The 72,089-nt window shown below is 41.0% G+C and overlaps 1 protein-coding gene and 1 pseudogene across 1 annotated transcript; one reads left to right on the top strand and one right to left on the bottom strand.

Moving 5' to 3' along the window:
- Positions 1-30,031: 30,031 nt before the first annotated feature.
- On the bottom strand, positions 30,032-44,282 carry RFC2 (replication factor C subunit 2). The gene is made up of 11 exons (XM_063457421.1): positions 44,166-44,282; positions 39,846-39,915; positions 38,956-38,997; positions 37,597-37,703; positions 36,511-36,612; positions 35,917-36,017; positions 35,684-35,841; positions 35,045-35,110; positions 31,145-31,225; positions 30,659-30,772; positions 30,032-30,214 (listed from the first exon to the last, which is right to left on the bottom strand). Exons 1-11 carry the CDS (start codon positions 44,264-44,266, stop codon positions 30,107-30,109), a joined length of 1,050 nt encoding a protein of 349 aa, XP_063313491.1. The 5' UTR covers positions 44,267-44,282; the 3' UTR covers positions 30,032-30,106.
- An 18,838-nt stretch (positions 44,283-63,120) lies between these two features.
- LOC134568082 (craniofacial development protein 2-like) lies at positions 63,121-68,168 on the top strand (annotated as a pseudogene).
- Positions 68,169-72,089: the final 3,921 nt, after the last annotated feature.

Raw genomic sequence — 72,089 nt, 5'->3', positions numbered from 1 at the left:
CTGTCGGAGGGAAGGAGCGAAGGCGCACCGCTCGATCGAACGCTCTTTAGTCAGACCGTTTGATTTGGTTAGTCAGGCGGGGTCCTGGTGTAAATAGCCCTAGCCGGACACCGGTGTCTTGTCTAGACTAGCGTTCTAGGGTGTATATTACGTTCGCTAGGTCGGAGGGACCGGGAGACTAAGCGGCGCCTGTGTAAATTCGGTTCGCTAGTTCTCATCCTATCTGGGCTAAGTGGGAAGGCGTGTAAATTTGGAACCCACTAGACTTTTGATAGTGCGACTAAGAGGCGCCTGTGTAAATTCGGTTCTCTAGCTCGCTATATATGTGGTGATTGGGCAGTGTGGCTAACCAAAACGGGTGTATATAGTTTTAGGTAGTCCATTCAAGGTACTGGCCAATAGTTTAGTTGGGAATTGTAAATGTGTTAACGATTGTTTAGTAAAGTGTATATCTTGTTAGATAGCGCGAGCTCAGCCGTCTAGCGAGAGTGTTAATAGTGTGTTGCTGTATTATAGTGCACGGTACCATAACCCTGTATATTTACTGACACTGTATATAAGTACTAATCATTGTTGTCCATTGCATGTTTAACACCATAACCACTAATAATTGTATTGTGACCTTAACTTGTGCTTTGACCTATGCTAACCGTACTGTAACCGCTAATTGTAAAAGACGATGTTACTGGGGTGTGTTATAGACGGGTAATTCGTATATAGAGAATTATAGCGTGGGTGACTGTATAGTTACGCCAAAGGGCATAATATTGATTATATAGTGACTGGTGTAACAGCTGTGTGTGTACGGGAATTCCCTGAGTGTTTATTGTTATTGTGTACGTTTCACTTGGTAACCGTACCACGTGGTGCTGTTGCCAGAGGAAACGGGTGTGACTGTTGAATAGTACGCGTGTATAGTATTCGTTGTCGACGACGTTCCATTGTTAAGTATGGGTGCGTCGCAGTCAACGATTCCGGATCCCTTAGGTTGTATGGTGAAGAATTTTAAAAAGGGATTCAAAACTTGTGATTTTGGGGTTAAGATGTCTCCTGTACGTTTGGTCACTTTGTGTACTAGGGAGTGGCCTACTTTGGTTGCGGCATGGCCGCCACGTGGCAGTTTGGATCTAACTCTGGTACAGCGCTTACACGTGGCTGTATCAGGTAGGCCTGAACTTTACGGCCAGTTTCCTTATATTGACTGTTGGAGACAGGCCGTAAATGACTCGCCAAAATGGCTCCAGACATGCCACGAGGAGCAGTGTCGCCTCATGGTAGCTAGGACTTGTTCGTCCACTAGGACTGGTGTTAGGCCCATTTTGGACACGCCCCCTGAGTCCGAGATCCCTTTGCCGCCCCCTTACTTTCCGTTAAGAGGAAGTGACGCAAACGCAGGAAGTCCTGCAGCCCTCCCCTCATTACCCCCATCCACTTCCGCTTCCTCCTCCAGTACAGGATCCACCCCCCCTCGTACTAAATCTCCCCTTCCAGAACCAGAACCCACCCCCATTAGAAACGAATATCCTGATTTGGCGCCACTTCAGACTTCCGGTCAAGCTTCATCTAGCTCGGCTCGAAGTGTTTTATTTACGACCTTTTCCCAAAACCAACCTCCCACATCCCCATACCCTATCTCTCCCCGACCGGAACCCATGACTGACGCCTCTCTACGTAGCCCCATCCAAACCCGACAGTTGACTGGTGCCCAACAATTAAAGCACTATCAGATGCCTCTTCGTCTGAATCCCGGGTCAGCTTATATCGATGCCGCAGGTCAAATGGCACACGCTGACCCAGTCTTCGTATATGTCCCATTTACCACAACCGATCTTTTAAACTGGAAGACCCATAATTCCTCGTATACTGAGAAACCACAAGCTATGACTGATCTGTTCACCTCAATAGTACAGACGCATAATCCGACATGGGCTGATTGCCAGCAGTTACTAATGACTTTATTTAACAATGAGGAAAGGACAAGAATAAATCAAGCAGCCATAAAAGCACTAGAGGATAGAGCCCGTGTTTTGAACCAAGCTAATCCAGCAGCATGGGCCGCAACACATTATCCCAACACTGATCCCGATTGGAACGTAAATGGTGCTGATATGGTTCAACTCAGAGCCTATAGAGACGCTATAATTGCTGGCATGAAAGCAGGAGGAAAGAAAGCCATTAACATGTCGAAGACAGTTGAGGTGATCCAGAAAAGCGATGAAGCGCCCAGTGTCTTTTATGACCGATTATTGGAGACATACCGCTTGTATACCCCCTTTAATCCGGAAGACGCAGACAATTCCCGAATGGTTAACTCCGCCTTTGTCAGCCAAGCATACGGAGATATTAAGCGCAAGCTACAAAAGTTAGAAGGGTTTGCAGGTATGTCCATCACCCAACTAATGGAGGTAGCAAATAAGGTCTATATGAACAGGGATACAGAAAGTAAGAAAGAGGAAGAGCGCAAGATGCGTAAAAAGGCTGATATGCTAGCGGTAGCGATCGCAGGCGTAGATAAACGGGGCCCAGATAGAGGCAATAATAGATGGAGTAGAGAGCCTTTGAGTAGGGATCAATGCGCGTATTGCAAGGAAGAAGGGCATTGGAGGAACGAATGTCCGCAAAGAGAGCAGTACGAGAGAGACCAACCCAGGGCAGGCTACGGAAACTTTAGAGGCAGAGCGAGAGGTAGAGGAGGCCCCGGAGGGAGTAATGGTTATAGAGGGAGTAATGGGAACAGAGGAAGTGTTAGGGAAGACAGGTATATTCCAGCAGCGCAAAGGTCCCGCGATAGAGAAGGTAGGGACTTTGTAGGATTGGCTGACACAGTCATGGAGGACTATTGATACCGACCGGGCTCCATCCCCCTTGGTCGAGCGGAGCCTATGGTCGATGTATCAATAGGGGGAAAAAGGAGTGCGTTCATGATCGACACTGGTGCTGAACATTCAGTGGTGACTAATCTAGTTGCTCCTCCATCTGGAAGGACTATTACTGTGATAGGAGCAACTGGAAGAAGTGCTGAAAAACCGGTTCTTAAAAGTCGACTCTGTACATTGGGAGGCCACGTAGTAAAACACCAATTCCTTTATATGCCTGAATGTCCAGTCCAATTGCTGGGACGTGATATGCTATCAAAATTACAAGCGCAGATTACGTTCCTACCAAATGGAACAACATCCTTAAAGTTTAATGGACCTTCAGGTATTATGACTTTATCCGTACCAAAGGAAGAAGAGTGGCGACTTTATACAGTGTTGACTAGCCAAAACCCTAGGAGTGATGAGACATTGTTTAACATACCAGGAGTTTGGGCAGAGAACAACCCACCAGGACTGGCCCGCAATATTCCACCTATAAAAATTGAACTGAAACTTGGGGTTTATCCAGTGAGCCTAAGACAATACCACATCCCACAGAAGGCTAAGAAGAACATCCAATCCTATCTGGATAAGTTCATACGGTATGGTATCCTAAAATTCTGTACTTCCCCCTGGAACACCCCATTGCTGCCTGTTCAAAAGCCCGGTACAGATGAGTATCGACCTGTGCAGGACTTGAGAGCAGTCAATGATGCGGTTGTTAGTATACATCCAGTTGTACCCAATCCATATAACCTGCTTGCTTTAATTCCGGGCGGGGCTACTTACTTCACAGTCTTAGATCTCAAAGATGCCTTCTTTTGCCTCCGAATTGCCGCAGAAAGTCAATGTATTTTCGCTTTCCAATGGGAGAACGCTGTAACGGGCTCAAAACGCCAAATGACTTGGACAAGACTGCCCCAAGGGTTTAAAAATTCACCTACCCTATTTGGTTCAGCTCTAAGTCAAGATCTACTGGATTTCGAGTCTATCCCAGGAGAATGTGTATTGTTACAATATGTAGATGACTTGTTGATAGCAGCAGTTACAAAAGAAAAATGTCAGCAAGCAACGCACGATCTACTACATATTCTCTGGAAGGCAGGATACAAGGTGTCCAGGAAGAAGGCTCAGTTGTGTTTGCCAACTGTCAAGTATCTGGGATTCCATATCTCTGAAGGTCAAAGGATTATGGGGCCAGAGAGAAAAGAAGCTGTCTGCCAAATACCAATACCCAAGAATAGAAGACAAGTGCGAGAATTCTTGGGGGCAGCAGGCTTCTGTAGGATATGGATTCCCAGCTATGCGATACTGGCAAAACCTCTGTACGCAGCCATCAAAGGTACAGAGCACGACCCCTTCTTATGGACCCAAGAACAGCAAACGGCATTTGAAGATGTGAAGAAGGCTTTGATGAGTGCCCCAGCATTAGGTCTACCTGATCACACACGACCATTCTACTTATATGTACACGAGCAAAGAAGAATGGCTGTGGGAGTATTGACACAGTACTTGGGATCATGGCAAAGACCCGTTGCCTACATGTCTAAGCAACTGGATGCAGTGGCCAGCGGACTTCCACCTTGTCTAAGAGCCGTAGCTGCAGCCGCCCTGCTAGTAGCTGAAGCCGATAAACTCACTCTGGGTCAAGAACTTTATGTACGAGTCCCACATGCAGTACAGACGTTGTTGGATTACAAAGGAAATCATTGGTTTAGTAACAGCCGTATGACCAAGTATCAAGCAATGTTGTGTGAAAACCCAAGAGTGCATTTAGAGACTGTAAACACCTTAAATCCAGCTACCCTTTTGCCGCAACCTACTGAAAGTCAACATGATTGTTTGGAAGTAATGGATGAAGTATTTTCAAGTAGACCAGATCTTCGTGATTTTCCCATCCAGAACCCCGATGTTCAATATTATACCGACGGCAGTAGTTATGTGAAAGAAGGGATCCGCTATGCAGGATATGCAGTAACAACAATAGACAAGGTGATAGAAGCTCGGCCACTGGCGAAAGGAACATCAGCACAAAAGGCAGAATTAATAGCACTAACACGAGCGTTACAATTGGCTGAAGGTTTAAGAGTGAATATCTATACGGACTCTAAGTATGCGTTCTTAACCACTCATGCCCACGGAGCTTTGTATAAAGAAAGAGGACTACTGAATTCAGAAGGCAAAGAAATCAAATACGCAGCCGAAATCCTACAACTATTGGAAGCAGTGTGGGAGCCGAAAGAAGTCGGTATCATACATTGTCGAGCGCATCTGAGAGGAGATGGTGATGTAACCAAGGGAAATCGGATGGCAGATAGTGCAGCTAAGCGTGCTGCTGAATCAGGAAGACAGGAGTATGTGGGGCATATAGCTGCTCTTATACCAACTCCACTGTCCCAATGGACTCCAGTTTATACAGCTCAAGAAGAGGAGTGGTTAAAGACTGAACCGGGAAAGTATTTGGAGAACAAGTGGTATCAGCTAGAAGATGGAAGAATAGTTATACCAGCATCACTAGCGGTAGAAATTGTCCAAAATTATCACAACGGGACACATTCTGGGAGAGACAGTACTGAAGAATCTCTCAGGAAACATTTCTACATACCAAGATTGTCCAACTTGACTCAGGCCATTGTACGCAGATGTGTAACGTGTGCTAAGAATAATGCAAGACAAGGACCAGTAAAGCCACCAGGAGTCCAGTTTATGGGGGGACTCCCCATGTTCGATCTACAAATAGACTTTACAGTAATGCCTAAATCGGGTGGACATCGTTACCTGTTGGTAATTGTGTGCACCTATTCAGGCTGGGTAGAAGCATGTCCTACTCGTACAGAGAAAGCAGGAGAAGTTGTAAGATTCCTGCTACGAGAAATAATACCCCGATATGGACTACCCTGTTCTATAGGATCGGTCAATGGTCCAGCTTTTGTTCACCAGTGCCTACAACAACTGACTCATATGCTTGGTATAAAGTGGAGGCTTCATACTGCATATAGACCCCAGAGTTCTGGTAAGGTAGAGAGAATGAATAGAACTATTAAGAACCAGTTGGCTAAAATGTGTCAGGAAACCCAACTTAAGTGGAACGTTCTCTTACCCATAGCTCTATTGCGAATCCGCAGTACCCCTACCAGAAGGATGGGCCTCTCTCCTTTTGAAATCATGTATGGGCGACCACCTCCCGTACTTGGTAACTTAAGGGGGGATTTGAGTCAGTTGGGAGAAGGAATTACCCGGCAGCAGGTTGTAGAGTTGGGTAAGACTATGGAGGAGGTACAGAAATGGGTACAAGATAGATTACCTGTGAATATTTATCCCCCTGTTCATAGTTATCATCCAGGAGACCAAGTGTGGATTAAAGAGTGGAATAATGTACCGTTAGGGCCCAAGTGGAGAGGTCCTTATGTTGTTCTTTTGTCTACCCCTACAGCGATAAAAGTAGCCGAAGTAACTCCGTGGATACATCACTCCAGGGTTAAACCAGCAGCAGTCGATTCTTGGCAAGTTACAGCAGATCCAGAGAATCCCTGCAAGATCCGGTTGAAACGCACTACTCAGTCGGAGTAACGAGGAATTATTGTGGATTACAAATTTTATTGTTACAGGTGTGAGTGAGAAGGCCATAATAAAGCCTGTCCGCTTACCAACACATAGTGTATAAGCCAGGAAAGTCTCGAAGGGACACATCCTGGAAGCTGAGGTTCCATCGCACGGACGAAGACTGAGGATGACGGCGAAAGATGTGCTTTTGATTGTGTTTATTTACATGTGTTTTTATATTCAGGAAGGTAGAGGTACCGACACTCCTAGCTGTGAGGTATGCATTAAGACTACGAGAACAGGTAACCATATTTCCCAAACCCTAATTTGGCATTCACAATACGAGTGTAAAGGAGAGGTATCAAGATGTAGATACCTAAATATAGACTATAGTGTGTGCCATTTAGGAGTAGGAGAACCTAAGTGCTTCAGTCCAGAGTATCAACCTCGTACAATTTGGTTGACTCTCAGGAATGGAGATCCTCAGGGGACCCTAATTAATAAGACGGTGTTAGAATCCGTATATTCTTCGGGTGTTCTGCTATTTGATGCATGTAAGGCGATATCAAGTGGTAGAAAACCGTGGAATGTATGTGGGGATCTTAGATGGGAGAGGACGTATGGGTCTAATGATAAATATATTTGTCCCAGTAGTAAAAATAAATATGTAAGTCCTAGATGCCCAAATAAAGACTATAACTTTTGCCCATATTGGTCTTGTGTGGGGTGGGCGACTTGGGGACAGACAGTAGATAAAGACATGATAGTGACTAAGTTGCCGACTAGCCCTTATTGTAAGTCTATGGAATGCAACCCAGTCCATATACTTATTAATAACCCCGACAAGTTCCTAGATAAGTATGGAAATTTATTTGGGTTTCAGATATACGGGACGGGTTTAGATCCTGGGACATTATTGTTTATAGGAATAGAGACTGATACGGTATCCTCCCAGACTCATCAAGTATACCATTCCTTTTATGAAGAGATGAGTATAGATAATAAGATCCCCCATAACGCTAAAAACCTGTTCATTGACCTAGCTGAAAGTATTGCCGGTAGTCTTAATGTTACCAACTGCTATGTGTGTGGAGGTACTAACATGGGAGACCAATGGCCTTGGGAAGCAAAGGAGGTAATGTCCGGTTCTGAGGCAGTTGACCAACTAATATCTACACAAGCCGATTATCATTTGAGTGTTAGAGGTAAATCTGAGTGGAGATTAAAGACCTCCATCATAGGTTATGTTTGCATAGCAAGGAAAGGAATAATGTATAATACTTCTGTAGGAGAATTAACTTGTCTAGGGCAAAAAGCTTATGATGATGATACAAAGAATACAACTTGGTGGTCGGCTTCAAATGTCTCAGAACCATCTAACCCGTTTGCCAGATATGCCAGTTTAAAGGATGTGTGGTTTGATTTATCCATCACATCTACCTGGAGAGCCCCAGCAAATTTGTACTGGATCTGTGGTAAGAAAGCCTATTCGGAGTTGCCACAGGACTGGGAAGGGGCATGTGTGTTGGGTATGCTCAAACCATCCTTCTTCTTGTTACCGATTGAAACAGGTGAGACTTTAGGTGTTAAAGTGTATGATGTGAATCATAGGAAGAAAAGGGGACCCTTAGAGATAGGCACCTGGGAAGATAATGAATGGCCTCCCCAGCGTATCATAGATTATTATGGGCCAGCCACGTGGGCAGAAGATGGTACCTTTGGTTATAGAACCCCTATTTATATGCTCAACCGCATTATAAGATTACAGGCGGTGGTTGAGATTATCACTAATGAAACATCACAAGCGCTCAATCTCCTAGTGAAACATAATACCAGGATGAGGACAGCAGTATACCAGAATAGATTAGCCTTGGATTACCTTTTGGCAGTAGAGGGAGGTGTATGTGGGAAGTTTAACCTAAGCAATTGCTGTCTTCAAATAGATGACGAAGGGCAAGCAATAGCTGAGCTTACTAGCCATATGGTTAAACTAGCGCATGTGCCTACTCAGGTATGGAAAGGGTACAATCCAAGTAGTTGGTTTGGTAGCTGGTATGAGTGGTTTGGAGGGCTTAAGGCAGTGGTAGGTGGAGTCCTACTGATTTTACTGTTGTGTCTACTCCTACCGTGTCTTATACCCTTAGTAGTTAGGTCTGTGCAAAGCCTGATAGGAAGTATAGCAGAGAGGAAGGCTGCTGCACAGATAATGGCGATATATAAGTATAAGGCTCTAGATCAAGGAGAACCAATGCAGGAAGATGAGTGTTAAAAGATTCACATCATAAGATAAGTCTGGTCTGGTTCAAGGTAACTTGCGGTGTAAGCAAAACTAAGGTTATGTGATGCCTCAAGTAATTGTAAAATATCAAGAGGCATCAAAGGGGGGAATGTGGTGGAATCTCGGTAAAAATAAATTTAGTAGGCCGAGATTACCACGTGGCATGTGTACGTGCATATGCTGACGTATCGATCAGTTGGTTGCACGAGGCAAGATACGATCAGTAGTGTACGGAGCATGTGCAAGAATACAGGATATAGTATTCCCCTCCTCCATTGTGCTGGACAAGCCATGCGGTCAAACAGGAAGTTAATTCTTATTTGTGTTGATTGGTTAAGAGAATGTGCGGGTGGAGCTTAATATGGGAGGAGTTATATGCCTATATAAGGAGCCTGCACTATTGTCCGGGGCTCAGAATTTGCTGTATTTTGGTGACGCTAGTCCCTCTGAGTCCTGATCGGTGATCCAATAAAGAATCTCTTCCTTCCTGAAGAAACCTGTGTCCATCTCTCTGTGCTTGGCTTCCGTCAGTTTCTCCGGTATCAATACTGCATACAGCCTCCTCATACATACAAACACAATTAATACAATTACTTATATAGCACCAACATATTCTGCAGCGCAGTACAATAGGTAAAACAAGTCAAACAATTAATTCGAATTCAACATGTTGACATACAGGAACACAAGCAGCATCCCACACATGCAACCACAAGTAGCCTCCAAACACATGCCGGAAAACATTTAGGAAAGTCTCTGGTGCCAGGAAACACGGGATGATGTATCTAGACAGGTCTGGATCACAAGCTGGGGACCAGTCTACCGTGATCTTGTTACAGAAATGCATTGCAATTTTAGCGTTTTCCTCATGCAATAACTATCACATTTATTTTGAACTTAATTAACAAGATTTGTTTTTTTTTTCCAGAAACCCAATTGCCACTAATTACTACAATTATGGTAAGTACATGGAGTTGCATAATCTGGAGTGCAAACTCTGCATTACCCAGTGTCTACCATCAAAAGGGGAAAAGCCAGACTTAGGGTGATTGTCCGAAAGTCAGTGTATATGCACATAAAACTAGTGTATATGCAGTTAATGCTGAGTACTGAGTTCTAAAGAGAGAACAGAGGAATATAGATCATTCACATTGCTCCTGGAGGTATAGTGCAAGATAACATACATGTGTTCCTTTGCTGGCATAGATCTCTTTTGCACTGCTTCTCAGTATACAGCAAGCAGGGAGCTGTGACATTGGATGTAAAATAATTTCTCTCCTTCAAGATGCTAAAGCAGAATTTTCAGAATTCTCCCCTGACCTCAAAGACATTCTTTTTGGGTAGATTGAGGTCTCTCCATTTGTTTACTTGCTGGCAAAGAGATCTAATTGTTGGTGTTTTGTGATGCATTAATAAAAAAGAGAGGAAGAAACCTAGAATGGGATGCTATTTCCAGTAATGACACAGATATAAACCTAGAGAATTGTGTGAGAGGTAAATCTAACTGTGCTCAGTATGTATTTTGCACATATCTTTATAGATTTTGGCAGAACATCTACGTATGGAAATGTCTTCAGACCTTATCATCTACATGCTAAACCAGGTACAGTAATGATACACTTTCATATTGTCAGGTCCCCTGCCCCCGCGCCGCTCGCTGCGACCTTGCTTACTCCGTCACCGTGAGTGACGTCATCTGGTCCCCGCTACAGCGCGTCAGACTGTTAGTGCATCTGACGCTGCACGTTCCAGAGCAGCATCCTTATATGTGTGCCGAACCCGGTCATGTGACCCGGCACACAGTGATGACCTCAGAGACCACAAGGGAAGGAAGAAACTTCTCCCATGTGTTGTGATTAACACTAATTGGAGGTTAGCCAATGAAGTTAGAGACACCCTGCGTGTATATAAGCTAACCTCTCCCTTGCCTCAGTGCCCTGTTGTGGTCTCTGGTTTACCATTGAGCGTTGCTCTGTATTTGGATTTTCTGGTTACTGATCTCTGGCTAGTCTTACGATTATTCTGTCCTCTCTATCCCTGACCTCGCAATTCTCTCTGTTGTGTCCTGTCTGCGTGTTTGGGTTCCCTAGTGAACGTCACATATATGATCAATGAACTTCTCATTCATTTTTGACAATGCTTTTATTAGAAATGTTTTTTTCGTTTTTTTGCTACACAGGCAAAGATTAATTTTGCCACCCCCCAAAAAATGCTTATTTGTCTGTTTGTCTCTTAACCCCCCATTTGAATTTCTCTATCCTATCCTATGCTGTGTCTTACATCCCACTTTAGTGTATTTTATCACCCAGTTTTCCTTAAGTTTCTCTTAAGGAAAGTTTCCCCCAGCCCCTTTGTATTTATCTTACATTCCTCCTGCCCCTTTGAGTGTCTCTTACTCCCCCAGCCACATTGTGGGTCTCTTTGCCTCAACCCCTTTTTGTCTCTTTCTCCCTCAGTCTTCTTTGTGTGTCTCTTCCCCCTCCATCCCCTTTGTGTGTTTCTTTTCCCCCCCCTTCCCTAGCCACTTCAATGTGTCTCATTCACCTCAGCCCTTTTTGTGTGTCTATTTTCCTCAGATCCTTTTGTGCATCTCTTTCTCCATTTCCTTAGCTCCTCTGTGTGTCCCTTCCCACAACCCCTTTTGTGTGTCTCTTCACTCCTTTCCCATCTGTGTGACTCTTCCCCTCAACACCATGTCTCTTTCTCCCCTGTGTGTTTCTTTTTCCCTTCCCCAGTCCCTTTGTGTGTTTCTTTATTTTCCCCCTGACCTCCCTTCCCCAGTCCCTCTGTGTTTCTATTTCCTCCTCTCCCCTTCTGCAATTGTATTATTAGTTAATAATGTTAATGTCTTATTGTGTCTAATTTATAAATTAAACTTTATAATAATTTATAAATTAAACTTTATCATATTTACAGCATGTACAGTATATAGTGTTCACTACAATTTGCATCCACTGGGGGAGCATGAAAACTATACCGAGCGGATACTGTATTATGCTCTTGTACCAGTATCCTTACCTGAGTCTGTCTATAGCTAACATCTACATGTTTAAGCACTGTCATTGCAAATCTACTCCAACTGCTCTAATAATCAGGTTGATTCAGATGCCCCAGACTGATTCCTTTTTATTATTTTTCAACCTCCTCAATACAACTCAGCAACTCATGACTTCAAGTCCTGACAAAAGTATATAACAATAAATGAAATTGAATATATATGTTGTTTTATAGTGAAAAACGAATTAGTTCTCAGATGTCGATTCACGCCCCGATGATATAACCTGCCATTAATGTATTTAAATCTGAAGTTGCTTTGTCTGCCTGTTAACTCTGCTTTCATCTCACTAGACACAGAATCATCAATTTATGAGAATGTCTGCAATGAACAAAGTGATAAAGAGAGAAGTAGTTCAGGTTTGTAGCCATCCCATATACAAATATTTATAGGTCTCTTTCGCTATTGCTATGATAGCTAAGCTGAAGTGGTCTGGGTGCCTATAGTGGTCCTTTAATTTAGTCATTGATGTTTTGTATCCACCTCTCTTTGACCTAATACATGCTGACTAAGCAGGCTTTTGTGTTCAATATGGCACTGTGGTAACAATGGACCGCTCCTGGACCTGTAGATCTGTGCTTGCATGTTAGTCGTAGTCTAAATATCAATGTTCTCTACGAAGAACTGTTTTACTATTATGACAGTATTGGTTGTCTTCATTAGCCCACAGACTTTTTTAATATATCAATTAGACTTGTGCATTCTGTTTCAAACAAATTGCAATTCGTCCAAAATAGAGAAAATTTATGACAAACTTACTGTAATTTTCTTTTCCTCGCTATTTCTCATGGCAGCATCACTTATGGGTAGCTCCTCCCTTAGCAGTCACAGGACATGAATTAATTAGACTATTTAATTAGACTGATAGGTATAAAGAGTCCCTCCTCCCCCTACACCTCAGTGCAATTATAAAGCTGAAAAAAATAAAAGAATGGGCGGGAACCCTGATGCTGCCATGAGAAATAGCCAGGAAAAGAAAATTACGGTAAGTTTGTCATAAATTTTCTCTATTCCTGGCTAATCATGGCAGCATCACTTATGGGTAATACCCAAGCTCACATAATTATAGGGTGGGAATACTAAAATCGAGAAAAGACACTAAACAGACTCTATGCTGCAAAGAAATGTAATATCAACGGGATAAGGAAACCGTAGATAGGACACTCTTCCCAAAAGAAGTGGAAGGAGTATCCACATCCAACTTGTAGTGTTTCAAGAACGTCATCGGGGAAGACCAGGTGGCTGCCCTGCAAATATCATCGTATGGAACCTCTGCCCAATTAGCCCATGAAGTCGACAATGCTCTGGTAGAATTAGTTTTTATCTTCACTGGAGGAGATCAATCTTTAGAGAGAAAATGCTTTAATCTCCAAAATTCTTCTTGCGAAAGTAATTCTACCAAATGCCACCAAGACCAAGTTTTATACGTCAGGAGGGTAGCATCCAAACTCTCAAGAGGAACGAACAGATCCTCAGTTAGGTAATTGAGCACCAGAGGGGTAGTAGATCTGGAAGGAGGTCTCAACCTGAAAGCTGCCTTGAAGAACCTGGAGATAAAAGGATCTGAAGTCCATGAGATGTTGCACAAAGCTGAAAGTGCCGAAGACTGAACCTTAAGAGTGCTGAGGCTAAGTCCCTTATCCAGACCCTCTTGCAGGAACTCCAAGATTTCAGTATTGTGAGGATGCAAGAAGTCAATATTTTTGGCCGAAGGCCATTCCCGGAACACATCCCAGATCCTATGGTAGCATGAGGAAGTAGAAGATTTCCTTGATTGCAAAAGGGTATTGACCACTGCTTCTGAGAGACCTAGTAGTTGAAGTCTTTCTTTTTCAAGACCCATACCCCCAATTTGAAGCGTTCCGGATGAGGATGGAATATTGGGCCCTGCGTTAACAGATCCTCCATAACAGGAAGAGGCCAAGGCTGTTCTTGACTCATCATAGCCAATAGGGGAAACCACAGCCTCCGAGGCCAAATCGGAATTATGGCAATAACCTTCTTTCCTTCCGACCAAACCTTCCGCAGGAACCTGGATATCATGGGTAGTGGAGGGAACGCATACCCCAGATCGAATGACCAAGGAAGAGAGAGAGCATCCTGGCCCATTGCCTGACTGTCCGGGTGGAGGGAGAAGTAATTCTCCACCTGATGATTCTGGGAGGACGCCATCAGGTCGATCTGGGGCATGCCCCACCGATGGGCAATCCAAGCAAAGACTGCCGGGTGAAGTTTCCATTCTCCCGGAAGAACCTCCTTCCTGCTGAGGAAATCTGCAGTCACGTTCTCCGAACCTGGAAGATAGATCGCCTTCAGACCCTGGAGATTTGTCATGGTGATTGTCATCAAGGGAGCTAGTTCCTTCAAGAGCAATCTGCTTCTTGTGCCACCTTGGTTGTTTACATATGAAGCAACCGCTTGTTTGTCTGTTTTGATCAGTACCCAAGAATTTAAGATCTGTGGTAGGAACACCAAGATGGCCTTGGTAACAGCTCTCAGTTCTCTTAGATTTGAGTGTAGTTGACTCTCTTCTTGGGTCCACTTCCCTTGAGTCCATGTGGAATTGAAGTGGGCACCCCATCCAAAAGAACTGGCATCTGTTGTAATAACCTTCCAAGGAGGTTCTTCCAACGGGAAGCCTGTTGCCAAATTTTTCTTGTTCTTCCACCAGTTCAACCCTTTCCTCACGGGCATGGGTAGAGCGATCCTTTGCTCCCAATCTGTTCCCACTCTGTCGAACTGGAGAAGGAAGCAATTCTGGACTGGACGAAACTTCCACTGGGCCAATTTTACCAACCCTATAGTTGATGTCAAAGAACCCAGGAGACTCATGACTTCTCTTGCAGAGGCAGTCTCGAGACCTTGTAGCTTCCCTACTTTGTCTCTGATTTTTGTGACCCTTTCTGGAGACAGGAACACATGGGCAGATACAGTGTTTATCACTGCTCCGAGGAATATGATCGTCTGAGAAGGAACTAGGGAGCTTTTCTCCATGTTCAGAAGCCAACCGTGGTCTTGAAGAATATTCATTGCCACCAACGTGTGATGAGCTACCATCCTTTGAGATGGACCTATGATAAGGATGTCGTCCAAGTAATGGAAGATCTCGATTCCTTTCTCCCTTATGAAGGCTATCAAAGTGACAAGAACTTTCGAGATTGTTCTTGGCGCCAAGCTGAGGCCAAACGGTAGTCCCCGGAACTGAAAGTGCCTTCCTAGCGCCCAGAACCTGAGAAACTGCATATGATCATGGTTTATAGGGATTTGGTAGTAGGCGTCCCTCAAGTCTATGGAGGTCATCCAGTCTCCTCTTTTGACGCTCTTCAAGATGGTCTGTAAAGATTCTATTTTGAATGTCCTTACATCTAGCATGGAGTTTACACCCTTCAAGTTGAGACGCCACTTTCCCTGGGGTTTTGGGGCCAAGAACACTGTGGAGTAAACCCCAAGGAACCTTTCCTGTCTTGGAACTTCTTCCACCACTTTTTGTTCCAGAAGAGTAGAAATGCAGGTCCTCATGGCCCTTCGTTTGATGCCTGCCAACACCCTGGATTTTTTGAAGAAAGCGAATTTTGGGAGAGAGGAAAATTCTATCCTTTAACCCTCCTTTATGATGGATGTGACCCACACGTCCGTAATATTTTTGGCCCACACGGGGTAGAAGAACTTCAGTCTTCCTCCCACAGTCCCCGAACGGGCCTGAAGACCTTCAGAAGTTCTTCCCAGAGGTTCTAGCTCCTCTTCCTCTGGAAGCCTTATTGGAAGAAGAGTGTGAGAAGATTTTCCATGAAGAATTTGTGGAATACTCCCTTCCGGGTTTATAGCTTCTGCTGTCCCGAAAGGACCGATCCTTGAAGCGCTTATTCTTCTAGGAGGAGGGAAAGCTCTTTCTGCTTACTTAAGGCAAAAATGCTTTTTTCCCATCCGCAGCTTTTTAAATAGCATCCTCCAGAATTTTGCCAAATAGGAGATCCCACTGGAACGGAAGGCCACACAAGGACGCCTTAGAGGCATAGTCCGCTCCCCACGAATGAAGCCATAAGGCCCTTCTAGAAGCCACAGACAGGGCCATACTCTTGGCAATCATGCGAGTAATGTCTAGGGAGGTTTCTGAACAGAATTCCGTGACAAGGCTAAAGTCCTTGAGGCTTTCCAAAAGATGTTCCTTACGGACACCCCGATCAATGTCCTCCTCCAAATTAGTGAGCCACACTCTTAAGGCCCTGGAGAGAGTGGTCAGTGCCACTGCCGGATGAAGGGCGGAGCCCAGGGCCAAGTAGCCTTTAATCAAATCTCCATCCATACGCTTTTCCATAGGCTCTCTGAGATATGCCATCGAGTCAATAGGAAGCGTAGTTTTCTTTGCCATATGAATCACAGCAGCGTCAATCTTAGGAACTGAATTCCATAGGCAGCAGTCCACGGCAGAGAAAGGATAAATCCTCGTGAAGTAATTTTTCAAGGTGGATTTCCTTTCTGGCTTATTCCATTCTTGAAGGATTATGTCCCTGATCGAGGAATGCACCGGGAAGATAGGTCTATTCGGTTTTAGGTCCTCAAAGAACCTGTCAGCCTCTCTCAATACAGACTTTTCTTCCGTGAGACTAAGAGTGTCTCTGAGAAGGGTAATAAGTCTATCAATAGACTTCGAGTCGAGAGACCTGGAGGTATATTCAACTTCCTCCTCACCATCATCTGAGAGCTCCCACACATCAGGGTCTTCTCCAGAGCTGGAAGACTGAGGTTCCGCTCTGCGTCTCTTACTCGGACCACTAGACACCGTGGTAGACTTAAAGCCCTCAGCAATAGCTTGGGAAATCTAGAGCTTAAGGTCGTCCTGTGGGGAACCCCCACTGGGGGCATCTGCCACTTCCAATAAGCATTCCCTGCAAAGGTTCTTTCCATGCGGAGCAGGCGATGAACAAGTAATGCATTTGTTGGACTTTTCCCTTGATTTCCTTGCTGGAGAATCCAGATGCTTGCTGGGGCTGAAATAAAGCCATATATAAACATACAGGCTTAGTTTGGCACTCTTTTAACAACCCCCCCATAAAATTTAAAGGCTCACCTATGTTTTCTAGAGTGGGATCTTGCAGAGGCAGAGGGAGAATCCATACTACAAAGGAGAATCAAAGGAAATTCAAAACACAATTCCCAATAAAAAAGCCAGAGGCATAGTACTCATTGGAACTGAGCGCCTCCTTGATTTATCCCAATGCTAAGGTTTACTGGGGAGCTCAACGAGAGACATCAGGGATAAAGCTAGCCCGTTGGGACTGTACTAATTTAACCCAGATACTGTCTCGTGAGGCCTTATGATCTTAAGCTGTCTTACGGGGCACTGAGGGGCGACACGAGTGAAATCCCCTCCCTTCCCTCCTCCTTCCCCCCCACCTATGACCCCGCCTTTTTTTCTCTACTCTCCCTACCGTTCCCTCCTTTGCCTACGATCCCTTCTCTCATGTTTATCTCTCTTGTCTATTCTTTTTCTTTTTTGGCCACTAATACTCTGAATGGCTCCATACTCATATCCGTTATTACACTAGCTACACCTGAGTCCCGAGTGGTAAGGGGCGCTTATACCTGGAGGCCTCAACCAAATATATGCACGTACACTACTGGGTGCCCCCACCATTGGGCTAGGACTAGGCTCTTATTACACCCGAAAGCGATGCGAATACGTACTCCTAGTTCCGGATACATTGTATTTCAAGCAATATAGCCGTTCTTTTCTGATTGGCCTCGATTTTCTACTTTAAAAAAAAAAAATGGTTGGACACTATGCATTATTATGGACACCCCATGGACAACACACTTTCGCCATCTGCAAAGGGGCCAATACATTCTGGCTCCTCATATGAACGGCTCACTTCTATTGTATTGGCTCATGACTCTATCCACGTTGTTGTACATGTGTCACTATGTTTTATGTTATTGGTGTTTAACCTTATTATAAATAAAGAATTTAAAAAAAAAAAAAAAGCCAGAGGCAAACTGACAAGTAAAAAAAAAAAACAAAAAAAAACTTAAAACAAGAAACACAGAATAACTGGTAATCACACCTTATAATGACAGTAAAAACCTCCAGGCAGCCAAGAAATAACAGCAAAGGATGAACTGCAGAGAAACCAGGACTGAAATCACCCTAACAGCTGATGCAGTGCACAGGCAGAGTGTCTGTATCATCAAGTTTAAATAGAGCCGGGAAAACGTCTGGTCCGCGCATGCGCAGACCACTGGAACGCACGCTATGCGTTCCAAACGCTCGCGGCCTAACATTGCACCACTTCCGGTTTCACCGGCCCGGCCGCTGCGTCACTTCCGCCTGCTGGAACGCACACCGCGTTCCAGCCAACCACGCTGGCCACACCAGGAACCCACAGGCAACAACAGAGGGTACCCCTGCTGCTAGGGGCAAGACAAACAACAAGGAGAATTTTTAAGGAGGACCAACCCCATAGTCTCAGATTACCTGTAGCCGTGTTTCCCTCAGAACACCAAATCCCACGCAGCAGTTCAGTACTTACACTGAACCTGACCCAGTTAGTCCTGCTCATGCAGGCTGTTTACTGGGTCCTTCAAATGAAGAGAGGCTGAACTTCATTTGGAATGAACCCACGACAAACGCAGGAAGGTGGCCATAAAAAAAAAAAAATTGTAAAAAGTCCTGTAGAACTTGCTAAGGACAGGAAAAAAGACTGAGGTGTAGGGGCAGGAGGGAGTCTTTATACCTATCAGTCTAATTAATTCCTGTCCTGTGACTGCTAAGGGAGGAGCTACCCATAAGTGATGCTGCCATGATTAGCCAGGAATCCTTATTCACGGATCAAGTGACAAATAACCAATATAGTTAAAAAAAAAAAGGTGGAACAGTAAAAACATTTATATTTGTATATTGCTAATATATTATAAATATAGATTTTTTTTACTGTTCCTTTTTATTTTACCCTCTATTGGTTAGTTCTTCTGACTTGATCTGTGAACCAAATGGGACCAAAATGTGCCTATAAGTGTACTTTAAAACATACACATGATATTTATCATTTTCAGTACACAGTGAATGGCCCTTTTTTATGCCGTTTTGGTTCTTCTGAATCGTATTTCCTTAAAAAATGGCATGGACAAAATTCATCCAAATTGACACGCCATGTAGATGAATCCTGTATCGCTAAAAAAACAAATGTTTTAGGGGGCGGGGCCGGGCCGCCGAGCTGGTCGGTCGCAGGCAAGCAGAGCTCCTGCAACACCGCACATATTAACGACTAAAACTATGCCTTTACACCGAAAAACTGACCGACGGCTACAAAGCTTAAAGCAGAGGGACTGCTGGATCCAGGGAGAGGCTGGCTCACCGAGCTACAGTCCCCTGGAGGAGAACTCCTCGTGGATTTGCCTGAGGCCTACTCCGGTGGTGAGTGGGGCGGACGGCCGCTGCCCCACTGGCCTGCCACACAGCACCCAATCTGGAGCACGATGCTGGGCGGACTCGGCCCCGTTCCCCCCCCCTATGGACCGGGGGGGTGATCCCGGTCCTCACCCTAAGGCCTTGATCGGGATGCCGCGGCCGAAGCTGGGAGGTCTGACCGCTGGGCCCAAGATGGCGGGCGCCATGTGCGCAAGCGGCGAAGTAAGCACTAACACCTAACACTGGAGCCCAAGGAAGATAAGGCGGCTCCAGCTTTCAGACACGGCTAAGCCGAGGAGTGAGACCACTTACCCCTGCAACCACTTCAACCTACGACAGCAACGGCGGCACAGGGGAGTAGGAGGTAACCCGCACACTGACTACCGCCGCCTGAACAGACTGACCGTGTCAACGACAAGAAGACAAGCCGACCTCACACCCCACACGCCTGAGGCAGACTCACCCGGGAACCGAAAACCTCATGCCGGGCTCCCCTCCATGGCTGACGCCGACGGGCTGTATGTCGGGAGAGATGAGCACACTACAGCACTGCTGCAGTCCTATGGGAACCAGCGAACACTCCACAATGCAGCATGGGGGGACTGGGTCCTGATGCCGGCCCCGATGGACATTCACCTTTCAGCAAACACATAAGGCAGAGCAGATTCCTAAAGCTAGTGGGACTCTCGCTGAGTGTGGGGTCTCTGGACCGCCAGGAAGACGGCCACCCGCAGAGGCAGCAATGGTGATCCCGGTCGGCTGGGGTGATATAAGCATTGAAGCGACTTACCTGTTCATGATTACTATTTACTCAAAAGCTATAGTTGTCTTGCACGATGTATATACTGTACCAGCATGTGTTTTATTAAGTGCATTTTAAGCTAAGTCACTGTTCCTATATAACAATTACGCTACCATAACTAAACTGTCAAGCACCAATCATTTTATCTCACCTGTTGTTACTTTGACACTTACGACATGTAACTTGTGCCCTAGTCTATGTTCCCTGATGGCAACCTAAATAATTGTTACAATGGAAGAGGTTTGATTAATTCTTATTAAGCATGACTGAACCTAATTGAGCAATTAGAACCTGACGGAATGGCCCTTTAACGCGACTGCTTAACATTGTTTTATTCAACCTCTTCTTAGTGAAATAGCACTCTAGCCTAGCTACTTACACTCGACACTGCAAACAGAGTCTGGAGATGTTTCCACAGCATGCAATTTAGACAACAGGGCCACCAGCTTATTCATATTATAGAGCCCACGCTTTGTATAATGCAACTTAAGCCTGGAATGGGCGACTATCATTCATGTATTTTACATCTTAAGCGGTGCCGACGCTGTCTCCTCACTGTTTTATATCGTTATATGGCATAGCTAGCTGTTCCTAGTCTGACCAGTTTGATCAACGTGTTCACTATATATACACTCGTGTCTTCTATATTCACCTAACTAACATGCTCCAAACTTGATCCTCTTGTCTTTAAAAAATTTAAAATTGTGCAATGTTCCTTTATACCCCATTGTTATCTATGTTTTTGAACTATGCAAGTGGAATGCCTTTGGGGTACCACATGCCTGTCTGTTATCCTCATATGCACTGCAAAAATAAAGAATTAAAAAAAAAAAAAAAAAAAAACAAATGTTTTCACCATGCATGCACAAGAGTGATTAATATCCACAGTGCCTAGTTATTTATTGGGATGAGTATGCACTAAACTGGAAATTGCAGAATTAATAAGGGAATTCCTTACACTGCACTGGGTAGCGCCAAGTCAAGCACCTTTGAACCTGCGTTAGATGAAATTTACTTCTTTTCTTGCTATATATAGTTGGCTTGCTTTATGTTTTAATTTAATGGTCCTGAGGAATGTCCAGAGTGGGGATTGAAAGATGATCTACAGTTGTGCTCAAAAGTTTGCATACCCTTGGAGAATTGGTAATATGTGGGCATTTAAAAAAAAAAAAAATCCATGAGTGAGCAGGCAAAACACATTTCTTTTATTTCTTATGGGATTCATATTCAGCTGTAGGTTATAACAGAATGGCACAATCATAAAACAAAACACGGCAACAAAGAAAGAAATGAAACGACCCCTGTTCAAAAGTCTGCATACCCTTAGTTCTTAATACCGTGTATTGCCCCCCTTAGCATCAATGTTTTGTAATAGTTGTCTATAAGGCCCATAATTCTTGCATGTAGTATAGCTGCCCGATCCTTTTGGCAAAATGCCTCCAGGTCATGCAAAGTTTTTGGTTGTCTTGCATGAACCGCAAGTTTGAGATCTCCCCAGAGTGGCTCGATGATATTAAGGTCAGGACACAATGATGGCCACTCCAGAACCTTCACCTTTTTCTGCTGTATTCACTAGAGGGTCAACTTGGCCTTGTGCTTAGGGTCATTGTCATGCTGGAAAGTCCAAGAGCGTCCCATGAGCAGCCTTCATACATAGTGACTATCTAATTATACACTTGCTACACTCTGACTCTGGAGATCTCTTTTTGAGTAGATTGGGATATGATGTATATTTGTGATTGTACCGGGAGAAGATATTTATTCTAATGAGTTTATTTTGTAGAATCTTTAGAACAGTTTAACCCTCTCAATACTGGCCCTCTTTTTACTCTCACAGGGAGATTATTCCTCTAACTCGTTTATGCTCTAATAGGCCAGCACAATAAAGTCCATGTATATATTATTTTAGCCTAGCTACTGGATGACCCCCGAGTACTATTTAAAATTGGTAGAGGAGTAGCCGTACAAGTTCTTTCACTTTGTGATATCCTGTTATGTGATTCCTTATCCCAGTACTGTATACACTTTAGAGTATTGTGACTTACCATCTGATACTATACATACCTTTCCAGGTCACACTGGTTCACATCTTGTCGACTGAGTGGGTTCTTTGTATATTTAGATATAAAATATTAACAACATGTATTCCCTCCAAATTATTACTTGAGCATATCTGTTTATAAATTATCTAAAGTCATTAAACCTCATGTGCCAGTGTTTGCAGATGACACAAAACTAACTTAGATAATACAGTCTGAACATTATATAACTTCTTTACAGTTGGATAAATTATTGGACTGGGCAGGCAAATGGCAGATGAGATTCAACACAGATAAATGTAAAGTCATGCATTTTTTTTTAATAAGGAGCCCACAAGCCACTTATACATTAAACTGGGTTGAATTAAGGATAACATTAAATGAAAAAGAAAAGGAAGAAATCCACATGCAACACAGTGTAAGTCGCAAATTAAAAAAATTATTGTGGTTAAAAAAAAAGGCCTTAAAGGTGAGGGTCGGGGGAGGAGACTCTAGGTCAAACCCCATAATCCGCCCCCACTTACTGGCATTGGCTGCCCAGTCACTAGTTTTAATGTTTAGTAGACATGCCCTCATCTGACAAATGCAGTCCTTCAAATTATCATTCACTTGCAAATAGCAAGTGAGTGATAATTTGCGAACGGAAAACCTACTGGATGCATTTGGTTTATTACTGGCCGCAATGCGGTCGTTTATAAATCTGTGATTCTGGTACTGTAAATTGGCACGGAAGGTATTTAGTGTTCTATGAAAGTAGGGACCAGATTATCAGGTATTTTTACATATACTTCTTTTTTTTAAATGCCATATCTTTTTAACACATGCTGCAAGGATTCTTAGAAATAGAAAAAATAAATTTCTGACAGTTGTCCTTTAAATCGAGACCATAGTTACTTGGTGTTCTGCTTGCATTGATTTCTATAATAGGGAAAAAGTGTAGGAACATGCACAAACCCTTTCCTTATGGTGTGTTTTATTTGAAGTTGAAGTTTATTAGGTTAGTTTTGAAAGCCTATATTTGAGATTCAGGATTTTTTTTTACATTCTTTTTTTATTAAGGACATTACAAGCAAATAGGAGTTATATCAAGAATACACATACATAATAAAACTCAGCATTAATACAAAGAGGAATGCAACAGCGCCTCGATGGGTAATTTACTCTCCATCCCACATTAGGTCTCCGTCTGTGACGCTGCACCACTCGGGTTTGGGCATGATAGGTGTTATCTGCAGCTTGGGAAGCTTCACCCAGCGGAGTTCCTTCACCGAAAGGTAGTGAAGAATCTGGTCTAGTTGGTACTTGCAAGATCTTGCTATGCCTTTCATGAGGGTTGTAGGAGCATGCGACATACACTATCTTGCGTGCCTATGTTAGTTATGCCTTGCACCTGTTCCAACAAAACTGGAGCCTCAAAGGGGTAGACCGGTCCAGAGGGGGAAAAGGGGCACCAAATAGCAGCACAACTCAGAAATGGAGGTCGGTCGCCTCTCGACTCCTTCAGACATGCGAGGCCTCCAGGCCAACACTCAGCCCTCCACCAGCGTGCTCACTTACCAACAGTACATATACATTCAGAAGTGACCCCCGTCGGTTCTGGAAAGTCGGTAAGGTAAGTAACTACATCAATGGGCTATAATTAGCAAAGTTGCATCCGTCCGACATGACTGTCAGGCCCTGCCCCTGAGATTTATGATTTTTAAAGTATATGAACTATTTACATATACTTTGCGGCTAACAGACATGCTGGGCTGCTGGGCGGTGCTAGTGGGCGGCTGGCGAGGGAGCACTTCCTCTGAGCTGTCTGCTCAGCTCCCTCGCACGCCGCAGAGTGAGGCTGGGAGCCGGAATATGACGTCATATTCCGGCTCCCAGCCTCACTCTGAGGCGCGCGAGGGAGCTGAGCAGACAGCTCAGAGGAAGTGCTCCCTCGCCAGCCGCCCGTCAACCAGTGCCGCTCGCCCAGCAGCCACTGGACCACCAGGGAGGAAGAGACCCCCCCAGCATTCCCAAAGGTAAGGAGGCTGGGGGGGAGGTTAAATAAATTTTAAAAAACGTGTTAATGTGGGTGAGTGTGTGTGTGTGTGTGTGTGTGTCTGTTAGTGTGTTTTGTTAGTGTTTGCCTGTGAGTGTGTGTCTGTTAGTGAGTGTCTGTTAGTGTGTGTGTCTAGTTTGTGTCTGCTAGTGAGTGAGTGTCTGTTAGTGAGTGTGTTTGTCTGTTACTGAGTGTGAGTGTGTCTGTTAGTGTGTGTGTGTGTGTTTCTGTTAGCTAGTGTATGCGTATCTGTCAGTGAATGTGTGTGTGTGTGTGTGTGTGTGTGTATTTAGAATGTGGGGCGGGGGGGCCTGAGTTTTGTCCTGCTTAGGACAGCACAAAACCAGGATACACCACTGACTGTAATGATACCTATACTTTCAAACAGTGTAACAGCAGATAAGTGTATTGCCATAACATGTACCATAATAATTTATTTTACTAATTACTAATCATTTCCTTTATCTAGAAGATGACTATGTGCATTCTGACCTTGACTGATTTGAAATAATTGTTCTACTTATGGTAAGAGACCACAACTATTATTATTTGTTCTTGAAAACCTTTAGTATTTTACTTCCTGCATCCGTTTTCTGTATTGATTAAAGGAACATTCTAAGCACCATAACTACTATAGTGCACTGTTGAGGTTATAGCGCCAGGATTGGCCTGGTGAACCCCGGGTACAAGGAGTCAAACTGTTTAGTAATGATTTGACTTCTAACTTGCGGTCTGCTGCGTGCATATTCACACCTACTCTCTTCCGAAAGAAGACTAGGAAGCTCCTACGCAGGAGATACTGTTAACTCTCCTAAACTAACCCCGTAGTAAAAGGATAGCTCATTGGCTGAGAGCATCAGCTGGTCACTCTCACTCCAGGGCTTAGCTCAGTGAAGAAAGTAGGTGTGGAGTAGTGCCCGGCAGGCACAGGTAATAATTTAAACTATGTATAACTCCTTACCTGGGAGGGTGCCAGGACACTCCTGACAACATAACCACTACAGTGTACTGTAGTGGTTATGGTGACTGGTATTTTTCTTTAAGTGAAACTGCAGACTTGTATACATGTTACATAATATTATTTAATTTTAAACTGTGTTTTAACTTTATTTTAACTTTACAGGCAGCAGGGGGACTACCTGTCATTCCAGGCACTCTCCCTTCTGGCACTGCTATTCCGTCCATGTGATCGTGAGGTCCTCACGATCACATGGCCCATGAGGTCCGCATCGGCTGCCGGGGGACTCCCTGGGATGTCAGGTAAGTCCCCCCCATCATGATCGCCGGCGAGCAGATAAGTGAATAGGACGGTGTGGACGTGCTATAACGCCTGCCGACGTTTAGAGTTGGGTCTTCACGCCCGCCGTCCTTAAGGGATTAATAGAGCACTATAAGGTCAGGAACACAAACGGTTTCCTGACCCTATAGTGTTAAAACCGCTATCTAGCGCCCCCCCCCCCCCCCCGGCCCCTATTGCCTCCCTAAATATTGTAAAATCTTACTTTTATTCAAATCTGGAGCTCCTGGCTCTGCCACTGTCTGCCCGTGAACTGCCTGTCTGCATACATCATCAGAAGTGGTAGTCTGAGCCAATCACAATGCTTCCCCATAGGTTTGGCTGAGACTGTCAAGGAGGCAGATCAAGGGCAGAGCCAGCACAAGTCAAACACAGCCCTGGACAATCAGCATCTCCTCATTGAAATGAATTGAATCAATGCTTCTCTATGAGGAAAGTTAAGTGTCTGCACGCAGAGGGAGAAGACACTGAATGGCAGTCCTTCTTACTCTGCAGTACTGCCCAAGGGAGGAACGTTAGAAGCCATCTAATAAGTGGCCAGTGAAGTTATTACTAGGTTGTAATGTAAATACTGCATTTTCTCTGAAAAGACAGTGTTTACAGCAAAAAGCCTAAAGGCAATGATTCTACTCACCAGAACAAATTCAATAAGCTGTAGTTGGTTCTGGTGACTTTAGTGTCCCTTTAAACCACCAAGTTGTACATATTTTTGTTATGCACTTCAAAGAATCTTACTCCGTATAACTATTTTTAGCAGGCTTAGACAATCCAATAATGATTTCAAACGTATGTATCTGTTTCCATATGCATTCTTAAATCAAATTTATTATCACGAAACTCCAGCATAGAAAAATCACAAAACACAAGCTTAACATCACTGTTGACCTATTGTGGTAATTTTGAGTCTGGCAATACACTGTTTATTTTCTGGGATATAAAGTCTATTGAAACTGATCATTGAATGGAATGCTTAAATTCTAAATACAATAAATTGTATTACAAATGATATATATTTCTTTCATATTCACAAAGAAAAGTACTCATTACAATTTGAAGAAGGCTAAACACTGTCTTACTCCTATACAGGAATACGAATTGGAATGGGGTACTCGTTTACACAGAGAGCTGGAATTTTTCCAAAGACTGTGTGCTGATGTAGACAGAGCAACCTATATACTGGGCAGATAACTAATGGAACTATAAGAAAGCTATTCCTGCACAAAACTGACAACATAATGTATAAAACTGCAACTTGTAACCACGTATAAATACTTGGCATTTGACAAAGAACAATCTGGACCTAAATCAAGTTTACTCACTATATTGCTATGGACTACCAACATTTTCATATACATCATGTAAGGAGATTTTACAATAAATGTGGCACATTTCAAAAATTCATTACATCCAAAATTAGAGTGTTTCCAGCATTTAACATGCACAGACATTTACAAGAATGAAATGATTCTAGAAAATTAAGTGATGAAAACAGACAGGTCAGTTTAATCATTATTAGAGTATTCGACTGCAGTCTGGACAGGTGTACAAAGGAAAATCTAGAATTTAAAAGCTAGGTCTCCCCAATTATCCTACATAATAAGTTTACTCTGCATCCCTGTAAGGAATTTGGACAATTAAAACACACAGAAAGGTGTATTTAAAAGTAACATATTTAGATTGTATTGTTAAATTAGGCTTCTGTTACAGTTTGTCATTAGTATAAAAATAGAAACATTGTATTAATGCATAGGCCTTGAACAAGATATACAAAAGAATGAGATTTTATTATTTATAATTCTGTATATATGGCTTGGTTTCTTATGTCCTCCAAGCTGGATACACAGCTACCTCCACTCACATGGACAGATTAAAAAGACTCCTTAGCAGCAGTTCCTCCCCAGGGCTGTCCTCCTTTGAACTCCCTCCTCCCTTCCCCACCCCCCCTGAACTGTTCTGTTTTCATAAAAGTTTTGTCCTTTGATCTTTTCCCACAGCTATACTAGAATATTCTGTAAGAAATGACTAGTTAGGATGGGGTTTTTAGGTAGGTTGAGTATACCTTTGTAACAGAGAAGAAAGCTAGAAACCCCTTAGGGGAGCTAGCTTAAACGTGTGTCAGGGACAACCTTATAGGGGATAACCCTCACATATGTGTACACAAGAAAAAGAAAAGGAAGGACCCAAAGAAGAAAAAATACCTCAAGGGTCCAAAACCTGTAGGCGGTCCCTAATTAGTACCTGTACAAGTTAAAACTTAACTTTTAATATTAGTAGATAAAAAGTATACTAATGCCTATAACATAAACCCAAAAACAAAAAAATAATAAATAAAAAGGTTGAGTATACCTCATCTTTAAAGACAGGATGGCTTGCAAAAACAAATACTTGCATGTTTACACCTAGATGTTACTCGCATTCTGCTGATCTGATAACATCAACTGTGTAACCTCTATATACCTCTCCTTTTTATATATTTTATATCAGGCCCAAAGGTCAATTGTACATATGTACACTCCAATATTTCGAACACCTCCACCCACCCACCCACACATCTGTGTCAGAATAGCATAAAGCCTAATATGTAGAACTTGACACTGACTTTCCAATCCCCTTAACCTATGTCTAGATCTGCTTAGATCTTTCATTAAAACATTGTCATCTCCTTTGTTATGACCTGCTGATACGGTAATGAAAACAGAAAAAAGTACACCACACCGCTTTTAAATCATTACACTAGGAAGAAAATGTATATTGTTCTAACCATGTTACAAAGTTGTCTAGGTTGCAAAAAAAGACTAAAGTCCATCAAGTTCAACCTTTAAACCCATTCTTTTATGCACCAATAATGATGTGATTACTACAGAGCATGTGTAACATCACTTCATAATTACGACAGAAGGTGAACGCAACCAGAGTATGTATTCCATCAGACTATGTATGTGCACATACATGTACTCCATGCTGAAAATGATTTCCACCCAGATCAGCATTGTGTTTGTCAGCACAAGTTTGACATGCACTCTACCACAGAGGATAATCAGACACCACTTGTTATTTAAGAACTGGAATACCTTGAATTTGGGATAAACATAATGCCTGGGGAGGAAAATATAGGAGTCCTTGAACAGTTGACCCCGCTACTCCACCTATCACCATGGCTAGTTCCCTATCTTTCATGAGAAAACTGGATAGGGTAGAAGGGTGTGCAGAAGGAAGTTATTCTGTATGTTAATAAAGGAGAGAAGGAACCTAGTTTTAAGATTCTAAGTTTTAGTTTGATATAAAACAATATCTTGCATTTTAAGCAAAATGAAAATTATAAATGCAAGTTAAAGTTAACTTTTGATGCCACCAGTACTCAATAGTCACACCACTATTAACAATGATTCTTGTTGGGAAAGTCAATTTAGTCTGCACATCTTGTTCCTAAAATCATTTTCTAATTCTTGGTATAACAAAAGTGGGCAGGACATGTTCTTTATAACAGGATTTGACAGTGCTTAACAGAGTTTCTTATCAATTTGGTGTGGGTGAATCTGTATCTAAAAAGAGAACAGCATGTAGGTTGTGCCAAGTAAAGAATGTTAGGGAACACCAAATGTAACAATATCAAATTCATGTACAGTTCATGCCTTATTTAAGCTAACACAAACAAAGAGTGAACTCATTTAAATAACCAATCAATTAAGATGCCATGTGGAGAGAAAAAAACAAAAACAAAAAGAGGGCCAGGTGCAAAAACAGGTACATGTGAAGAAAAATAGGCACATTATTATGACATCACACAGTGAAATACATAAATCACATGTAACATAGCCAAGTTACAAAATGCGGAAAGAAATATATAAAGAACTAGTTCTACCAGTGTGTTAATTCTATTTTTTTTTTCTTTTAAACTGTGGCACCCTAATTGATTGACTATTGAGTTCACTCTGCACTTGTGTAAGTTAACACTTTGTATTTGTGTTAGCTTGACATGTGGGATCTGAAACTTGTGGTTTTCCAATAAGATGTGCCATGAAACTATCTATATGTACCAGGTTCAAACTTTTTTACTATTATTAAAACGTTCAGAATGGTCCACCCTGGTCTGGAGGCACTACGGATGGAATTTTTTAGTGAATGCCCATACACTTTATGCATATTGAGTAGACTGTGTGTGAGTCACAGCCAGAGGAGGAGTGGCTAGGGCTGCATGGATATAAAGTGGTTTAACTCCTAAAGGCAACATGATTGAGCAGTGAGATCGCAGGGGCATGATGTATACCAGGGGTGGGAATGGTTTGGTATGGCAGCTGTTGTGGACTACACTCCACTGATGCTTTGCAAGCATTATAGCTAGTAGGAACATTATGGGGGATGTAGTCCATAACATTTGGAGTGCCAAATATCGCCTACCCCTGATCTTTACACTATAATTGCTTCAGTAAGCTAAAGTTCTTTTGATGTCTATAAGCAAAATCAGGAGAGAATGCATCCAGTAGGATGTATGTTTGCAAAGCATTGTTCACTTGATTTTGTAAGTAAGCGATCACAGGTATGGGATCTTCCTTTCAAATTTCAAAATCACAATGATTGAATTACCCTGATGTACACGTTTCACCTGACTGGACAACTGTTCACAAAATTAAGTGAATGACATTTTTTTTTTATTTTACGTTCTTAGCAAACATTACAAAGGAAAGATTTCACAATAAAAAATATATAAAAAAAAAATGAAAGTAATGCAATGTGGAAGAACAAAAAACCCAGCAAAAGACAAAAATGTAGAGAAATACTGCTCCACTATGCATTTCATCTTGACGTTGTTGCAGTCTTCTGACAAAGTCGAGCTAGAAGTCCAGCCATTTGTAAGAGAGAGTTGACGCCTTCAGCTACTTTCATGTGTGTGTAACCAATTTCCTGCATATTAAAAAAAGAAATATTTTACAATTATATCTTATAATAAAGCTTCTATTTGCATGTGGAGACAAAACACATTTGCTACACTCGCAAAATCTGTGTTAAAAGGAAATACTAAGTGAATCAAAATGTTAGCATTCCACAATCATGTACTGCCTTGACATGAGATGCAACCTGCTTGTATACAAAAAGCAGACATAAGTAAGAAGGGTTAACGTTGCATTAGATGTATAGAGGTAGGTTTATATTAACTATTACAACACTGGTTTCCAACACAGTCCAATCAAGGCACACCAACAGTTTAGTATTTATTCAAGGAAAATTCTGTTCCACGGATACCGACAAACCCTGGACGAAAGGTTTATTTTTCATGTTTGTGACAGCGAATTGAACAGTTCCATAAAATTTAAATCACAACCACATACTGGCCATGTGCAGTCTTACCTTTATAAATTCCAGCTTGAGGTATTCAGGCATTTGAAAAGTCTTGCACACTCTGAAAATATTGCCTATGATATCTTCAGGAGAATACCCAAGTTTCCACAGATGAGCCACTATCTAAAAAATAAAACATAGTAACCTCACAGAAATGGATACAGATTCATGTAATAAAATATTTTAGAAGTTTAAAGCTCGAATTTGTGCATTGCACCCAAATGCTATTGCCTTGAAAATTACAGTAAATCCGTAATACATTTTTTTGCTCACACAGTACATGTAACTGTGACACTCTTCTGTTATATTATATATATATATATATATATATATATATATATATATATATATATATATATATATAAAAACCTACTAGAAAATCACTGCTGTAAAAATATACATAGTGATTTTTTAAAAATATATTTGCAATATATATATATATATATATATATATATATATATAAAAAACAATCACTACTGCATGAAAATGCATACCTTATATGCTTCATCTATATTTGCATTCACACAGTGCTGTAACATTTCTTTCACCAGTAATGGATGAGGTTCATCACATACCTAGAAAGACAAGAGATAAACGGTTAGACATGTAGCAACAGAACATAGAATATTCAACGTTCTTCACCAGAAAGCACACAGTGAGGTTTCTATCATTTCAAGTATTTGCAGGAAATATACAACAGTTTAACGCTGAATTTTATGGTCATCATTTTCCTAAAGCTAGAAAAGCAATGGAACATTTGAACAGATACAACAGCATGTTCACTAACCAAGTGACCTAACACTTTGGCTCTGTATACATAAGCTTATTTATATTTTGATACTACAACTTTAACTTTTTAAAGAGGGGGTTTATTTATAAAAAATAAGGCTAGGGAATTTTTTTTTTTTCTTCAAATAAAGCCTTTAAGCATATATTCTCAAATTACTTAATGCACTTAGCACTGTCGGATTAACGTGAAAGGTCACATGTTATACATAGCTAAAAAAAACAAATATGCTAAAACTGAAACGTCTTGACAGCAATTAGTTAATTGATAAACAATGACAATGTTTTTTCATTATTTCAAATAAAAGATAAATCATATAGTAATGTGTACTTATACATATATACAGAGGGACCTCGGTTTACAAACGCCTCGGTTAACAATTTTCGGTTTACAAATGAAAATCCAAATTGAAAATAATGCCTCAATTAACAAATTTTTCGCAATACAAAACAAGTTTCCTCAGGATGCATTGCACCAGGGAGGTTTATAGCACCGCCCCCTGCATGCTGCAGCCTGTGGGTAGCACGTGGCGTCGAGTATGAAGGTGTTAGAGCGGCTTTTGTATCGAGTTTTGGAGCCATTCTGGAAATTGTTTGCAGTTGTGTTAGGACTTTTTGGTGCATTTCTCAAGCTGTGGAAAGGTAGGGAGCGGAGTTTCGTCGTTTGCATGTCTTTTATTGTGTTTTCTGCATTGTGGGTTGGTTTCCATGCCAGCTCATCTTTACTTTTTTCTGAGCTCCAGAACGGATTAATTGGTTTTCAATGCATTCCTATGGGAAACCGCGTTTCGGTTTACACATTTTTCGCAAATAAGAAATGTCCCGGAGAATGCATTAAATTTGTAAACCGAGGTCCCACTGTATCTTTTTTCAGTGAATATATCCACTTACCCTTGCTATATGCAATCAGCCATCTTTAGGTTCTGTTTTGTTGACAGCACCACTAATCCCACCAAAGACCATACAAGTAATGGAGAGCATGTGCGTATTTAGTAATCCCATCATCTTGCACAAGCACGGCACATCACAAAATGTGCTGCTTTAAGACACTTCCAATAAATTACCTATGGTCTTCAGTCAGATAAGCAGAGCATCAAATCAAAAAGGATTTAAAGTAGGTTGCCCTATGGTGCAAGGGTTATCCAGATACACTGAACCGATGCAGAGTCACTTCCCAAATTTTTTTATGTTATGTTTACTTATGCCCTATATTTAATAGCCGGTATGTATTTGCAATTTGACAAAAAAAAAAAAAAAAAAAAATGAAATGTAGAAAACCACACGACTTTACCCGGCAGCTAGGCACCTCCCATCAGAGTTTTCTATCAGTGATTGTTATCAGCTCAAGATTTTGGCCCTCCTAATACTATGGTTGGAGTAGCCCTTTTTGGTGTGTACATTACCCTCTTCCATTTGTGAATAGAATTGTTGTAAGCTCTATCTATTGCACTTGACCGTTTGTAGAGAGAAAGCATAGAAAAGAGGAGAAATTAAACAATGTTTCTCTTTAATTTCCTTCATTAGCAGTATGCTCACTGGCTGTGCATGGACTGAAGTGATTTGTGAGGTAATTTGCTAAATATACTATATCTACTACACAATTAAAGAAAGTGAAAAGTCACATTACGGTTAAGTAATACAGGACATTCTATGTTTTATTCCTTGGTGCAATTTTCCAGAGTGATGGTTCACCTTTAAATGTGCATTAGAACGATTGATTTATCAAAGAGAAATCAGTGAGAAACAATAGAGTCATAGCAGAGTTTAACTCACACAAATATCATTAACATTTTCCTATCCAGTCGGTCCTCTCACACCTCGCCCCTCTGCCAGTCCTTACATTGGCTCCCTGTATCCTATAGGAGTCAATTCAAAGTGCTAACCCATACATTTAAAGCACTGAACAATTCCAGCCCCTCTTATATCTCTTCACTGATCCAGAGGTATGCCCCTCCTCGTACCCTCCGCTCTGCCCGCGACCACCTCCTGACCGCTGCTCGCACCCGTACGGCCAACTCACGCTTGCAGGACTTCTCACGGGCGGCTCCTCTCCTATGGAATAACTTGCCTACTGCCATCAGACTCTCCCCTAGTCTTCAATCATTTAAGAAGGGCCTTAAATCCCATCTCTTCAGGAAAGCGTATGGCCTCCCAGAGTAATCTCTCCCTTACATACCTGTCCCTATGGGATAGTGCTTTGCTCTCTCCTCCAGCTCTGCTTCACTCCTACTTGATATTTCCTATCCTAATGTTTCTAATACCCCACTTCCTATAGACTGTAAGCTCATTTGAGCAGGGTCCTCTTCAACCTATTATTCCTGTAAGTTTTCTTGTAATTGTCTTATTTATTGTTACATCCCCCCCCTCTCAAAATATTGTAAAGCGCTACGGAATCTGGTGGCGCTATATAAATGGCAATAATAATAATAATAATAATAACATGGTGTCACCATACTGCGACTACTGAGGTTTAAAACATTATTTGAATATACATTAGTATTACAAGCATTCTTGATAAATTAATGGTGAATACGATCATAATTGTCACCTAGAACCATGTTTCCCCATTAGTTGAGAATTTACTGATATCCCCGGTTGGTTCCTACAAGGATACTAACAAAACCTAGACCACTTGTGTCTTAAGCATCAGAGTCAGTACAGATGTTTAAGCAGCAACTGGATAAATACTTGCAAAAAAATATTATTCAGGGATACACTTTTTTAATATGTCAGGTAACAGCTTCTTGATCCAAGGAGAGATTTGACTGCAATTCTGGGGTTGCGAAGGGATTGTTTACCCCTAGTTTGTGGCAAAATTGCAAAGCACTACAAACTGGGTTTGTTTGCTTTTCTTTTTTTGGATCAACAGCAAAAATAGATGTAAGAAAGACTGAGGTCCACACCCCAACCAACCAACCACCCCGGACCTCTGGGAAACACGGAAAGCAACAGAACGAAAGTACCCTCCACAACGGGAACGGGTACGACAAACTCACTAACTGTTCTTCAATCTGAATATAAACGATAAGAATTTGTTTGCTGCAACTATGCAGCCTTATGAAGGCTTTTGCACAAGCCATGTTATTACTTACCTTTACGCTTTCTGTCATTACAAAATAAAGAATAAAAAAAAAAGACTGAGGTCTCTTTTTAGCCTATAACTGTAACTATGTAAGGATATTTAATTGGCAATTTGCCCTGTGGGTAAGGAATGGATTGGTTGAGATCCTCATTCTTGATAATCTCAGCCAAGGAGCAGTGTGGAGAATGACACTTCAAGGGCTGAAAGAATCTTTTTTCACTGCTTACATTGCAGGCTGGTAACCTAAACAGTTAACAGGACACTATAGCATTAAAAATGCATGTTTGTATTCCAAACACCATAGTGATCCTTTAAAAACAGTCAGGACTACAGTTTCCCCTTTATTTTTTATAAACATCTTTCCCAGGTTATCTTAGGTGGTAATTTGATATAGATAATACTTAATAAGCAATAATTTATTTACATGCATATTGTGTCTTTACTCCATTTTCTATGTACATGAATAATGCATGCAACCAATAACAAGCTGATCAACACAACAGTATTTGAATGTTAAATCACTTGCCTTAAACACATTAGTACTGTTAACAGAGCCAAACCCGGCATGTGTAGATTGCACGTTATTCAATGCCTGAAAGAAAATAAAAAGGTAAAGAAAGTATTATATACAAAGCCAGAATGCTCTAAGTGAGATACAAATGTTTTATTGACTGAATTTTAGATGGCATCTTATGTTCCATGGATATTCTTTAGCAGGTTTTTGTATGGTCTTTGATGTATTAACTTTCAAAAGTTGCACTTTATCCCTTTCATGGCTTACCATTTTCAAATAAGACAGTTTCAGCTACCCAATATTAAGTGTTTTCACTTTACCATTTTATCACAAATTTTGCACACAAAATATGGTGTTTGTGTTACTGTAAATTCGAGGGTTTACTTATGTTTCCTTATGTACTATTTCATAAAGTTGGCCAGTACAGCTTATGTAATTTCCCCTTTATCATCATATACTACTTTCTTAGACTTTGAGCTGTAAGACTGTTTGTACTCTCGGCTCTCATACCAGCTATTACACATCAACACTTTAAAACTGAATTTTTGCAACAGAAAGTTAAAATCCATAGTACAAAACACAAATAATAAATTTCAGCTTACAGTATGCAGATTCCAAATAAGAATGTAAAAAGAAACCCCCATTAACTACCTGTCTCATATCACCTTGTGCAGTGAACACAATGGCTTCTAAGCCATCATCAGTACACTGAACATTTTCCTTCTCCACAACAGTCATCAACCTTGCGAGAACCTGTGCATCTGTCAGTTTTGTGTAGCGAAGTACAGCACAACGAGATTGGATGGGTTCTAGAAGTAAAAAGAAAGTGGTCAGAGTGCTAATTCAGTAATTACTGCCTGAATGAAATAAAAAGTGGAAAATACCTATAATTTTGTCTGAAGCATTGCATGCAAGAGCAAAGCGTGTTGTCTTGGAATAAATTTCCATTGTTCTTCTTAATGCTTGCTGAGCTCCATCTGTCATACTTCAAGGGCAAAACAAAAAGAAACAGTAATTATCACTACTTGGATAAGAAATACATCTATCAAAATTTCCACTAGCCCCTTGCAAAGTTAGTGGAAAATGAGCCATGGGATGCCTTACTGAGTGTAGCAAAAAGCTGTGAAACCTTTGGGAGCTGTGCTGTGGAAAGTTATAAATATACATCCCTGTGGCTGCCTCTGAAGTGATACATGACATCACTAAGGTGCAAGCAGCAATACAGGGGTGTGTTTAAAACTCACTACAACCCAGTAAGAAGAAAAAGCATGGGGAGAAAGGTTAATGATTAGAGGAAGGGACATTGGGAGAAATGACATAGATAAAAGTAAATGGGATAGCAACTGGGTGGCAATGGGGAGGGGAAGAAACAAAATTAAATGGTTAGAGAGTGAAAACTGACTTGGTTTAAAAATGGCATTGAATGTGCAGCACATCACACACTTCAGAAATAGCAGCAACAGAGAAAAACAAGGTACCTGTCTGCTTCATCCAAGATGATTATTTTATGTCGGCCTTTTGGAAGAGTTACTTTCTGCTGTGCAAACATTTTTATTTTGTTTCTCACTACATCAATGCCTCTAGGGAATATAAGAGCGTTATAAATTAATATAGTCTTCACAAATGAAAAAGAAAAAATTTTAAAATTACAAAAGGCCAAATATTTTAGAGTGTGAATAATAAACTTGTGCAATGGTTATACTGCTTGAGTACTAGAATTCCCTTAAAAGAACACCATAACCACCATAACCACTTCATATGTTGACAAGGTTATTTGGCCTACAGTGATCCTCTAAACCAGAGCCAGCTGTATAACTTCATTTGGGATATGGATAAAAACCTTAAAGGAACACACCAAACACCTAAAGCACTTTAGTTTGCTGAAGTGCTGTATCTGTGTGTCTTTCTCATTTTACAAAAAGTGCAGATATGAATTGAAATTGGTATTTGTTACACCCCTCAGGCTGTCATGGACAACTGGTCCTGTTACTTCCTTGTTTGGTTAGCTCAGTAGGGCTAAACATAAGAGGCATGCAATTGCTCAGAACAACTGCCTTTGCAAAGTCTTCTCATCAGGCTGCATTGGAAAATCTTTGATTGGACAGTCACAGAAAGTCCGGTCTGGGGATGAAGGGGCTTGAAAAGGCAGCAGACAAAATATATGCAGCTTTTGCAGTCCCGATGATATCTACTAAATAATGATTTGTTATTTTGTAATTGGGCAGTAGAGTGTCCCTTTGATACCCAATTAAAAAGTACACACACACACACACACACACAGTTTCAAAAGGTTAAAGCCTGAAAATAAAATCAAGTAATTTTGAAAGGCAACATGTAGAAGTCAAACTTACAAAACTTGACAATAGGCGGAGCTTGAAGTGAAAAAGGTTCTTATAGTTGTCCATTAAATTTACACAGAATACATCAGTAAAATCAATCCTACAAGGCCACTTTTAGCCCTGAACTTGGGCAATTCCTACTCAAGCTACAAGTGAACAATGAATGCATTTCTACTGTAAGTACACTTCAAAAAAAGGGTACCAAAGATAAATGTTACCCCATACCGATCATTTGAAGCATTGAGCTCTAGCACTGCATCTTTTAGTGCTGATCCCAGGAGTGCACGGGCCAGACACAATATGCTTGTGGTCTTGCCGGTTCCAGGAGGACCCTGTAAATGTTAAAACAGTTTCCGGTCATTGCATTTTATACTATCCTGATCTCAGCAGCTGGTATGCAATACCTAGAAGTGTTATTCATCAAAGTGAGAATTCAAAGTGAAAAAGTGAATTTCAAATCTGAGGTCAAAACAGCAGAACTGGAAACATTTTCTCAACTATGGTTTCAATTCAACTATAGTGTCCCTCATTTAGAAATTATCTTTAAATTCTCATTTTAGTAATTGACCATGCAAACTAGTGTTTCCTAAATCTTCACTCTGCAAATTTAAACACACATGTTTTTATGTACATATAACGTTGTTCGATATATTTGTCAAAAAAAAAGTTGCTTGCACACTATCCCAAATCCCTATGCATATTTAAATAACTGGAGGTTATATTTTGTAGTGCGCAAGTAACTTTTTTCTTTGGCTTTCATTGTAAGTATTAAGGCTGATGTGGACTATATAAAAAAGAAAGACTGAATGGAATTACAAAATGGTCCTCCCAAATATCAGTCCCTATACCCTTAAAGAAGGCTGTTCTGCTAATATAGGGCAACAAATTGCCAATCATAGAACATGGAGAAAACTTATGGAAAATAATTTTTTATTGACCCCTCTTGAGGAGAAATATAGACAAATAATAGTGATAAAAGTGTATATACAGTGAAATAAAAAAAAAAATATATATATATATATATATAGGAACCGTCTACTGTTCCATTAAGTATGCAATATATACATCACACCAGCTAGCTCCTTCATTAGCAACTGAGTTATTAGTATAAACGGTTGCTAGTAATTCGTTTGCAACAGTGTCCCAATAGCCAATATAACTTTGGTGTGAATCTAAGGAAGTCAAAGTTAACCACTGAAGTGAAGTGACCTCAATGAAATGCCTCACACTTAGCAGTATACGATTGTGTGCTGCTCAGTATAGGTATTGGTGTCCTTGCAGGGTATAACACATTTGCTTCCAGGATATTGGTGGGGGCTAGAATTGCCAGGATCTTACAGGGGGTAAAAAAGGAGTATTTGGGGGAGATAAACGGCAGTGTTGCCTGACCTAATAATATAGCGGGATACTAGCCGATAAAACAGTTCTGCAACCCCAATTATAATACTCGAAAAAATACCCCCACGTTACAGGTAGATAAGAATAATATTAAACAAGAAGAAATAGATATTAAATAAGTCAGGCTGGACCTAAGTGAGAATCACTATAAATTTTCTATACCGAGTTCCAGGGGCAAAGACTTACTGCAATTATGATGTTTGGAACATTTCCTTCCCTGGCAAATACCTAATAGAAAAATATATACAAAGTTATTAAAGGGATATGCATAACACAATTATGTTTTTAAACCAGCAAGCAAACACTTTTAAACAAATATGCAAACGAAAATAGGAAAAATTAGAAAAGTATGTAATAAATGTTTATAAATTTACTATAAACTTGGTCAGATTTCATTATGAATTGCTTACAATTCTCACTTTAATAAATAACTATTAGGTGTGAGTTGCCTTATGTCAGTTTTGTCCATATTGTGCATGTACCTACAATGAGAAAATATATCTTTTTTTCACCCAGGGGAACTAGGCAGTGTGTACAGTGAAATAATTTGAAGTATGGCTGCTATCAGTTATTATATAGATCCTATTATCATTTGAGGATTGGGACCGGGGGATAAACTACTGATACCTTAAACTCCTGCTGGACAATGGTTTAAGGCAGTGGTTGGCATCCACCGGACCCCAACTTTACAAATAGGCATTCATCAGATGGCAAAGGATACCAAATTAGAGAGCCATCTATAGTAATTATATTTTTAATTCTTTAGCTATATAGTTGAAAGGGGCCCTCCATCCATTTACAGACAAGGCACCCGGTTCTCACATGGAAAAATGTTTGTGGGGACACAGTTTAAGGGATAAGATCATACCCTAAGTGCCAGAATAAGAAGCCCCTTAGCGAACTATATCAGCCTGATGTGGGAGGTATATGCTACAGACTGTACCACTAAGCAGAGCACAAAGTGTCATTTTCAATATAATTATTTTTTTTTATGCATTAACTAAGCAAAACATTAACATTATGGTGTCACCTAGACATTCCTCTTATGCCTTCAAAGTACAATATAAATCAATCACCTCTAACCGACTGACAGTTTCTTCATTTCCAACTATTTCATTTAACTTCAAAGGTCTGTATTTCTCCACCCTGTACAAAAACAAATTAATGTCAAGTTCTAAACATCTCAACAAAATAAATTATGAACTGCTTCCATATATTTACAGTAATATGCCTTATAGCCCTTAACGCTGGCCCAGTTTAGGTTCTGTGCTAAACAAGTCATCAAATCTGCATTAGGAGACCACTGATATGTCATGCATGTAAATGGTCAGTACATCTATAGAAAGTGAGCAAGTGTTGACAATCATTTAGTTTGAATCTGCCCAGAAATCAATTATAATTTTTAATGCCACATGATCCTGAAAAGTCATAATCCTCAAGTATCTTTGCTCTCGGGAACTGACATACTACCTCCCTCATTTCCCTGGTGCAATTGAGTCCTTAGACACCTCCTTTTCATACATCATATAAACTGCAATTGGCTGCATGGTGTTGATGAAACTGCTACTATTAAAGAAACATTATAGTGCTAGGAATAGCGCATGTATTCATAATGCTATAGAGTAAACCTAACAATTTGGATTATTGGGCCTACAAACAAAAAAAATAAGTTTCCACACGGTTACTCCATTGGCGCACCAGTTTTCTTTGCGCCAACCCTGCCCATGATCATGACTTTGGCGGCATTATATTGCAGATAATTCAGTGTTTACACTGATGAGGACACATTAAGGACTCAGCCAAATGTACACGTTTTGATCAAAATAAACAAAATTTGGAATTTGTCTGTTCAACCGTAATTCACCTCTTTCATATTAAGTGCACCCACACTTATTATAAATCATTTTATTCAGGAGAAATAGGGATTTCATTTAACATCAAATATTTAGCTTTGAAACATAATTTAATATGAAGAAAATATAAAAAATTTTTAGAAATTGTTATTTTTTTTAGTTCTACATGACATTTTAACTGTGAATGTCATAATACTGTTTGCTTTTATTGCAATAAAATACACATTTGTATTCAGCGATGTCTCACGTGTAAAACAGTACTCCCTATATACAGGTTTTATGGTGTTTTGGGAAGTTACAGGGTCAGATATAGCATGCTACATTTTTCATTTTTTTTCACATTGAAATTCCCCAGATTGGTTACGTTGCCCTTGAGAGTTTTTTTTGCACTTTTCACACACAAACGGCACACTGACGATATTGTTGTGATTTGTTTTACTAATATTTGTGTTTTGGCGAAGTCTCCTGAGTATAACTGTACCCCTCATGTACAGGTGTTATGGTGTTTTCAATAGTTAGCGTCAAATATAAGGCTTGTGTTTCATTTTTTTCACATTGAAATTTGCCAGATTGGTTACGTTGCCTTTGAGACTGTATTGTAGCCCAGGAATGAGAATTACACCCATGATGGCATACCATTTGCAAAGGTAGACAGCCCAAGTTATTGCAAATGGGGTATGTCAAGTATTTTTTAATAGTCACTTAGTCACAAACACTGGCCAAAATTGTTGTTCAAATTAGTTTTTTGCAACACACACACACTCACTCACTCACACACTCTCACACTCACACTCTCTCACGTTTTCAGCAATATCGGTATCGGCCGATAATGCAGACCAGGGCCGCCATCAGGGTCCTGGAGGGCCCAGCACACTCTTACTTACCTTCCCAGCAGCTCCCCTGTCTAACTCCCGTGAGTCCCGTGGCCGCCAGTGTTGCCACGGGTTACCATGGCAACGCTCCGCATGGCACACAGGCCGCGAGAGTTAGACAGGAGCACTGCTGAGAAGGTAAGTAAGAGTGTGCCGGGCCCCCTCTGCACAGTCCAAGCCACCGGACCACCAGATGATGCCATATTCCCCATCCCTGGCCAGTTAAGAATCAGGGAGGGGGGACTAAAACATCATTTACATTTTTTTTATATTTTTAAAAAGTACAAAAAATTAAAAATAATGCCCCCCCCTCCTTTACACATTTAACATACCTGCACAAACACACACACACACAAACACTGCATTCACTATACACAAACACACTCTGCATTCACTATATACACATTACACAAACACACACTACACAAACATGCACTGCATTCACAACACACACACACACACTGCATTCACTAATCAAATACTCTAACTGCATCCACTACACACACATTCTTGAAAACATAAACAATTCTGACTGGCATGTATATTTTGTGCATTTACCTTAATAAAAAAAAAAAAGATTTGCAGAATAAATAAAATAAACATGTTCTGTTAACAGTAGATTTGTGTAGAAATTGTTTATTTTTTTAAAATGGCAAATGTACAGAATATCGGTACGTTATCGGCCTTCGGCCTTAAAGGACCACTCTAGTGCCAGGAAAACATACTCGTTTTCCTGGCACTAGAGTGCCCTGAGGGTGCCCCCACCCTCAGGGACCCACTCCCGCCCGGCTCTGGAAAGGGGAAAGGGGTAAAAACTTACCTTTTTCCAGCGCTGGGCGGAGAGATCTCCTCCTGCTCTCCTCCTCCGATCCGCCTCTTCTCCTCCCCGTCGGCTGAATGCGCACGCGCGGCAAGAGCCGCGCGCGCATTCAGCCGGTCACATAGGAAAGCATTCATAATGCTTTCCTATGGACGCTGGCGTGCTCTCACTGTGAAAATCACAGTGAGAAGCACGCAAGCGCCTCTAGCGGCTGTCAATGAGACAGCCACTAGAGGACATAGGGGGAAGGCTTAACCCATTCACAAACATAGCAGTTTCTCTGAAACTGCTATGTTTATGAAAAAATGGGTTAACCCTAGCTGGACCTGGCACCCAGACCACCTCATTAAGCTGAAGTGGTCTGGGTGCCTAGAGTGGTCCTTTAAAGTTCACAGATTATTATCGGTATCCTTTCACTTATATCATCGTTGTAATACATTTTACTGTTTTGAAACACTAATATTTGTGTTGAACAAAGTCTCCCAAGTAAAACAGTAACCCCCCATGTACAGATGTTATGGTGTCTTGGAAAGCTACAGGGTTAAATATAGTGCTAGAAGATTAAATTCTCTGGACTATCAGGCAGCTCCCACAATTTTTAATCCATAAAACGACTTATGTAAAAATATTACATATACATACACGTATGTGTGTGTATGTATATATATATATATATATATATATACACACACAGATATATTTATGTATATAGATATTTCGTTCTAAGTGTATTTTGATATCAATATATTAATATCAAAATACAGTTAGAAGAAAATTACATATATTTTTTATTTTTAACGTATTTATATATTTCTTTATTTTATATATATATATATATATATATATATATATATAATTAATTTAATTAGACATGTATTTTGCTATTAATATATAATTATATATTAATTTACAATACACTTAGGCAGTGTATGTATGTGTAAGTGTGTGTATATATATATATATATATATAAACTTGATGATCTCAGCCAATTTAATGCTTTCCAATAGGAAAGTACTGTGGGTAATCAACATCTTCTTACAGAGATGCATTGAATCAATGTTCAGCACCTCAACGCAGAGCGCAGCACTGACCCAGGAAGAACCTCTAGTGGCAGCCGTAGTAACTCACTAGAGGTGCTACTATGCAGCAATAAAAAGCATGCAGGGTCAGGCTATAGACACCAAAACCACTTCATTAAGCTGTAGTGGTTCTAGTGACTATGGTATGTATACCCACACACACAAACATTCAGGCTTTGAACACATGCAGTGACCCACATTGGGTTACATTTTTAGAATTACATGCCGACATTTACATATGCTGCATACTCACACCTCATGGGGTATCTTAATACACTTTTTTACTTTTGAATTGTTTTGTTTTAGTGCTACAACCCCTGAACAAGGGAAATAATTCAAATTCTGCTAGACTTAAACATTGCAATTCTACCTCTTAGCTACTTTAGGTCTGCATTCAATAAATACAAACTTGACCTGAATAAAAAAAAAACTGAACATTAAATTGTGGAGTATACAGGCCAAGTTGAGGGATTATCCCAGCCCGGGTATATTGCAGTTCCCTGTCCAATCCATGCTGGTCTGTGTGTGGTGAATGAGCCAAGCAGGGGATGTCAGGATACAGCGAGCACACTGACAGCCACAGTGAGACACACCAACTCCCAGCCACGCAGACACCGTGTGGCCCTGCCATTGCCTTGGACTGTCCTTCCTATGACTCCCAGGCAGCCGCCACACTGGCTGCGCTCCATGGGAAGTGTAGTCTGCAGCAGAGGCAGCCACTCAGGCAGAGAGTGACAGTACAGCCCGCACGCTTTATCCCCCCGGTCTCACCAGGGCAGCTCATAGGTGCCGGCGGGTCCTTTGCCGCCCGGGGCTGGCTGCTCTTTAACCCCTGTCTGCCCGCTAGGAGCTTCTTCCATGTCCACCTCCATGTTTATTTCCCGCCAGCGCCAAGAGACGCAAAGCGTGCCGCGTCATCGCCTGACTCCGCCCCCAGCGCGCGCCGGTGAGCGTGGCTAGGTCACGTGCCCGCCCTTAAGCCGTGTCCCAGCGTTAACCGTGTCATTGCCGGGCTGGGCGGTAGCTGTGCTAGGCGGATGCTGACCCCACCAGTAGGGACACAGTGCATGCTCCCGGGGAGTGAGTGACGCTGTATGGGATTGCGGCAGCCTTGCACCCTATGGTTAGCCGTCATTGCTGACAGGGCTATTCACTAAAGGGAGAATTGATCGGAATTCCCTAAGGAATTAGAAATTTGTGGCCAAAATAGCTAAAAATTAAAACTTTTCCAGTTCACCGATTTTTGGCAAAATTTTGAATTCACTCTGAATTCCCCACAATTCACACAGTGAATAACCCTGCCTGCCCTGTTGCAGACGTGCTAGTACCTATTATAATAAATAGTTACTGTATTACAAGTGGCAGAACATACATAGAGAGCAGCTGGTGCAAGAATTGTTAAGCCGCCCAATCGCAAGGACTGCCGAAATGTAGATCCCATCTGTCGTACAACTCCCACACTCCTTTGTCAGCTGGGGATCTACCATACGCACATCCTTGCAGGGTTGTATTTGGCACTGAGCAGTTGCAAGAAAAAGTATGTGAACCCTTTGGAATTATATGGATTTCTGCACAAATTGGTCATAAAATGTGATCTGATCATCATCTAAGTCACAACAATAGACAATCACAGTCTGCTTAAACTAATAACACACAAATAATGAAATGTTGCCATGTTTTTATTGAACACACCATGTAAACATTCACAGTGCAGGTGGAAAAAGTATGTGAACCCTTGGATTTAATAACTGGTTGAACCTCCTTTGGCAGCAATAACTTCAACCAAACGTTTCCTGTAGTTGCAGATCAGACGTGCACAACTGTCAGGAGTAATTCTTGACAGGGCCAGATTAAGAGCCCAGTGGGCCTGGTGCTGACAATTATGACGGGCCTAATTACAGAATCATATCGCCAAAAACAGTAAAACACTCCCAAGCGTCATGTATCTGATGGAGATGGTGCTGGAGAGAAAGAAACAAGCAGCTATAAGAAAACACATGCCCTAGGCTAATCTCTCTAATTTATGTTTTCATCTTTCAAGTAAATCCATAAACCCTAACAACAGTGTCCAGTCAAGCAGGAAGTCAATGGGCAGGCTAAAAGGGTGTGCCACTGACGCAAATCACGTAACCTGCCAAAAGGGGCGAACATGCCGAAAAGGAGGACATGTCTGCCCGAAGAATTAGAAGGCCAGCCTGGCATGAATGCATGTCAGGCTGCCTGCCAATCATGCAGCTGGCCAACTAAGGGCATACTATGCAGACAGCACCCTGAGCTTGGCATAAATGCATCTAATGATGCGCTTGCTCAACGCTTTCTAAGGACTGTCCCCTAGCACTCGCTGGTCCACTTGTCTCCTTACCTTCTTACTAGCAGGCAGAAGCTCCTGGTATATAGTCTGGGACAGAGAAAAGGTGTATGTAGTGAGTGTAGAAGAAAGGGAACATGCCACAGTGTTCGAGAGACCAAAGTACGCATTACCTTAACCCCTTAAGGACACATGACATGTGTGACATGTCATGATTCCCTTTTATTCCAGAAGTTTGGTCCTATAGGGTCAGGAACACAAACATGAATTCATGACCCTATAGTGTTAACACCACCATCTAGCCCCCCTGGGCCCATCATGCCTCCATAAATATAGCAAAATCTTACTATATTCAAGCCTGAAGCTGTAACTCTGCATGCTGTTTGCCTCAGAAAAAAAGCAGTCTGCTGACATCATTAGAAGTGGTGGCCTGATCCAATCACAGTGCTTCCCCATAGGATTGGCTGAGACTGACAAAGAGTCAGGTCAGAGCCAGCATGATTCAAACACAGCCCTTGCCAATCAGCATCTCCTTAGAGAGATGAATTGAATTAATGAATCTCTATGAGGAAAGTTCAGTGTCTGCATGCAGAGGGAGGAGACACTGAATGTTTAGATGCATTTTAGGCAGCAATGACCCAGGAAGGATCTCTAACAGCCATCTGAGGAGTGGCCAGTGAAGATATCACTAGGCTGTAATGTAAAGACTGCATTTTCTCTGAAAAGACCGTGTTTACAGCAACAAGCCTGAAGGTAATGATTCTACTCACCAGAACAAATTCAATAAGCTGTAGTTGTTCTGATGACTATAGTGTCCCTTCAACTATACTGTCAGCCAGTCCACACAAGTTTTGTTCCCATACATCCCTCTTAAGTTTCCATACTTAAGTAAGAGTATGTGAAAAGTAGTTAGGGTTGCCACCTTTCTTGGAAAAACATACTGGCCTTGCTAATTTGCATAATTAAATATGTATGGGTGACATCACATGATGATAATCACAAGGAGTGACATAAGAGAAAATGCTGTAAAGTCACCAAAAAACTACTTAGTTTGATTCTTCTTTATAGATGGATTCTATACACTGGGAGACTAGGGGTCACTGGGAGACTAGGGACACTGTGTCCCCATGTGTCTGTGTCATAATGTCTCCCAATGTCCCTTAGTGACTCAGTGTCTGCCATAATGTCTCCCACTGTCCCTTAGTGTCTCAGTGTATGTCTCCTTGCAGCCTTTCCCCCATCCCTTACTTCCTGTTGCTGTCTGCACTCTCTGTAGCCGCACCCCTGCAGATCAGTGAGTATAGATAGGCAGGGAGGGATATGCTGGAACTTCCTATCCCTGCCTGTCTCCACATACAGTGACCCCTACTGGCCATTGCTGGTATTGCAGAGTAATCTCTTGTTTATACTGAGAAAAATACCAGCATTTGTATTGCCAGTATCACTGCAATATTGGCACCAGCCAGGCAACCTCAAATACTGACTGTTCCAATAAAATAAAAGAAAGGTGGAATCCCTAAGAGTAGTGTGTGTGTGTGAAAAAAAAATGTAAAAAAAACAATTTTTTTTTTTTTTTTTTTTTTTTTTTTAAATCAATGGGCCTATTCCATGGGCCTGGGCCTGGAGCTGCAGCTCCATCAGCCCCTATGTTAATCCGGCCCTGATTCTTGACCATTCCTCTTTACAGAACTGTTTCAGTTCAGCAAAAGTTTCAGTTCAGTAGCAGCAGTGCTGAACTTTCTCCATTTATAGACAATTTGTCTTACCGTTGTGGGGATATTTATGGGATAATAATAGTAAACAGTTGAGAATTGCTCACTATTTCAATTCTCAGATCCCAAAGATCGTTATCGTGTAAGTGAAATGTATTCCATATAAATAAAATCACAATTTGTTATAAAAATAGATACAGTTTATTGTGACAATTTAAATAATAATAATAAGTAACATGCGTGACAATAATCAATGAAAATTCAGTACAACATAGTATGCAATACAATGGCAATACAAAAACATTTTTCAATGGTTAACAGCCTTAATTGTCAAGACAAGATTTATGACTGTCTTTCACAGAGCTTCGAAAGTGAAACTTACACACAGACACATGGCTGCAGCTTAAGGCCATTCAACTTTAGCTGACAGTTAGAATAACCCCTTCAATGCTGGCTAGACCTCCTAAGTAATTAAGACATATTCTTATGTGATTTTAAATAAAATAACATTTCAACCAGTTCATTAGACACTTCCTGGAACCATCCAATAAGAGTAATCTACCATGTTCTATAAGCAGAATTTTAACTTGCCTAAACAGATATTTTATCTTATTTTAGAGCAAATCAATACACCTGGATAAATATCACGATATGCTAACATGTGATATGTCACATTAAATACATAATTCATCTTTTCCCATCTGCAGATTATAAAGTTTATTAATACATTTCTTTAGTAACTAAGATTTCTAAATATCGAAATCTAATCGTGATTTATCATATATCATGCTATTAGGAAAGTTTTAATTACATTAGATTAATTAAATTAAACCAGTATAATTACCAGTTGAGTAGACATTCTCATCTGATGAGTAGGTAGTCTCAGGAACTTGTTTGGATTTCTCGCTCTGACCCTGCTTCTTTCTTAGCCTGCTTCCGACTATTCACTCTCTTGCTTTCTCTGCATACCTTCTCTTCCCTTTGTCTTAACTTTTAAAGGAAAAATTCACTAGGTGATAGACCAATAGAAACACTGGAGGTGTGGTTACCTTCCAGATAACAATTTAAGTATTTGGTCTATAGAGGACAGTCTCGTCCCACTAAACATACCTATCCAGGAAAGAGTTAACTTTTCCTGGTGGCTATTTTGACGTCATTTAGCTTATCTTTATGGTTGTCTATAACTTTAGTTTTCTGTCAGATCAAATAGTTTCTTTAAGTTTTGTCCAGACTATGTGTCTGGCAAATTATTCTATAATTTGTAATATGACAGTTCTAATTAAATATGACCCCTAACCTTACAATGGGACCTTATACAATATCGAAAGTAAAATTAAATTATTTAATCTTCTCTGTCACAAATGTCTGGGTTTAGAATTCATTATATTCCATTAGCATTTAGACAGTCTGTCCATCCCCCGTTCTCATTCCTTATCAACAGGTTTGTATATACTAAGCATTCCTTAGCTTCTGGCAAAGTGGTTAGTTTTACAGAAGGGATAGAAATCTTGTGTCTTTTGTTAACTTGAAAATAACAAAATGGAGTCTGCTCTGTTCAGAATGATTCTGACAATATACATTTTAATTTCTATCATAGCACAAAATGTCTCCAGATGTAAATACCCTGACATAACCCCCCTTTAGTGCATTTCATAGCAAAAAAAATAATTTAGCTTATGAATAAGCACTACGGAAGTTACCAGACATATTGTGCAATCACATCATTGATAACGTAGGCCTGTGCGTGGAATGAAAATTTTTGTATATTTTTGTACCTGTAAGAGTTTTGAACTTTACACTTAGTACAATCAACCATAATATCATTATTATCATAGCACACCCAATAACAATCTTAACATGGATGAACCAGTCAACACGAGCAATAAGGTCAGTATCTAACTCAGAGTATTTAAATGTGTCCACAGAAATGTTATCTTTCCTGATTGACATTTGGATAGTGTGGTTGGGCTTATGGTCCAGCAATAACTTTAAATTAGAATCTAGAGGGATATCTAGATTCTGGAATGGATCCACCATCTCAATAGCACTTTCGATGACGTCAGTGTACACTGGGTATAGCGTAACGTCACCGATGGTGATACGAGAGTCGTGGGGTACCTTGATCAGTGAGACAGGTGCTGGTAAGGCAATTACTTTATTAGTCACCTGGTCCCTGTGAAAAACACTCATGTTTTTAAGACACGTGCTTACCAGCCATTTATCTTTTACTAAGATAGCATGTACTAACGCATTACTGTTGGTTTTTGACATAGTTACTTGACATGTTTCAGAGCCATGTTTAAGGTACTCGATCCCACACAAAGCATTGGTAGAATCGTACACAAAAGGTTTTCCATCACATTGGAAATTATTGTCTTTGAATTTTTCACAGTCACTCAAAATGGGTATTGAATACCAATCTGGTATCCACTGTTGAAAAGCCAAAACATCTGAGGTTTGGACTTTTACATGGATATTTCCCTTCCATGTACCGATGTTGTAAATTGTTTTCATTTGAAAAATGTTTTTGGGAATTACATATGGTATGGCCAATAAAAAGCAAATCTCCATACGTTCCGGATCAATTAAGAGAGGTATAGCGCTCCCCATCTCAAAGGCCAGATTTAATTGCATAGGCTCAATTGTTTCTCCATCCACATTGGCAAGCATTGCATGAACAATATCCTTGGATACAAAATACAGAGGTATGCGTCCCCCTGCCAATTCGATCATTCCAGTTTGCACTTTGTCAAGAAAAGCAAGTGTGTGGAACAATATTGGGTCATGCAGAAATAGAAGTTCACGCTTAAATAAGTCATGACTTTGGTGCAACTCAGTGGATTTGGCAATTAACTCCGAATGCAAATTTGTTGTAACAACTGTGTCTTCCACAATGGTTAACACGTCTTGGAGAAGTGTTCTTTGCTGGTTTATCACCTGATGAATATCGTTAATGTGTTGCTTTAGCGCATAGATTTCCATATCCAGCTTTTGGACAGTAATAGAGTTAGCTGCAGACATTCCAGTTGCGACAACTGCACCGACAGTGGCACAAACTAATGCAACAATTATAGCGGTGAGGAAATTTTTGGGTCGGTTGCTCATCGAAATAGAACTGGATAAAAATGGTTTCCGGGCTTGCTCCAAGATGTTTTGGACATGGTCCTGTGCTCTTTGGGTGTGCATCTGGTACGAAGTCTGTAACTCAGGAAGCTGCATCGATGAAATGTTGTACGCCTTCTCTATGGAAATCTTGGCGTCCAAGCTGACGAACACACGTCGGGTCAGGATCCTCTTCTCTGTCAAGATGAACCCTGGTGTCTCTTGAATCAGGATGCCGGAGGATAATTCCATCTCTGCGATCGGGTCGGTCCGTAGCTCTTGGCACAGGAGCAGTACGATCCAGAAACACGCCACAGCCTTCTTGGACATCTTTCGACAGTCGCGGATCAGGAACTCGTTTCAGACTTATCTACTAATGATTCAAGGTTTGTTAAGCATACAAACTTATAACAGTATGACATCACTTGGCCTAGGACAACACATTATTACGATTCATCAATATATGTATTATCGCTAATTCTATTTGTATAACTTCATCCCTCACTACATGTATTACTGACTCCTCAGCAATATGCTTATAGCAGTTAAACAAGCTAGTAACCTGCTTAGAAAATGTAGTTATTGGATGGCAAGGAAATGGTTAATGACATGAACGTACATGAGATCATGGCACATCACAACATACGATACCACGTGAATCAAGCATTCATCCAGGTTAGTCGTTCACCCTTCTGCATCCGAATCCACACCTATAATCCTTTATTGAGATTTAGGATGACAAGCACGCAACTGGTTAATGTGAACCCACTTTTCAATCAAATCACCATCCTTAGGAATTTTTATCTTGTACGCTACTGGCGAAATTTTGTCAATGATGACATATGGCCCTTTCCAAGAAGGTAAAAATGTATTTTCCTTGACCTGATTTTGCGCAAAGTTATACAGATATACTTGATCTGTGATCTCATATTCATTTTTCGTGGTTTTTAAATCGTAATAGGTCTTAACCCCTGTCGCTGCTTTTTCTAGATTATTTTGGGCAAAAGCAAACGCATGCTGTAAATGCTTTCGCAAAACTTCGATATACTGATGCGTAGTGGCAGCATTGATCAAGTTATGATCCGAAGTACGATATAGTAAATGCCGTGGTAAAACCATCTTTCTTCCTGTCATCAATTCAAAAGGTGACAATTTGGTAGCAGTGCTAGGTGTAGCTCTAATCGCCATTAAAACTAGGGGCAATTTAATGTCCCAGTCTTTACCAGACTCCTTAACGTACTTCTTCAGAATATTAACGATAGACTGGTTATATCGCTCTACCCCCCCGCTAGACGCAGCGCGGTATGCAATATGTAGCTTTCGTTTAACACCTAGAATTTTCCACATCTTAGCAATTACTTTGCTGGTAAAGGGACTACCTCTGTCTGACTCAATTCTTTGAGGCAGACCGAACCTGGAAAAGACATGGTTAATCAACAAAGTGGCGCACACGGTACTCGTGTTCTCTTTTCAAGGCAAACACTCTATCCACTTTGTGTACATACATGTAACGGTTAACATGTATTTTTTACCTCTTGAAGATCTTGTTACAGGACCTATAAAGTCAATTTGAATATCAGACCAGGGTAATGACACCCCCCTCTTCTGAAGTGGTGTACGATGGGTTGGACCATGGGGTTGATATTGCGGACAAATCAAGCATCCCTGACAGTATGTCTTAACATCTCTTAACATGTGTGGCCAATATGCATAATCACGCAATATCTCATATGTGATCTTATCACCACGATGCCCAGATGTAGGTGCATCATGTGCGTGTTGGAGCATTAACCCTCGGTATACAGTTGGGACTACCCATTGTTGAATACCATGTTTAGACGTTCTGACCAGCAACCCATCCATGATACTAAATTGGACTTTATATCTTATCAAGATTCGTAAATCTTCATTATCTTTGCAATCCTCATCTGTAATGGGATTGGCAGTAGGGTCTTCTATATGTTTATAGAATATGCCTATGACAGGATCGTTCTTCTGACTGGTAATCAGGTCCTCACTAGGAGCTTCTTGACTCCATTGCACGACATTTAAGTCGGCATGATCTCTAGCCTGTCGTCTAGTTATGGCTTCAACGTGAATAGAACCCATAAGATCATCAATGTTTAGGGTTTCACCATTGATGGCTGCTTGTTTTGCCAGTGAATCGGCTAAGTCATTACCATCCTTGTCAATACCTTCTATTTTAGAATGGCCTTTGGTTTTCTTCCAATATATGGTTAAACCATGTTCCTTAACCAACTCATCGATTTTACAAAACAATTTCCCATGTTTAACAGGTTTGTTATTGCTTTTCAGCATTTGGTTACGTTTCCAGCTAGGCAGATATTCGACGAAACTGTTGCAAACATAGTTGGAATCAGTTATGATAACAAATTCTGTGATACTATATTCTATTGCCATTTGAATGGTCTTATATACTGCACAGAGTTCGGCTATCTGACTGCTTTTGGGACCAATATTGTATCCTATAGATACATTGGGATAATCACTTATCCAGGTGATTCCGATACCTGCAACCAACTTCCGTTCAGCACCAGCGACGTGGTGATATGAACAACCATCAATGTATACCCACGGTAGTGGTCGACAGTATTCCTCGTCATAAACTTTATAAGGGGATAACATTTGCTCTTCTAGGAAGTCATCTCCGGTGTCATTATCATCCAGAGATGGAGCAGTACAGTCATGTAATTCTGCTAAACCTTGGGCAACTGGGCTTCTCTTATTGTGTTTATAACGGACTTCTAACGGCCATCCCTGTAAGGATAGAGTCCATGCAGTAATCCGACTGTTAGAGAGATTACCGTCTCTAATTCTTTCACTCTGCAGATACTGTAGAGGTTGGTGAGCGGTTTCTACAATTATTTTCTCACCTTGGATATAGCTACGAAAATTTTGTAGTGCCCAGACAGTCGACAATAACGCCTTCTCACACGTGTTGAATTTAACTTCAACAGGTGACAAAGTCTTGCTAGCATATGCAATAACTTTGTTTAAACTGTCCTGCTTCTGATACAGAACAGCACTTATGCTTAAATCGGTATATCCTGTCTCCAGATAGAAGGGTTTACCCCCTTCTGGGTATGCTAAACAGGGTGCCTGAGTGAGCTTCCTCCTCAGTTCACTTACCGCTTGGTCCTGAAGCTCCCCCCAGTTCTAGGTAGTTTCCTTTTTAAGCAGGTGTAAGAGTGGTTTCGTTATTTCTGCATAGTTATCTATAAACTTACGGGAGTAGTTAGTCATACCAAGGAACGATCTTAATGGCTGATGTTTGAAGGTGTTTTAGCCTTTAGTACGGCTTCAACCTTCTTCCTCTGGGGATTTAATCCTTCAGAGGTTACCTCATGTCCGAGGAAATTGACATGGGTGCGACACCATTGTGCCTTTTGTTAAGACAGTTTAATCCCTGCCTCTCTTAACTGAGTGAGAACATGTCTAATCTCTATGATATGCTTATCAAAGGAAGTGCTTTTCAGCAAGACATCGTCGACATATGATAACGTTCCTCTCTCGAGTGCGTCAGGCATAGCTTTATGCATGAACACAGCGAATTCATGACCAGAGTTTATGTAACCGAAGGGCATACGGGTCCAGGTATACTGCTGCTTTCCAAATGTGAAGGCCAATTTGTATTGGTCTTCATTATGGACTGGTACAGTCCAATATCCCTGCGCACAGTCAATGGCAGTGAATATTTTGGATCCCTGCATTTGTACCAAACATTGGTCTATGTATGGCACTGGCCAACCAGACATATAGACGCGTTTATTTAGCTGTCGTAAGTCAGCGCATAAACGCCATTGTCCATTAGGTTTCAGAATCCCCAAGATCGGATTATTATACGAACTGTGCACTGGACGTATAATGCCCCTTTCCTTTAAATTCTGAATGATGTCTTGTAGACCATCATATGATGCTAATGGGAGTCTATATTGTTTGATAAATACAGGTGGTAAATGTGGATCAGTTTGTATTCTGGCTACGTGGAGGTTAGTTAACCCACAGCCGTGGGAATCTTTGGCAAAAATATCTTGGAATTCCATTAGGATTTCCTTTAGCTGTTGTCGCTCAGCATCGTTGGAGCAACCGTCAGCTAAAGATATTTGCTCTTCTAGCCTTTCCTGAAATCCTGGAAAGATTTCAGGCTGGCCTATCTCTTAAGCTTCTTCAAGCCTAGAAGTTAGGTCAGTTCGGTGTTGACTTACCTTTTCTCTTTGGTCGAGATACTTTTGTGCTTCCTGCTCATTGAGCGGATGATCGAAGGTGATTGATGCTTCTTCGATTTTACATGAGCCTTCTTCGACGTTGAAGGGATATACAGATAGGATAGTGAATAATCCTTCTGGGGAGGAATGGAATATTTGATCGACAATTTCGTCCTCAGTTAAGTATTCTTCAGGGATGAGGCCTATAATTTGGTTTTGGAAACCAAATGTACAGTATTCAGCATCCAATGCTAGACCTAATAATGTTCCTTTTGGTAAAGTAACACTATTGGGTGTAACATTGTTGACCATTACATAGGTGGGATTCTTACCAATACTTACCATTGGTGTATGCGTTACCAACATCCCTAATTGTTGTATCCTGTTGGATAACAGATTAGGGCATCAAAGTTTTCTAATCTCTGACCCTCCTTGACCTGTAGAGGAAAACTAAACTTACTTGTCCCTTGTGGAATGGTTATGTCATCAGGTACTTGGATACTTACTGCATATGGGAGTATTTGTCCTGATTTCAGGGCGGTTTCCTCGTGTAGGTATCCACAAGGATTACCTTTTAACCTTGTCCACAAGTTGGAATTAATCAGGTCAAGGTGTATGGCAAAGCGATGTATGACATCATTGCCAATGTAGACCTGATTGCGAGGTTCGTCTATCACTAGGAATAAATGTTTAACTGTCTTATTTCCAATGGAACTAGATAGTAAACATTTTGCTATCACATTGTGACTCTCTGATTCGCCATCCAGGTTCTGGATCCACCTGTCATGTGGGGAAGCGTACCTGATCATTTTAGGATTAGAGATCTGCTTTAACAGACTTCTGCTAATATAGCTGTTCTCACTCTTTAAGTCCAGCTTTGCATTCCTACTACTTCCTAAGTCATTTATCTGAATAGGAAAGAATAAGTTGTCATTAACCCTTTCAATTCTGGCAAGGAATTGACTATGACCTGCCAGATCGACAGATTCAACATAGTCCCTGTGGAGAGAAATGGTTAAAACATCACCTTCCAGAGAGACATTCTGGATCCTCTCTGGAGCAATTCTTACGGAATGCTCATCTACAGGTGCGATTGCATCATTCACCTGCAGGATTGTCACGTCAGGTGACTGACTATTCCTAAAATATACCTCTATCGAGTCAGGTCTTTCTTCTATCACATGGCAATTACGATCAGATTGTACATGTGATTTCTCATAGGTTATAGGAACCTTAGCTTGTGACCATACAATTCCATTCACACAGTCAATAATTGTGTTCAGTCTTCTGAGTATGTCTATACCCAGAATCAGTCGGTTATAGGGGAGATCTACCACTATCACCGGGTGTCTAAAGGTTTTGTTACCTATTTTAAACTTTAACCAGGTATTGCCAATAACATGAAGGGCATTTCCTCCTACACTCAACAGAGCATTGGGGAAATCTCTTAGCTTTGGCTTATCCGTTGCTAAGTCCATTACCTGCTGGAAGTAGGTATTGGATAAGATAGTGGCTTGTGAACCAGTATCTATTAACCCTTTGAAAGACTGGGGAAGCGAATCCTGTATTTCTACAGACATGTAGTACCTTCCTTCATGTTCTTCTAATTTACATAAGAATTTAGAATGTGTCAACATATTACTTGTTTTCCATACATTACCGGTCACAGCAGTAGTTTCTACCTGTACTGAGGAATGCTCAGTCTTACCCACAGGCCCATCCTTTTTAGGATTATCTTGAACTGTCAAGCGGGAACTAGTGGTCGGCATCTCATCAGTTGGGCTGGATCCTGGAAACTAGTGGCTGTTGGGGCTACTTTAGCCTTTGGCTGAAATGAAAAAACAGAGGAACACGTTGCGCCTCCTTCACCCGGAAGTGAAGTGACGGGGTAGGCAATAGGTATCCTAACACAACTATTCTTTATTTGACTGTTAGTACCTGGAAAGGAAACAGGGTTAGGTATTACATCTATTGACAACCTAGCCTGTTTAGTCACTGTAGCTATATTTGTTGCGGCACTTGTTGTTTCTGCTGCAGTTGCACAGGTGGCTCTGCAATTGGAGCTGTCCCTAAAAAAGGATTATTGGCAAAGACTTGGTTAATCTTTGTCATTTCCTCCATTAATTTGCCCATCTGGTCTGTCAATTGACCAACCTGACGACGCAAATTATTTCCCCCGTTGCCGTTTTGTCTTTGCCCATTAGAATTTGGCTGGGATGGCTGAGACTGTTGGGAGTTATTGGAAGCAGATTGGTTGTTTCTGTTTCCATATCTCCTATTTCCCTGAGGATTCCTTCTCCATTGGGAATTGCCTTGGTTCTTATTAACCCAGGGGCGTTTATTCCCATTGGTATTGGATTTTTCAGAGTTATTAGAGGAATTTGCAGAATTGCTTCTGGCGTTTTCCTGTTTCTGAGGCTTTGGTGTTTTCAAAACCTCGGAATAGGTCCTTTTTTCTGTTGGGTTTCTAAACCTAACTGAATTTTAGTCTCTGACACCATTTTATCACCAGGTTTCTTAACCTTTGGCTGATTTTCGTCATGTGCATGGTGTATAGTATACAATTTCATGCGCTGACTGACTAGCCATTCTAACGGTAACTTACAATCGTAATCTCTTGCGAGATTCATTTGTATGTTTACCGGCATGGCATGAAAATACAGATCTTTGAAGTCTGTACTTTCATACCTGGGTTTTCTTTGGGCCACGGAGTATGCATTCTTAAGAATTATTAAAAATTCTCTGGGGCTTTGATCTGGACGGCACTTTAAGTTATAAAGCGCCTTCTTAGCATAAGCAATGGTTTTATACTTACCATATTCCATGATTATTTCATATTTCATCTTGGACCAGGACATTAACTGTATAGCTTGAAGACTTTCTAGATAAACACGGCACATTGAATCAAAGGTCCATGTAATGAACCATTTCTTATGAATGTCATCATACATGCCCAATGAATTCATTGCTCTATCATAATTTCCCAGATGTTCAGATATGTTTCCTGAACCTCTAGAAAATTGTGGGACAGTCTCTCTAAGGAATTTAATAACCTTTGGCGTTTCATAAACAGACATTGTTAATTTACGATCTCTGTTTCTTTCCCTGTGTAAACGTCTATGCGATCTGGCTGCTGGAGAGGAATTCGATCCGTACAACAGTGCAGATGGCATATCAGTCACATGTCCTTCAGAGTGGACAGTGCAATCACTTTCACTCCCATCACTCTGAGCTTCTCGTTCACTGTCACAATTCTGATCAGCATCAGAATCCTGCCAGTGTACAGAACCATGTCTGTTTTTATTCCTATCACCTTGAATCTGTTTCCCTCTGTCACGCTTGGCCAGGACAGTCTTTCCAAACTGTTCTGCCCAAGATTGCCAAGAATCTACAGGTGTTTTCTCAGAATTACTCACATCTTTTCTTAGAGACTGTTTTATGAAAACCTGGTCTGGTGTGTGAAAATCATAACAAGGAGGGGATTTACAGATAGTCTTTTCTTGCCTTTTTGTGCAACTTTTTGGCACAGAATGATGGCTGCTAACTTCACTGCCTGATTCCTGACTCTCCTTTTCATACTCATCCAATTGCATATTAAGCTGATTTATTTCCTGTGCATATTTATCCGTCAAAGCTTTCATTTCTTTTTCATGATCAGCCTGACGAGTTTTATGCTCAGCAAGTAAATCAGGGCTCGAGTCCTGCAGGAACGCGTGGGAACGGCGTTCCTGCACTTTTTTCACAGCAGGAACGCCGTTCCCCCTGCAGGCACTCAGGGGGCGGCAAAAAATGCCGCCCCCAAATGCCCTCTGTTCCCCCTGTCATGGGGGGGGCCACCTGATTGCCCCCCTCCTCCCCCCCGGCGGGCGGCTCTCTCCCTGTCACACGCGGCGAGGGAGCTGTGTCCTCTCTGCTCCCTCTCGCCGCGTGGGTTGTCTGCTGATGCCGGGAGCCGGAATATGACGTCATATTCCGGCTCCCTGCATCAGAAAACGGCGCGCGGCGAGAGGGAGCAGAGAGGACACAGCTCCCTCGCCGCGTGTGACAGGGAGAGAGCCGCCCGCCGGGGGGGAGGAGGGGGGCAATCAGGTGGCCCCCCCATGCCAGCCTCACTGCAGCCCCACTGGACCCCAGGGACCCATCCATGCCAGCTTTCCTGAAAGGTAGGGAGGCTGGGTGGGTGGGCAATGTTTATTTGAATAATTTGAATATATGTATGTCTGTTAGTGTATGTGTATGTATGTCTGTTAGTGTATGTGTATGTATCTGTGTGTATGTCTGTTAGTGTATGTGTGTGTATGTCTGTGTGTATGTCTGTTAGTGTATGTGTATGTATGTTTGTGTATGTTTGTTAGTGTATGTGTGTGTATGTATGTATGTGTGTATGTCTGTTAGTGTATGTATGTCTGTTAGTGTATGTGTATGTATGTGTGTATGTCTGTTAGTGTATGTGTATGTGTGTTAGTCTATGAATGTGTGTGTATGTGTGTTAGTCTATGAATGTGTGTGTATGTCTGTTAGTGTATGTCTGTTAGTGTATGTGTATGTATGTGTGTGTGTATGTCTGTTAGTGTATGTATGTGTGTGTGTATGTCTGTTAGTGTGTGTGTATGTCTGTTAGTGTGTGTGTGTGTGTATGTCTGTTAGTCTATGTGTGTGTATGTTAGTTCATGTCTGTTGGTGTATGTATGTGTGTGTTTGTGTCAGTGTGTGTGTGTATGCGTGTATTTACGTCTGTTATCATATGTACGTGTGTGTGAGTGTATGTGCTTCTGTTAGTGTATGCATGTTTGCGTGTATGTGCTTCTGTTAGTGTACGCATGTGTGTGTGCTTCTGTTAGTGTACGCATGTGTGTGTGCTTCTGTTAGTGTATGCATGTTTGCGTGTATGTGCTTCTGTTAGTGTATGCTTCTGTTAGTGTATGCACATGTTTGCCTGTATGTGCTTCTGTTAGTGTATGTTTGTAAGTGTCTGTCAAATCAGTGAGAGTCTGTTTGTCATTTAGTGTGTGTGACTATTAGTGTGTGTCTGTCAGTGTGTTTGTGTGTGTCTCTCTGTCAATGAATGAGTGTGTGTCAGTGAATGTGTGTGTGTGTCAAATCAGTGACGTCTGTGTGTTTGTCACGTAGTGTGTGTGTTACTGTCAGTGTGTATCTGCCAGTGTGGGTGTCTGTCAGAGAGTGTGCTTAGAGGGACACTATAGGCACCCAGACAATTTCAGCTCATTGAAGTGGTCTGGGTGCAGTGTCCCAGTCCCCTTAAACCTGCAAGTGTAATTATTGCGGTTTCTCAGAAACTGCAATAATTACCTTGAGGGGTAACTCCACCTCTAGTGGCTGTCTATCAGACACTAGAGGGACTTTCGGGTGGTTAGGTGACCAAAAGTCGCCTAACTGATGCTGGACGTCCTCACCCTGTGCATGAGGACATCCAGCATCTGCTAAATACCCATAGGATTTTAACCCCATCAGTGTCGAATGAGGGAGGGGGGGCACTACAGGGAATTATAGTGCCAGGAAAACAGCTTTGTTTTCCTGGCACTATAGTATTTCTTTAAAAGGAGCAGGAAAAGGTGGAGTCTAAAGAGGAAGGGGTGGGTTCTTAATCAGGAAGCGGTGCGCCCTTGACAGGAAGGAGTGGTAAATTTAGATTAGGGGGTTATCAGGTATAGTCATGCCTAGGGCAGCACAAAATTAAAATACACCACTGTGTGAGTGTCTGAGTATGTGTGTGCGCCTGTGAGTGTCTGAGTGCATGTGTGTGTCTGTGAGTGTATGTGTGTGCACGCGTTTATATATGCATACGAGTGGGTTTTTTTTTGGTGGGGGAGAGTTCCCACACTTTTTTCCCCAGGACTTGACCCCTGAAGTAAATCATGGTATTTCCCATCTTGAATGCCTAATTGTTCACTGTACGTGTTCAATTTGGCATTCAGTGACTTGTTTTCATCTAACGCCTTAAGAAGTGCTGTCATAAAGAAAGGCCAAGAGTGTATTATGAACGCCATTTTCCTTTCTATGTTCTTTTGTCCAGCAATTTCTTTAAGATATGTTATTATGTGTTCATCACTTAGAATGGTGTGTTTAGCTTCCCATTCTATGCTTTTCAACCAAACCTCATAGCTTGAATCATTTTTCATATGTTTATGAATGTGGACTAAAGCATTTTTTCTTAGGTCTTCAATTATTTCAGTATTATCAGTATACAGATGTATCGCTGGCCATTTTTTTTTATACACTGATTTAATCTCAATACAAAACTCTTTTCTATATCAAGATTAATATTGCATGAATTACACCAATATTATTGTATATGGAATATAATTTCAACTTAAACGATCTCAGCAGCGTGCCTCCAATTTGTGGGGATATTTATGGGATAATAATAGTAAACAGTTGAGAATTGCTCACTATTTCAATTCTCAGATCCTAAAGATCGTTATCGTGTAAGTGAAATGTATTCCATATAAATAAAATCACAATTTGTTATAAAAATAGATACAGTTTATTGTGACAATTTAAATAATAATAATAAGTAACATGCGTGACAATAATCAATGAAAATTCAGTATAACATAGTATGCAATACAATGGCAATACAAAAACATTTTTCAATGGTTAACAGCCTTAATTGTCAAGACAAGATTTATGACTGTCTTTCACAGAGCTTCGAAAGTGAAACTTACACACAGACACATGGCTGCAGCTTAAGGCCATTCAACTTTAGCTGACAGTTAGAATAACCCCTTCAATGCTGGCTAGACCTCCTAAGTAATTAAGACATATTCTTATGTGATTTTAAATAAAATAACATTTCAACCAGTTCATTAGACACTTCCTGGAACCATCCAATAAGAGTAATCTACCATGTTCTATAAGCAGAATTTTAACTTGCCTAAACAGATATTTTATCTTATTTTAGAGCAAATCAATACACCTGGATAAATATCACGATATGCTAACATGTGATATGTCACATTAAATACATAATTCATCTTTTCCCATCTGCAGATTATAAAGTTTATTAATACATTTCTTTAGTAACTAAGATTTCTAAATATCGAAATCTAATCGTGATTTATCATATATCATGCTATTAGGAAAGTTTTAATTACATTAGATTAATTAAATTAAACCAGTATAATTACCAGTTGAGTAGACATTCTCATCTGATGAGTAGGTAGTCTCAGGAACTTGTTTGGATTTCTCGCTCTGACCCTGCTTCTTTCTTAGCCTGCTTCCGACTATTCACTCTCTTGCTTTCTCTGCATACCTTCTCTTCCCTTTGTCTTAACTTTTAAAGGAAAAATTCACTAGGTGATAGACCAATAGAAACACTGGAGGTGTGGTTACCTTCCAGATAACAATTTAAGTATTTGGTCTATAGAGGACAGTCTCGTCCCACTAAACATACCTATCCAGGAAAGAGTTAACTTTTCCTGGTGGCTATTTTGACGTCATTTAGCTTATCTTTATGGTTGTCTATAACTTTAGTTTTCTGTCAGATCAAATAGTTTCTTTAAGTTTTGTCCAGACTATGTGTCTGGCAAATTCTGCTATAATTTCTAATATGACAGTTATAATTAAATATGACCCCTAAACTTACAATGGGACCTTATACAATATCGAAAGTAAAATTAAATTATTTAATCTTCTCTGTCACAAATGTCTGGGTTTAGAATTCATTATATTCCATTAGCATTTAGACAGTCTGTCCATCCCCCGTTCTCATTCCTTATCAACAGGTTTGTATATACTAAGCATTCCTTAGCTTCTGGCAAAGTGGTTAGTTTTACAGAAGGGATAGAAATCTTGTGTCTTTTGTTAACTTGAAAATAACAAAATGGAGTCTGCTCTGTTCAGAATGATTCTGACAATATACATTTTAATTTCTATCATAGCACAAAATGTCTGCCGATATAAATACCCTGACACCGTAGACTGATGAACAGCAAGGCTTTTGGAGATACTTTTATTACCCTTTTCAGCTTCATGCAAGTCAACAATTCTAAATCGTAAGTCTTTTGTGCGAGGCATCATTCACATCAGGCAATGCTTCTTGTGAAAAGCAAACCCAGAACGTGTGTGTGTTTTTTATAGGGCAGGGCAGCTGAAACCAACACCTCCAATCTCATCTCATTGATTGGATTCCAGTTGGCTTACATCTCACTCCAATTAGCTCTTGGAGATGTCATTAGTCTAGGGGTTCTTTGTGTGTTATTAGTTTAAGCAGACTGTAATTGTCTATTGTTGTGACTTAGATGATGATCAGATCAAATTTTATGACCAATTTGTGCAGAAATCCATATCATTCCAAAGGGTTCATATACTTTTTCTTGCAACTGTATATGGACAAGCACAACCAGAGACATAACGATATGGCTCTGGAAGATGAGCCCTTCAGGTCAGAAGCTGCCTACCATATTACTGTAGAAGAGCATTGGGCGAGTACGAGTAGCACCAGATCTAATGAAGTAATTGGGCAAAAGATGAAAGGACACCCAACTGCGGATGTGTTTGGAGTGGGAAGGAAAGTCCGCTGCTGCAAAGAACAATTTAAAATAGGAACCTGCAATGTCAGAACTATGAACCAAGGCAAATTGGATGTGATCAAACATGAGATGACAAGGTTAATCATCAATAATCTGGGAATTAGTTAACTCAAATGGACTGGAGTGGGACATTTCACATCAGGCAACCAGCACATCTTCTACTGTGGTCAAGAATCCTGCAAAAGAAATGGAGTAGCCATCATAGTAAATCATCGGGTGGGCAAAGCAGTGCTCGGCTACAACCCAATAAATGACAGAATTATTTCAATTTGAATTCAAGGCAAGCCATTTAACATCACAGTGATCCAAGTTTATGCTCCAGGTGGACATGACAAAAAACAAAAATAAAAAAACTACCAATATATGTCTCAAAATGGGTATTTGTCACAGTAGAATGAACTTTAAAACATAACTTTTAATAGATTAATATTAATACGAAGTGTAATACTAAAAACTAAAAGCACAAGGCTGTATAATGTCCTGAAGTATAGCTAGAGCTAACTCTAAAAATGGTAAATATTGCAAATGGTAGTGGAAAAAAAAAAAGATACTTAATAAGTCATAATTTAACAATTGCTACACAGGATAACAGGAGGGAACGTAGTGTGCATTCATCTATTCTCAGAATTCTCCTGCAGTAAAGAGTCTGCTCCTTTAGAAAGGAATGCCTCCTGTGTACAAACTACCAAAATAGCTATGTAGTGCACCAATAGACAGAGAAAAAGTACTTCAAAGACAGAAAGGTGCTTATAAAACAGGAGGTTAAGAGACAGTGAGAGGAAACCACTAGGATTGGTATGAAACGATCGGTACCAATATGTATATAAAGTGTCTCAGACCTAGCACTGGCTGATTGTAACAAAATCCATTTTTTATTTATGAATGAAGGGAGTGAAATTGAACTCCTCATTGAGCCCGTGAGGAGCCAGTGTTTTGAATTGATGTATCCATCTAGATTCTTTCTTCAATAGTGTAGGGTTGAAGCTACCTTTTCTTGTGTTGAGATGGATGTGTTCCAGAACTTGAAAATTCAAGTTAGTGGGATCAGTATTATGAAAATTTCTTACATGATTTGCAACTGGTGTAGAAATGTTAAAATTTGTCACAGAGTTGACATGTTGTAGCACGCGCCTACGAAATTCTTGGTAGGTTTTTCCCACATATTGTAATTTGCAGCTACAGGTAATGACATAAATGACTTTAGTTGTGCTGCAGTTCATGAATTCTTTGATTGTATATGTGGTTTTGGTGTTAGTGCATGCTATAGTTTTAGATGGCAAGATATATTTGCAAGCTTTACAGTATCCACATTTAAACATCCCTTTGGATGGTTGTAGCCAGGTTGGAGATGGTTGTTGAGGCGCCAAGTGGCTGTGGACAAGTAAGTCGCGTAAATTGGTGGCTCTCCGTGGTGTAATGCTCGGAAAAGATTGTAGATTTGTTGCCACGTCGCGGTTAAGTATGGGCCAATTTTCAGTAAAGATCTTACGAATAGGATCCCAACACTAGTCATAAGTCCCAATGCATCTTGTAATATGTTTTTTGGGGTGAATTTTTTGATTTCCAAGACAGGAGGCTTGATCCATGAGTGACACACGCGGAAATGCTTGTTTAAGGATCCTGTTAGGGTATCCTTGTTCTTTAAAGCATGTTCTAAGTGTGTTAGCTTCTTGTAAGAAAGTTTCTTCACTGGAACAATTCCTCTTTGCTCTTAGATACTGTCCAAAAGGAATGCCAGCTTTGAGCTTGTATGGATGGTGGCTATTCCAATGTAGTAAGTTATTACAAGAGGTGGGTTTTCGATATAATGAGGTACTAATCTCGCCTCCTGGTGATATATGAATGGTGAGGTCGAGAAACTCAAGTTTGTTTTCACTGATAACATGGGTAAGCTTTAGACCTATGTTGTTCAAGTTCAATTTGCAAACCATCTCTTCGAAAATGATAGTCGGGCCTGTCCAGAAAATTAGGATGTCATCTATATAACGATGCCAACTGAAGATGAATTGTTTGTAACCATGTTGTATTATTTCTATCAGGATGGTGGCTTCCCACCATCCAAGGTAGAGGTTGGCATAACTAGGGGAACAAGATGTTCCCATAGCTGTGCCCCTAGTTTGTATATAATAAACACCGTTGAAGACAAAAAAAATTGTGAGTAAGGATGAATTCCAAGATTTCCATCAAAAATGTTGTTTGCGTTGTGGTAAATTTTTGAGACTTTTTAAAAAAATATGAGGTGGCTATTAGGCCAATGTCATGGGGGATATTGTTGTACAATGCCACAACATCAAGGCTGGCAATAAGAGTGTATGGCGGTACCATAAGGTTTTCCAGCATTAGTAGTGAATGTTTCGTATCCTGTATAAATGATGGTAATTCTATAACTAGGGTGTGAAGTATTTTTTCTAGGAACTTGCTAGGTTGTTCTGTGAGAGAGTTGTTGCCAGAGACAATCGGTCTGCCTGGTGGATTTGTTGGATTCTTATGTCTCTTAGGCAGACAATAGAAAGTAGCCACTGTTGGGGTGTTAGGCAATAAAAATTTGAATGAATCTTGGGTTATTATCTCACTGTCTCTAGCCTTAGTGATTAGTTGTTTAAACTCTTGAAGATACTTTGTAGTGGGGTCCCCTTGAAGTTTTTTATAACAGGATATGCAATTGAGGTGGATCATACACATGTCTATGTATTTGTCCTTTTCCATGATAACAATATTACCCCCCCCCCCCTTGTCAGAGGGTTTAATGATTATATTTTTTATCAGAGCTTAATTCATTCAGAGCTTGGTTTTCAGCATAGGACAAATTGCTGGTCAGGGGTATTTGTCTGATATTCAGTTGTTCAATTTTTTCAGTGGTTATTTGTACAAATAAATCCACATTTATTACGTCTTTGAAATTAGGTGTATACCAACTTAATGGTTTTAAATCGGTTAAAGGTGGATCTTTTTCCTGATCCTCCAGTAATGTGACTAGTGTTTTAACATGTTGGTAGTCCTCAGGTGAGACTCCTATTTCTTTAGCCATTATTTTTTCCTTTTTTTTATGTAATGCACTCAGAGCGAGTTTCCGACCAAAAAGGTTTATGTCCTTTAACCAGTTAAACTTATCGGCTCCAGGAGTGGGTATGAAGGAAAGGCCTTTGTTTAGGAGGGATATGTGTGTCTGAGAAAGAAAACGATTTGAGAGATTTATCACCTTATTTTCGGTATTACTGTGTGAAATTATTTTTTCAAACGATCTGGCCTGTACCCCCATTTGTTTCTGTCCCTCAGTCTGGGTCGTTGGGAGTTCTGCCAAGCTTGGTCTAAAAAAGAACCAGCTCTCAATTGAAGTTCAGAATTTGTCTGTGGTACTAAATTCTGAAAATAAACTGACTTTTCTTGATTTCTTAAGATTCCTTTTTGCAAACTCTGACTGTTTTTTTAGAGAAAGAGTTGCTTCTAGATCTATTCCGCGAGGACTCGGAGTCAGATTTATCTGTATCTGAAAGGAAAGAATTTCTACTATTATAACGCCTTCTGGTTTGGGTTTTAACCTTGAATATATTCCCTTCACTAAAATCTTTGTGGTCACGTTGGAAATTGAAATGTTTTTTCTCCCTGATGTTTTTAGTAAAATTTTCCAAATTAGTTTGTAGTTGTGTCTCCATAGGTTGGTAATCGATATTTTGATGGAAATCTTTGGTCAGTGTGATCTGATCTTTTAGCTTCTGATTTGTTATCTCAAACTGATCTTGTTCTAATGTTATGAGATATTGCATTAGATTAAATGAACAATCTAAAAGTATGTTGTTCCATCCTGTGAGTTTTTCATCTGTGTTCACTTTTTCTGGTGTAGATATGTTAAGTCTCAAACCCCGTGGCACAAGTTTTTTTTCCACATATTGTTTAAGGCTAGTTAATTCCCAAAAACCCTTAATTTGTTCTTTATACAGGTTTTGTGTTTTAAAGAACACTTCATTAATATCAGTCGGATTTAAACTAGGTAGAGGATTCAAGGAAAAAACATTGTTATGTTAACATCATTAGATCCAAAATCGAAGTTTGGTGATTGGGATAGATATGATGCCATGCCAATGTGTGTATTAGCTAGATCTTAATGTGTGTTACACGGCTCTAGAACAGTAGGTATTAAAACCTTGGTGCAAGCACCCTTAGAGAAAGTAGAAAGAAACGAAAAATTGGAGCCTAGATAAAGATATGAGACAGAGTGGTAGTGGAAAATGGGGGTAACCCCTAAATCGCTAACTGGTGGACATGACAACAACAAAAAGAAAAAACTAACAATATATGTCTCAAAATGGGTATTTGTCACAGTAGAATGAACTTTAAAACGTAACTTTTAATAGATATATTAATACGAAGTGTAATACTAAAAACTAAAAGCACAAGGCTGTATAATGTCCTGAAGTATAGCTAGAGCTAACTCTAAAAATGGTAAATATGCTCCAACCATGGATGCTGAAGAGGCTGAAATTGTCTAGTTCTATGAAGATATTCAACACATGATAGATATAGCACCAAGATAAGATGTTACTATCCTCATAGGAGACTGGAATGTTAAAGTAGGAAACCAAAAGACACCAGGAATAACTGTCAAGTTTGGCCTTGGAGTTCAAAACTAAGCTAATTAGCAGAATTCTGCCACCTTCTTCCAACAGCCTCCGAGATGACTCTACACATGGACATCACCAGATGGACAATATAGAAATCATATTGACTATATACTTTGCAGCCAAATATGGAGGAGCTCTATACAGTCAGAAAAAACAAGACCTGGAGCTGACTGTAGCTCCGACCAAGAGCTTCTTATTGCAAAGTTCAGAATTAAACTGAAGAAAAGAGGGAAAACCATCAGACCAATCCGATAGGACATAAATAATATCCCTTGTGAATATGCAGTGGAGGTAAAGAATAGATTTGAGGGACTCGACATGGACGATAGAATGCCTGAAGAACTTTGGACCGAAGTTTGCAATACTATCCAGGAAACCACAAGAAAAAATATCAACAAAAGAAAGAAATCTAAGAAGGCAAACTGGCTACCTGACGAGGCTTTAAAAATAGCAGAGGAAAGCAAAAGGTAGTGGAGATCGGAAACATTTGTCCAACTGAATGCAGAATTCCAAAGGATAGCAAGAAGAGACATTCTACAATGAGCAATGTAAAGAGATAGAAGAAGATGATAGAATGTAAAAGTCAAGAGATCTATTCAAGAAAATTGGGGATCTAAAAGTTACCTTTCATGCCAAAGTGGGTGTGATAAAAGACAAAAATGGCAGGGACTTAACAGAAGAAGATCAGATAAAGAAGAGATGACAGGAATACACTGAAGATCTATACAGGAAGAATCTTAACAGCAGTGATGACCTCAATAGTTGGTCCAATGAGATGAAACCAGAAATCTTGAAGAGCGAAGTGAGATGGGCCCTAGGATGTCTTGCAGATAACAAGGCTGCAGGAGTTGATGATATTACAATATCAACAAAGGTCCGCATAGTCAGAACTATGGTATTCCCACTAGTAACATACGGATGTGAGAGCTGGAGTATAAAGAAGGTTTAATGTCGTAGAATTGATGCCTTAGAACTGTGGTGTTGGCGAAAACTGCTTAGAATCCCTTGGATTGCAAGAAGATCCAATAAATCTGTACTACAGGAAATCAAGACAAACTGTTCACTGGAAGCTATGATCATGAGGCTGAAGCTCAAATATTTTGGCCATATAATAAGAAGGCAGAATTCTCTAGAGAAGACTCTGATGCTGGGAAAGATTGAAGGCACACGAAGAAGGGGACGATGGAGATGGATAGATGAGGTCACTAAAGCCAAGAACATGACGTTTTTGGAGCTCGGAGGGGGAAGTGACTGACAGATGTACCTGGCGTGCTATGGTCACGGAGAATGACTAAACAACAGCAAAAAGTGTTTGTGTGCTTTAATGTAAGCTAGTTTGGTATGGTGTATATGTAAGTGAATGTAGGGGTTTGTATGTAGTGTTGGTGTGTGAATGCAGGTGTGCATTTGTGTGTAGTGTGGTTGATGAATGCAGTGGTATGTTATTTATAATGGTGGCATTTTAATACAGAGGTATGCTTGTATGTAGTTTTAATGTTTGAATGCAGGAGTGTAGTGTTTAGTGTTGGCAAGATGATGAGAACATCTCAAGGAGATGCATGTGCATTAGAGATGTCCCGAACGGTTCGCTGGCGAATAGTTCCCGGCGAACATCGCGTGTTCGCGTCCGCCGCGGACCGCGAACATATGCGATGTTCGGTCCGCCCCCTATTCGTTGAGTAAACTTTGACCCTGTACCTCACAGTCAACAGACACATTCCAGCCAATCAGCAGCAGACCCTCCCACCTCCTGGACAGCATCTATTTTAGATTCATTTGGAAGCTGCATACATTTAAAAAAAAATTTTTATTTATTTTTTTATTTTATTTTTTTTAATTCTTTATTTTTGTAGTGCATGGAGGTATAACAAATGAGCATGTGGTACCCCAACGGCATTCCTCATGCTTTTCAAGTAACAATTGTAACAATAGGGTATATGTTAATACCCTAGTCTGCGCGGAGCCCTCCATGGGTGAAGATAGATTCATTTTTTTTGCGCTCAGGTTTTTATTTTATTTTTAAGTTCGACGGGTATGATGGCTTTTTATTTGGCCTTTTTTGGGGCTGAAAAATGAAGATTTTAGAAAAAAGAAGACGTTGAATAGTAAGTTGAATTTTACTTTACAGGGTAGTAATTTTATTCCCCCCTCACTATTTTTTAGGGTGAGGGGGGGTAGGTAGGGGCTTTTTTATTTGGGTGGGGGAGTGGGTGACTAGGGGCTTGGGGACCCCTAGTCACCTTTGATAGGGGGGGGATTTTCATTTAGGGCCCCCACCCGCCGCTCAGGGGTGGGGGCCGGGAGGGACAGTAGGTCCCCCCTTATTGTTTTTTAGGGCCCCCACCCACCGCGCAGGGGTGGGGCCGGGGGGGAGGACAGTAGGTCCCCCCACCTTATTGTTTTTTAGGGCCCCCACCCCCAGTAAGTCCCCCCCACTTATTGTAACTTAGGGCCCCCACCCGCTGCGCAGGGGTGGGGGCCGGGGGGAGGACAGTAGGTCCCCCCCTTATTGTAACTTAGGGCCCCCACCTGCCGCACAGGGGTGGGGGCTGCGGGGGAGGACAGTAGGTCCCCCCCATTATTCTTTTATAGGGCCCCCACCCGCAGCTCAGGAGCCATGTTACTCTGTATATAGAGGGAGCCATGTTTACACGGTATATAGAGGGGAGCCATGTTACACTGTATATAGAGGGGAGCCATGTTACTCTGTATATAGAGGGAGCCATGTTACTCTGTATATAGAGGGAGCCATGTTTACACGGTATATAAAGGGAGCCATATTACTCTCTGAGGTGGTTAACTATGATTGGCCCTGGCATGTTTGTTAGTCTGGCCTGCATGGTTTTCTGGCATGAATAAAAGTAGCATGTTTCAATGCTATTCAGGAGCCATAGATTGCCAGGTATTGTTGCCAATGCTATTCGGTGGGTGAGTCCTGTAGCCTCCTGGACTGTTTGCGGTTGTTTGCTGTGCGTTAAACGGGGAGTTTGGTCTGTCACTGTTAAGCGGGCGTAACCCTTACACTACCTGATCGATACAACATCATACCTGATGTTTTAAAGCACGTTATTCCAAACAATTTAGTAATGTTAGGTGATTTATGCCCTTTATGGATTAAAACCAGACTCTGCATCAACTATGTAATTTTCCATGGGAGTTTTGCCATGGATCCCCCTCCGGCATGCCACAGTCCAGGTGTTAGTCCCCTTGAAACAACTTTTCCATCACTATTGTGGCCAGAAAGAGTCCCTGTGGGTTTTAAAATGTGCCTGCCTATTGAAGTCTATGGCGGTTCGCCGGGTTCGCCCGTTTGCGAACATTTGCGGAAGTTCGCGTTCGCCATTCGCGAACGGAAAATTTCGTGTTCGCGACATCTCTAATGTGCATATACACACACTGGCACACATGCAAATACACAGATGCATGCAGATACATAGACACACACAGTGACATAGATGCAGATACACAGTTACACACACACATGCAGTTACACAAACACTGACATATACTGATACACATACAGGTACACAGACTGATACACAATGACGCATATGCAGGTCAAAATGTACACATTTTCAGCCACTCTGCTGTTACTTTCCTTTTGGGTGCAGGAGGATGGATTATGCTGGCTGATGTTGTTGGGAGTTAGGTGCTGGCTCTCCCAATCTGCGTCTTATCCTCTCTATCTCTCCTGCATGTTTCTGTATTAACTAGGAGGAAATTACTGGCTTTCATTTCCTTCAAGCGCTGCCATTACATTATTACAGGGGCCCTTAAAGGGCACTGTAAAAGGGCTGAAATGCACAACGGGGCCCCTAAAGACACTTGCCCATTGGATGGCCCTAAGTGCATGGGCCACCCGATGGAGCCGCAGTTTTAGATATGCATATTACACTTCTGCATTGCACATTAGTTTAATAGTGTAGTGGAGCCCTAGTCCTGGCAGGGACTCTTTTCGGCTGGATCCATCAAAGTACTATCAGGAACAAGAAAAAGAGCAGAATAAATATCCCACCTTCTCCCCAGCAACTGGACGACACACAGTTCTGGGAGTACAATTGAACTTTATTTGGTCACACACAGCTTTTATGCCCAGTCCCCTACAAGGGGTTTACAATACACTGAAACAGGGGTTTTAATCCCACAATCCTCTGATAGCCCCGATCTGTGTGTATA

The sequence above is a fragment of the Pelobates fuscus genome, chromosome 1 (assembly GCF_036172605.1).
Source record: "Pelobates fuscus isolate aPelFus1 chromosome 1, aPelFus1.pri, whole genome shotgun sequence".
NCBI lineage: Eukaryota > Metazoa > Chordata > Amphibia > Anura > Pelobatidae > Pelobates > Pelobates fuscus.
Note: the sequence above shows the minus strand (reverse complement) of the source record. Positions and strands in the feature narration are given on the sequence as shown.

Coding starts and splice junctions, on each gene's coding strand:
- RFC2 (XM_063457421.1), bottom strand. CDS start 44,266: ATGGAGGTGGACATGGAAGAAGCTCCTAGCGGGCAGACAGGGGTTAAA. Junction 38,998..39,845: donor AAACTGTCAGTCGGTTAGAG/GTGATTGATTTA, acceptor TTTTTCTATTAG/GTATTTGCCAGGGAAGGAAA. Junction 30,215..30,658: donor TCAAGCTGGAATTTATAAAG/GTAAGACTGCAC, acceptor TTTAATATGCAG/GAAATTGGTTACACACACAT.